At 46.6% G+C, this 70,864-nt stretch overlaps 3 protein-coding genes across 3 annotated transcripts; 2 read left to right on the top strand and 1 right to left on the bottom strand.

Annotated features, from left to right (window-relative positions):
- The first annotated feature begins 21,569 nt into the window (after positions 1-21,569).
- LOC121439028 (transcription factor SPT20 homolog) lies at positions 21,570-42,658 on the top strand. The gene is made up of 3 exons (XM_041639521.1): positions 21,570-22,658; positions 41,870-42,139; positions 42,242-42,658. Exons 1-3 carry the CDS (start codon positions 21,570-21,572, stop codon positions 42,656-42,658), a joined length of 1,776 nt encoding a protein of 591 aa, XP_041495455.1.
- A 122-nt stretch (positions 42,659-42,780) lies between these two features.
- On the top strand, positions 42,781-43,755 carry LOC121439027 (eukaryotic translation initiation factor 3 subunit A-like). Its single transcript, XM_041639520.1, has one exon. The coding sequence runs from the start codon at positions 42,781-42,783 to the stop codon at positions 43,753-43,755; it is 975 nt and encodes a 324-aa protein (XP_041495454.1).
- Positions 43,756-49,858: 6,103 nt separating this feature from the next.
- Positions 49,859-56,263, bottom strand: LOC121439026 (transcription factor SPT20 homolog). Its single transcript, XM_041639519.1, has 2 exons — positions 55,093-56,263; positions 49,859-49,980 (listed from the first exon to the last, which is right to left on the bottom strand). Exons 1-2 carry the CDS (start codon positions 56,261-56,263, stop codon positions 49,859-49,861), a joined length of 1,293 nt encoding a protein of 430 aa, XP_041495453.1.
- Between the last annotated feature and the right edge of the window lie 14,601 nt (positions 56,264-70,864).

Raw genomic sequence — 70,864 nt, 5'->3', positions numbered from 1 at the left:
GCCCTCCGAGATCAGAATAGGACATCAGATCCCTTGGCACTGGAGTTACAGATGCCTGGGAGCCACTATGTACGTGCTAGGAACTGAACCCGGGTGTGCTGCAAGAGAAGCATGGGATCTTAAGCACTGAACCATCTCTCTAGCCCCAGACCCCAAGATTTCTGAGGAGTGCTGGTATGGGGCCTCAAGTCTGCATTTGTAACCATTTTCAGGCAAGTGCTAAAGCTATCTGTCTAGAGACCACAGGGGCAACAGCTAGATGAGGGTCAGGGCCAGTTCTCTGAAAGCCCTGCTGAATCTCTGCACTACTCCAAATAGCCTTCCAGGCAGTTGGCTTATTCCCTTAAGGGCATGTAAAGGGTTTTTCTTCTGTGACATCTTGACAGGAAATAGAAATGGGAAGCAGAATTTGAATGCCCTCATTTTGCCCATTTTTGTAAGCCGGGTTTCTCTGTGAACAGCGCGTCCTCTTTAATACGATCTAAATCTACTACTATTTTTGTTCCTGGGACAAGCGTTCATTTTGTCCAGCATTTATCCAGTTGCAGACTAGAGCAATAGTGTGCCGTTCATCCCACTCCGGTGGAGAGAAAAGTCAGAAGAATTTGATACATTACACTAGAGACAGACCCTGGACTACTCTACCCGTCAGGGGAGTGAATTGCTTAAGAACTAGAGAACCTTTGTCCATACTAAAAATTGGTGGAAAGACACTTTAGGTCACTTTTCCAGACGCTCTGGAGATGAGGATTCTTATGCAAGTGTTTTTTTTTTTTTAAAAGTTGGTGCTTAAGGAAATTGGACACGGAAGAGGCAGAAGATTTAGATGTGATTCAGACGAAAGGCCTAGCCTTAGCGGTACAGCCAAGAGCTCTGGAGTATGAGTTAGGACTCTGGTTGTCCTGACTTGGAGCCATAAAGCGAGGCTTTCGTAAGCCAGTCCCCAGCTCTTCAATGGACTTTAAGTAGCTGGAGATCAGTCTTCCAAAAATATGCTCTGGTCCAGACCGTTGGAAAAGCACACAGAAGCCAAGGGGTAGAAAAGCAGAACTGAGAAGAGATTCTAAGGGAGCTGAGTGGTGGCAGCTTCCACTATGTACCTCTGACGCGGTGCTAACACCAGAGGGGTTGTTTTCCAGAGGACCGAAAATGTATATTAAGCAAGTTAGAGGAAAGGGGTGCTGTCTCTGCAAGGGGGAGATAAGAGTGACCTGGAGACCAGGGAGCGAGGCTGAGAACTGGAGTGACTTCAGAGGGACGCCTCTTTCTTTGGGCCTTGGAGTCACATTTAGCACTCAGCTAAGGAATATTTCTTGCCTTGCAATGCCGTTGAGATACCCCCTGCTTGCCAGTCATCTTAAATACATCATAAGCTGTGTCTGCAGGGGTTTGTTTGTTTGTTTCTTTCTTTCTTTATTTATTTATTATAAAAAATTTCTGCCTCCTCCCTGCCTCCCATTTCCCTCCCCCTTCCCCCACTACCCTCCCTCTCCCTCTCCAGTCCAAAGAGCAGTCAGGGTTCCCTGCCCTGTGGGAAGTCCAAGGTCCTCCCCCTTCCATCCAGGTCTAGTAAGGTGAGCATCCAAACAGACTAGGCTCCCACAAAGCCAGTACGTGCAGTAGGATCAAAACCCAGTGCCATTGTCCTTGGCTTCTCAGTCAGCCCTCATTGTTCGCCATGTTCAGAGAGGCCGGTTTGATCCCATGCTTTTTCAGTCCCGGTCCAGTTGGCCTTGGTGAGCTCCCATTAGATAAGCCCCACCGTCTCAGTGGGTGGGTGCACTCCTCGCGGTCCTGACTTCTTTGCTCATGTTCTCCCTCCTTCTGCTCCTCATTTGGACCTTGGGAGCTCAGTCCGATGCTCCAATGTGAGTCTCTGTCTATATCTTCATCCATCGCCAGATAAAGGTTCTATGGTGATATGCAAGATATTCATCAGTGTGACTATAGGATAGGGCCAGTTCAGGCTCCCTCTCCTCAGCTGCCCAAGGAACTATCTGGGGACATCTCCCTGGACACCTGGGAACCCCTCTAGAGTCAAGTCTCTTGCCAACCCTAAAATGGCTCCTTAATTAAGATATATACTTCCTTGCTCCCAATCCACCCTTCCTCCATCCCAACCATCCCATTCCCCCAAGCTCTCCCCATCCTCCTCTTCTCACTTTTCTCTCCCCATCTCCCCTTACCCCCATCCCACCCTCACCCCCAAGTTCCCAATTTTTGCCTGACAATCTTGTTTACTTCCAATATCCAGGAGGATAATTATATGTTTTTCTTTGGGTTCACCTTCTTATTTAGCTTCTCTAGGATCATGAATTATAGACTCAATGTCCTTTATTTATGACTAGAGTCCACTAATGAGTGAGTACCTACCATGTTCATCTTTTTGGGTCTGGGTAACCTCACTCAGGATAGTGTTTTCTATTTCCATCCATTTGCATGCAAAATTCAAGATGTCATTGTTTTTTTTTTCCGCTGTGTAGTACTCTAATGTGTATATATTCCACACTTTCTTTATCCATTCTTCCATTGAGGGGCATCTAGGTTGTTTCCAGGTCCTGGCTATTACAAATAATGCTGCTATGAACATAGTTGAACAAATGCTTTTGTAGTATGATAGGGCATCTCTTGGGTATATTCCCAAGAGGTCTGCAGGGGTGTTAAGGGCATGGGCTGTTGGCATACCCTGTATCACCCTCCTCTGCCCTGTGCCAGCAAATTGACACATGAAGCAGGACATAGCCACAGGTGACGGCCCAGAGCGGGAGCTCCTAAAGCGGCGAAGGAAAAAGCAGGCAGCTGACTGGGAAACAGACAGATGCCAGGCCCCCTTTCTGCACAGACAATAGAGGAAAAGGCACGTGTGAAAAGAGAAGTAGGGACGTAGTGGTGGGGCTCCACTTACAGTGTAAATGTCATCCCAGATAGGAGAGGTTCTTACAAGAGCTGACACCTTCAGCCTTTGGCCCTGTGAAGACCAAATTGTTATAGAAACGGTGATGGCAAAAGGCATTAGCTCTCTAAGCCAGATGAATAGGTAATGAACAATCTTTCCAGAAAAATGTAGGCTAGGAGTCACATTTAGCTTTTATATCTGACAAAACTAAAATTATAGTTGGGGTTATCATTTTTTCTTAGCAATTTATTTTGACGATAATTTGGTATTAGACAGTGTTATATACTTAGTAACATTAGTCAGCCTTATTAAAATGGATCTGATGACACGATTTTTTTCTTTTAAAAATATTTTAAGTTTTTAACTTTTTTGAAAATGTTGGGTGACTAAATAGAATAAGAGATACTGTCTACGTGAATTTCTTTGAGCAAGGTAAAATAGTGATCCTTAATATACATATAATTTAACAAATAAATCTATAAATGTATAAAATTATATTTGTTTGAACTCTACTACTTTGTTTTATATTTGTAATATTCTCATATTTGGCTAATACATTTATATTTACCATTTAAAATAATCGCACATAATTTTAGTGATTATCTACAAAATTATATACAGAAATATGCATGAATACAATTTTATTTTTTCTGAACAGTAAACGTAATTTCCGTTTTTCTCAATTACACAGGATAGTTCTTGTGAAAACATGTGCTAGATGGACTGGCTTAGGCACTAAAGTGTGGTGGCTAATGAAGAAGGCTTTCCCTTCCAGTCGTTGTTCCTGGAAACCCTTGTGAGGGGTCACGTGGACTAAGGCATGCCTTTGCCGCTCTTGAGACGCTCTCCTATCCTGTATGGCGCGTAAACCCTAAGTGGGATCAAGCCTTGCTTTCTCCCTTTTCTCTTCACATTTATTTATTTCTGCATATATTTTCTGTGACAGGATCTTACTTAGTAGCTCAGGCTGGCCTTGAACTGGTGGCAGTCCTCCTGTCTCCGTCTCTGGTGTAGAGATTACAGCACGTGCTGTAAACATCCCACTCTGTAATTGTATCTTTAAAAAGTATGTTCATCTTAGAGCATTTGGGCTGCTATAACCTCCTACCCTGTGGAGCTTATAAACAACAAAACGTCTAAGGGCTGTGGTGGATAGGAAGTTAAGGATCCAGACACTGCAAGATTCAGGTCTGAGGAAAGCCCCCTTGCCCGTAGATAGCATCTCCTATCTGACTTTACATGGCAGACAGGGGAAGAAGCTCTTCAGAATTCCTTTAATAAGAACACCAGCCCACTCATTAGGGCTCCACTTTCGTGGCCTAACCGCATCCCAAAGGTCCATTCCCTAATTCCACCACACTGGTGGCCAGGATTTCAGCAGATAGTTGGAAGGACACACATAGTGTGTGTCCTTAGTGACCATCGATCGTGACGCTGGTTTGGTTTGCTCTGGATCCCGAGCCTGAGCGCTCTTTTCATTATGTCTCATAGATATGAATGGACACATCTTTGAACTGTTCAGTAACTTGTGATTTTCTTCTTTCCTGTGTTTCGAGGGTCCACTAACTGAGGTTCTCATGGACTGGAAGCCCCCCCCCCCGAGTAAAGCACTTAATTTTGGGACTAATTAGAAATGGGAGGTGGGGGTGGGGTGGGGGAGGTAGCATCTATGATTTCCAACATTCCTGTTAGACTAGCTACAATTTTTCATAGAAATGTTAGAAAACTTTCTCAGTTACTGTTCTACTGCTGTGGAGAGACACCATGATCAAGGCGATTCTTTTTTTTAATTAAATTTTTTAACACAATCTTTTCTCATTTTACATGACTATCCCCATTCCCACTCCCCCCACCCCACCCTCCATCCACTCCTCAGAAAGGGTAAGGTTTCCCATGGAGAGTCAACAAAGTCTGACACTTCACTTTGAGGCAGAACCAAGGCCCTCCCCGCTATATCTAGGCTGAGCAAGGTATCCCTCCCAAAAGAATGGGCTCCAAAAAGCCAGTTCAAGTATTAGGGATAAATCCTGGTCCCACTGCCAGTGGCCTCACAGACTGTCCAAGCCTCACAACTGTCCCCCACATTCAGTGGGCCTAGTTTAGTCCTATGCAGGTGTTCCCGCTATCAGTCCAGATAGAGTCAGCGAGCTCTCACTAGCTCAGGTCAGCTGTTTCTGTGGATATCCCCATCATGGTCTTGACCCCTTTGCTCATATTATCACTCCTCCCTCTCTTGGGCTGGTCTTCCGTAGCTCATTCCAGTGCTTCTCTGTAGATCTCTGTGCCTGCTTCCATCTATTGCTGGATGAAGGTTCTATGATGACAGTTAAGGTAGTCAACAATATGATTACAGAGGAAGGCCAGCTCAGGCACCCTCTTCATTGCCGCTTAATTCTTTTATAAAAAGAAAGCATTTCATTGGGGACTTGTTTCCAGTTTCAGAGGGTTACTCCATGACAATCACATGTGAAGGAGACAGGCATGGTGCTGGAGTAGTAGCTGAGAGCTTTACATTCTGATCCATAAGCAGCAGGCAGAGAGATATTGGGCCTGGCATGGGCTTCTGAAACCTCAAAACCTACCCCCAATGACATACGTCCTGCATTAAGACCATACCTCTTAGTTCTTCCCAAGCAGTTCTAATGACTGAGTGCCAGGCATTCAGACACATGAGCCTATATGAGGGCCATTCTCATTCAAACTGCCGCATTTCACTCTCTGGCTCCACAGGCTTGTAGTCAGACCATAATACCAACTGCATTCAGTCCAACTTCAAAAGACCCCATAGTCTGTCACAGTCTCAACAATGTTTAAACGTCCGAAGTCCTTGTCTTTTCTGAGGCTCAAGGCAATCTCTTCGCTGTAACCCCATGTAAAAGCAAAGGCAAAAAGTCAATCACATACATCCAACATCCAATGACACAGAATATGCATTGCCATTTCAAAAGGAAGGAAAGGGAGCACAGTGAGGAAACACTAGACCAAAGCAGGACTGAAAAACAACAGGGGAAATTAAAAAGCCTGTATTCCTCTGTCTGATGGCAAAGCATTTAGATGGCTGTCTTAGTTAGGGTTTCTATTGCTGTGAAGAGACACAATAGCTCTTATACAGGAAAACGTTTAATTGTGATGGCTGCTTACCTCAGTGGCTTTTCTTAAACTCAGAGGAATATTCCATAAACCTTCGTTAATTTTAAATTCTGGTTAATGGGAATCTGCAACCGCTGATGTAATAAGTCAATCAAACCGAATCAATAAATCCAGGTTTATTCTGAGCACAGCACCCCTGGGTGGCCCCAGGGGAAGTTGAAGAGACCTTCAGGGGAAACCATGAGGTGGGGGCTTTTAATACTCTTGGGGTGGAGCCTCCGATGGTAGGCTTTTTCAGGCGCAGGGTAATGCCCCTGGGGGTGGAGCCACTGATGGCAGGCTTTCTCAGGGGCAGAGTCTAGACGGAGGCAGCTCCAGGGGAGGAGGTTTGGGTGGAACCTCCACCTGAACACCCCTTTCTCGTATACTTTTTGAGTCTAAAGTAGACCATTTGGCCCAAACTACCAAGTTCTTCTGCATGCAGGGATTGAAATGTGGCCCCCTTTTGAATTACGTTTTCCTAAGCTTTCCATTTTTGTTCAGGCCTAGGAAATCTCTCGAGCCCTTCTCTTTAATAAACTGCAGGATTAGCTGGGTCCCCGGTTTTGTCCTGAGGTTACCACTCCCTTTATTCCACTCAGCATCAGGCCTTTCTCTTTAGCTTCTCATCTGCTTGAGCACAGGACTAAGATTCAACACTTCATTTCTTGGTTCTCTTTTCCTTCCTAATTGTAGATTTTGTGTTTCTCTTTACCCTGCCTGCTCCTTTTCACTGTCGATCTGCATAAGAGCAATCATACATAATCATGTGACCAGGCTATCTTGAAATCTCCTCGACCAAAATTCCTCAAGTCAGTCTTTAGCAGACTTAGGACAAGGGCGAAGAGCACCAAGATTCTTTGCTAAAATATTAGAAGAATGGTAACTAGGCCATCCAATAATATTCTTCTCTCCTGAAACCTCTTGAGCTGGGCCCCTATAGTCCGTATATTACCCTCAGCACTAATATCTTCCATGTTCTTACCAGGATGCCATTAAGCCCTGCAAATAATGTTCGACTGATTTTCTAGTCCAAAGCCCAAAGTCTTCCATATTCCTCCAACAAACAGCATGGTCAGATTTATTAAAGTAAAAACCCAGTCCCTGGTACCAACTTCTTAAACACTGTTCCATCGCTGTGAAGAGGCACCATGACAACAGCAACCCTTAAAAGAGAAAGCATTTAACTGGGGGCTTGTTTACAAGTTTGGAGGACTAGTCTGTGATCATCATGGCAGGCAGCACAGAGGCAGACGTGAGGTTGAGAGCTTCATCCTGATCTGCAGGCAGGCGGGCAGGCAGGCGGGCGGGCAGGCGGGCAGGCGGGCAGGCGTGCAGGCAGGCGGGCAGGCAGGCAAGGGAGTAAGACTGACTGACCTGGCAATGGGCTTTTGAAACCTCAAAGTCCAACCCCTGGGACACACTTCTCCCAACAGGTCTACACCTCCTAATCCTCCACAAACATGTTTACCAACTAACTGGGGACCAAGCAGTCAAACATATGAGCCTATGGGGTCCATTCTCATTGAGACTACCACAGAAGCCCAAAAGCTTCTATGCGTCTATTTCAAGGGAAAGACAGAGTTTATCTTCTGGAGGAACTATCATACCACGATGCATGTGTTTCCAGCAGGGTTTGTTTACATGCTTGCACCTCCAAGGTCATTGGATGGATGAGGCTCATTTCCCTCTCAGAGGTCTGCATTTTCTGACCTTTCATACTGGTCTCCTTTCCAGCATCTCTGCCAACTCCTTTCTGCTCTCATGTCACAGGTGACCCTCTGCCTATCTTGCCTGTATGCACACCAGTGGCAGGATGAATTCCACAGTGAAAAATGAGATCACACAAACGGAGACTTAGCTATGAACTGAGATGATCTGTTCTTCAATTCCACTTAACTCTATAGAACGACAGTGGCTAATGATCAGTCACTGAGTGCTTACCATACGCCTGCTTAAGTGACTTAGTTCTGAGTCTGCTAGCATCCACCTTTTCCAGGAGAGGAAATAGACTCCGAGAAGTTGTACAGTTCAGCGAAGTCACAGGAACGTGAAACAGCTCTGCCTGCTCACAGAGCCTGAGTTTCTGCAGCAGTCTTCTTTTCATGTGGATGCTTTGGAGGCATTGGTACCTCTCACTGATTGGTTTCCAGCATTTGTGATTCCGAAAACAGGGCATTTTATCATATCAAATGAAGGCAGATGATACTAGGCATTCTGCAAAAGCTGAGTCATATCCCCTTTCCCTCAGTTTCAATCAGATCAGATAACTATGCAGGCCTCTCTGACTGATAGGTATAGTCTTCTGCAAGTGTAGATCCAGGGAACTGTGGGTGGCTAGATACGGGTCTCCTCCATCTTTGCGTCCTCCAAGGAAAACTAAACTACACTAAACAGGCCCCATAACTGTGAGAAATGAAGTTCTCTTGTCTATAAACGAGCCCATTAAAGGTATTTTTCTCAGACTAGCCTGAATGGATTAAGATATCAGTGCTGCTAGAGCAAATTACCACAGATGTAGTGACCTAAGCCAAAATAAATCGATTATTTCCAGTTCTGGAGATTAGAGTCTGAACTAGAGCTCACTAAGCAGAACACAAAGGTGTTGACAAGGCTGCATTTTGTCCCGGATGTGCTAGAGGAGAGTCTGTTCGCATTTCCCAGCAGCTGGAAGCCATCGGCACTCCTTGACCCCCAAACCTGCCTTCCCTTCTCAAAGCCAGCAGCACAGCCTCTTTAAACGATGCTCTTCTTTTCTCTTACTGTAGCTCTCTCTCTTTTACCTCCCTCTTTTCTTTTTAACAAGTACCCTTGTGAGTCCATTGAGTCAACCCAGAAAATCATGGAAGAATACCCCTCTGACGGATAGTTTTGTGTCAACTTAACACAAGCGAGAGTAGTTTTGGAAGGGGAACCTCAATCGAGAAAATGCCCAGGACCAGAAAGGCCTGTGGGGCACTTTTTGATTAATGATTGATGGGGGCGGGCCCAGCTCACTCTCGGTACTGCCATCTCTGGGCTGGTGGTCAAGGTTTGCAAGAAAGCAGGCTGGGCAAGTCACGAGGAGCAAGTCCATAAGCAACACCCCTCCATGGCCTCTGCATCAGCTCCTGCCTCCAGGTCCCTGCTCCAATGCCCCTCAGTATTAGACTGTGACCAGAGAGTTGTAAACTGAAACCAACCCTTCCCTCCTCAAGTGGCTTTTGGCCATGGTGTTTTATCATAGTGATAGAAGCCAAACTAAGACAATCCTCATCTCAAGCCTCCTACTTACTCTCTCTTTTCTAAGAAGTCTTCTTTCCCATTGGAAGGGGTTCTGGATAGTTTTCTGCTAAAGATGCAAACTAAAGTCGTTTGAGAGGAGGGAACGTCAGTTAAGAAAATGCCTTCCTGCTGGGCAGTGGTGGCTCACGCCTTTAATTCCAGCACTCAGGGAGGCAGAGGCAGGTAGATCTCTGTGAGTTTGAGGCCAGCCAGTTCTACAAAGCAAGTTCCAGGACAACTAGACATACACAGAGAAACCCTGTCTTGAAAAACAAAAACAAAATAAAAAAAATAAAACAAAAGCCTCCCATAAGGGCAGGTTGTAGGCAAGCCTTAAGGCATTTTCTTATTAATGATTGATGGGGGAGGTTGTCAGTGGTGCCACCCCTGGGCTAGTGGTCCTGGGTTGTGTAAGAAAGCAGGTTGAGCATCCATGAGGAGCAAGTCAGTAAGCAGCCCTCCTACATGGCTTCTGCATCAATTCTTACCTCCAAGTTCCTGCCTTGAGTTCCCGCTCTGGCTTCCTTTAACGACGAACAGTGACTTGAAAAGTAAGCCAAACAAACCCTTTCCTCCTCGGTTTACTTTTGGTCATGGTATTTCTTTCTTTTCCTTTTTTTTTAAAGTTATTTTTTTTGTTGTTTTCAATCTATCCCAACCAGTTTCCCTTCCCTTCACTTCTCCCAGTCCCAGTGCCGCCCCACTCCCCTCTCCCTGAAATCCACTCCTCTTCCATTTCCCTTCAGAAAAGAGCAGAGGTCCCCCAGGGATTTCACTAGTCATGGTATTTCATCATAGTAATAGTAGCCCTAACTAAGGCAGAAGGTTAGATATTCCCAGGTTTTGAGGATTAGAAGGTCGATGTCTTTGAGGGCCGTGATACTGTTTCTCAGGATTTTGCTCTATGGAAGTCTGTGTGGTAAGCTCCAAATAGCTAGAAGTGAAAGAATAATGGCACTCCTTGTTCTGCAAGAAGCCTAATAGGTGTCACTGTGTTCTAACCACTTACAATCTTGACCTCTCCTTTCTAAAAAAGTCTGTTATATGTGACAACGCCAAAAACCATTTTATCCCTTAAGCTACCAACTTCATGTCAAACTTGGCTCTTTTCTTGCTTTCAACTCTGATAATCAGTTTTCAAGTCCTGTTCAATCAGCCTGGGGAATGATTCAAGTACATCGCCTCTAACATTGACCTCATCACTTGCCACTTGGATATTGTAATCACTCCCTAGCCTGTTTCCTGCCACCGATCTCGCTCCACTTGAGTCCGTTGCCCTCTCCAATTCTAGAGTTCCCATGCTGAAGAAAGCTTTTCCCTCTTCAAACTACTTATTAGTTCTTGTGTTAGGGCTGATGGAGCCAAAATCTCTCACTCTGCACCTTGTCCAGTCGTGGGTGTGAAGATATATCTACACGGTGTGAAGATACATTGCTGTGATTGCTGTAATAAAGAGCCAAATGGAAAATAGCTCATCAGGGGCTATAAGCGAGACTTCTGGGATCAGAGAGGACTCTGGAAAGAAGGAAGGTAGAGACGCCAGGAGAGACAGAGCAAACAACTTTCAAAACTCTAGAAATGACAGAAACAACTGACTGCCTGGACAGTCACCAAAGGTTCCTCTGTAACATTGGGGCATCCATTCTTTTTCCCACCTCAAAAGATACTAGCTAATGCCTACAAGACTTAGATCAATGTTCTTACAACTGGTTCAGACATTTTCATGATCATGATGCAACGAGGAAGTTATTACAAAGGACTCAAAATTCTAGAGACAAAATGAAGTGATATCATGAACTTTGAAAGTGTTATTCACTGTAACTTGAAGGGTAGGTCCAACCTTCAAGGTAGGTCATATCCCAGTTATTCTGCATCTGGCTAGTGCCATCCCTGTTATTCTGCATCTGCACTTTATGTAAATGAACTTTTCTTTTTGGGCCACCATCTCATGAAAAAATGACATGGAGACTTGTTAATTATGAAAGCTAGGCCTTAGCTTTGGCTTGTTTCTAAGTACCTCTTAGAACTAACATTAAGCTGTATTTTTAAACCTGCTTTCTTCCATTCACCTGTTACCTCGCCTCCAGGTTATTCTGCATCTGGCTAGTGCCATCCCTGTTATTCTGCGTCGGACTAGTGCCATCCCTGTTATTCTGTGTCTGACTAGTGCCATCCCTGTTTTTCTGCATCTGACTAGTGCCATCCCTGTTATTTTAGATCTGGCTAGTGCCTATCCCAATTATTCTGCGTCTGGCTAGTGCCATCCCTGTTATTCTGTGTCTGGCTAGTGCCATCCCTGTTATTCTGCATCTGGCTAGTGCCATCCCTGTTATTCTGTGTCTGACTAGTGCCATCCCTGTCATTCTGTGTCTGACTAGTGCCATCCCTGTTATTCTGCATCTGGCTAGTGCCTATCCCAATTATTCTGTGTCTGACTAGTGCCATCCATGTTATTGTAGATCTGGCTAGTGCCATCCCTGTTATTCTGCATCTGACTAGTGCCATCCCTGTTATTCTGCATCTGACTAGTGCCATCCCTGTTATTCTGCATCTGGCTAGTGCCATCCCTGTTATTCTGTATCTGACTAGTGCCATCCCTGTTATTTTAGATCTGGCTAGTGCCTATCCCAATTATTCTGCGTCTGGCTAGTGCCAGCCCTGTTATTCTGCGTCTGACTAGTGCCATCCCTGTTATTCGGTGTCTGACTAGTGCCATCCCTGTTATTCTGCATCTGACTAGTGCCATCCCTGTTATTCTGCGTCTGACTAGTGCCATCCCTGTTATTCTGTGTCTGACTAGTGCCTATCCCTGTTATTCTGCATCTGACTAGTGCCATCCCTGTTATTCTGCATCTGACTAGTGCCATCCCTGTTATTTTAGATCTGGCTAGTGCCTATCCTAATTATTCTGCGTCTGGCTAGTGCCATCCCTGTTACTCTGTGTCTGGCTAGTGCCATCCCTGTTATTCTGCATCTGGCTAGTGCCATCCCTGTTATTCTGCATCTGACTAGTGCCATCCCTGTTATTTTAGATCTGGCTAGTGCCTATCCCAATTATTCTGTGTCTGACTAGTGCCATCCCTGTTATTGTAGATCTGGCTAGTGCCATCCAGGTTATTCTGCATCTGACTAGTGTCATCCCTGTTATTCTGCATCTGACTAGTGCCATCCCTGTTATTCTGCATCTGGCTAGTGCCATCCCTGTTATTCTGTGTCTGGCTAGTGCCATCCCTGTTATTCTGCATCTGGCTAGTGCCATCCCTGTTATTCTGCGTCTGACTAGTGCCATCCCTGTCATTCTGCATCTGACTAGTGCCATCCCTGTTATTTTAGATCTGGCTAGTGCCTATCCCAATCATTCTGTGTCTGACTAGTGCCATCCCTGTTATTGTAGATCTGGCTAGTGCCATCCCTGTTATTCTGCATCTGACTAGTGCCATCCCTGTTATTCTGCATCTGACTAGTGCCATCCCTGTTATTCTGCATCTGGCTAGTGCCATCCCTGTTATTCTGTATCTGACTAGTGCCATCCCTGTTATTTTAGATCTGGCTAGATCCTATCCCAATTATTCTGCGTCTGGCTAGTGCCAGCCCTGTTATTCTGTGTCTGACTAGTGCCATCCCTGTTATTCTGTGTCTGACTAGTGCCATCCCTGTTATTTTAGATCTGGCTAGTGCCTATCCCAATAATTCTGCGTCTGGCTAGTGCCATCCCTGTTATTCTGTGTCTGGCTAGTGCCATCCCTGTTATTCTGCATCTGGCTAGTGCCATCCCTGTTATTCTGCGTCTGACTAGTGCCATCCCTGTTATTCTGCATCTGACTAGTGCCATCCCTGTTATTTTAGATCTGGCTAGTGCCTATCCCAATTATTCTGTGTCTGACTAGTGCCATCCCTGTTATTGTAGATCTGGCTAGTGCCATCCCTGTTATTCTGCATCTGAGTAGTGTCATCCCTGTTATTCTGCATCTGACTAGTGCCATCCCTGTTATTCTGCATCTGGCTAGTGCCATCCCTGTTATTCTGTATCTGACTAGTGCCATCCCTGTTATTTTAGATCTGGCTAGTGCCAATCCCAATTATTCTGCGTCTGGCTAGTGCCAGCCCTGTTATTCTGTGTCTGACTAGTGCCATCCCTGTTATTCTGTGTCTGACTAGTGCCATCCCTGTTATTTTAGATCTGGCTAGTGCCTATCCCAATTATTCTGCGTCTGACTAGTGCCATCCCTGTTATTCTGCGTCTGACTAGTGCCATCCCTGTTATTCTGCATCTGACTAGTGCCATCCCTGTTATTCTGCATCTGGCTAGTGCCATCCCTGTTATTCTGTATCTGACTAGTGCCATCCCTGTTATTTTAGATCTGGCTAGAGCCTATCCCAATTATTCTGCGTCTGGCTAATGCCAGCCCTGTTATTCTGTGTCTGACTAGTGCCATCCCTGTTATTCTGTGTCTGACTAGTGCCATCCCTGTTATTTTAGATCTGGCTAGTGCCTATCCCAATTATTCTGCGTCTGGCTAGTGCCATCCCTGTTATTCTGTGTCTGGCTAGTGCCATCCCTGTTATTCTGCATCTGGCTAGTGCCATCCCTGTTATTCTGCGTCTGACTAGTGCCATCCCTGTTATTCTGCATCTGACTAGTGCCATCCCTGTTATTTTAGATCTGGCTAGTGCCTATCCCAATTATTCTGTGTCTGACTACTGCCATCCCTGTTATTGTAGATCTGGCTAGTGCCATCCCTGTTATTCTGCATCTGACTAGTGTCATCCCTGTTATTCTGCATCTGACTAGTGCCATCCCTGTTATTCTGCATCTGGCTAGTGCCATCCCTGTTATTCTGTATCTGACTAGTGCCATCCCTGTTATTTTAGATCTGGCTAGTGCCTATCCCAATTATTCTGTGTCTGGCTAGTGCCATCCCTGTTATTCTGCGTCTGACTAGTGCCATCCCTGTTATTCTGTGTCTGACTAGTGCCATCCCTGTTATTCTGCATCTGACTAGTGCCATCCTGTTATTCTGCATCTGACTAGTGCCATCCCTGTTATTTTAGATCTGGCTAGTGCCTATCCCAATTATTCTGCGTCTGGTTAGTGCCATCCCTGTTATTCTGCATCTGACTAGTGCCATCCCTGTTATTCTGCGTCTGACTAGTGCCATCCCTGTTATTCTGCGTCTGACTAGTGCCATCCCTGTTATTGTAGATATGGCTAGTGCCATCCCTGTTATTCTGCATCTGGCTAGTGCCATCCCTGTTATTCTGCATCTGACTAGTGCCATCCCTGTTATTCTGTGTCTGACTAGTGCCATCCCTGTTATTCTGCATCTGACTAGTGACATCCCTGTTATTCTGTGTCTGACTAGTGCCATCCCTGTTATTCTGCATCTGGCTAGTGCCATCCCTGTTATTCTGTGTCTGACTAGTGCCATCCCTGTTATTCTGCATCTGACTAGTGCCATCACTGTTATTCTGCATCTGGCTAGTGCCTATCCCAATTATTCTGTGTCTGGCTAGTGCCATCCCTGTTATTCTGTGTCTGACTAGTGCCATCCCTGTTATTCTGCATCTGACTAGTGCCATCCCTGTTATTCTGCATCTGACTAGTGATATCCCTGTTATTCTGCATCTGACTAGTGCCATCCCTGTTATTCTGTGTCTGGCTAGTGCCATCCCTGTTATTCTGCGTCTGACTAGTGCCATCACTGTTATTCTGCATCTGGCTAGTGCCTATCCCACTTATTCTGCATCTGGCTAGCAACTCAAAAAGAATATTCTGTCTACATGTGGATCTCTGTCTTCATTCCCATCTACTTCAAGAAGAAGCCTCTCTGATGAGGGAGGAGTGATGCATTGATTTATGGGTGTAGAGCTCTGCAGTTAGGAGTCACTTCATTGTTATATTTCTTTAGCAGAATAATAGTAGTAGGCTTTCCCTTAAGCCATGACCTATCTAGTCTCAGGCTCTTGACCTCATTAACGGTGTCAAGTATGACTTCTCTCTCATAGAACAGGTTTTTACTGTTAGTTGTCTCTCCTCATATTTCTTCCTTTACCCTGCCTTTCCGTCTTCCTACTCTAGTTTCCCTTTTATCTTTTTATAGCACTGTATTCTATTTCTTCTTCCTTGGAAGGTTCTCCTTTCCCCATGGTCTCTTACTAGTTACCTATCCTCTACGGTTATTTGGATTGAGACACACATGTCTAAAGCTTAAAAGTTAACTTATAAGAGAAAGCATTCAATATTCAATATTTTTTGTGGGGGTCTGGGCTTAATCATTCAAAACAATTGTTTCTAGCTTCATCTATTTACCCAGAAACTTCATAATTTCATTTTTCTTAACTGCTGAATAATATTCCATTGTGTAAATGTATCACATTTTATTTATCTAGTCATCATTTGATGGGAATCTGGGCTGTTTCCAATTTCTGGGTATTATGAAAGAGCTATTGCAGATTATTAGTTAAAGATGATTACATTTGTTTGTGCTGTGGGAAATTTGTTTAAGATTCAAAGACAAGCTGCATGCTTTTAATGTTGCACTTGTTTAACTATAAAGCTGTGTTACTGTGCCTGTCTAAAACGTCTGATTGGTCTAATAAAGAGCTGAACAGCCAATAACTAGGCAGGAGAAAGGATAGGCGGGGTTGGCAGGCAGAGAGAATGAATAGAAAAAATCTGGGAAGAAGAGATCTAGAAGCAAGAAAAGAAGGGGTCAGCCACCCAGCCACACAGCCAGCCACGGAGTAAGAGTGAAAACAAGATACACCGAAGTAAGAAAGGAAAAAAGCCCAGAGGCCAACAGTAGATGGGATAGTTTAAGAAAAGCCAGCTAGAAACAAGCTGAAGACTCCGTGAGTTTTATTTGGGAGCCGGGTAGCAGGCCCCAGAATGAGCAAAAGAGTAAAAAACAACCGATGACAGTTTGGTGCCCAACACGGGCCCCACATTTCCATATAGGGCCTGAGAAAGCTGACAAAAGAGGACACATCTGCTTTGACAAGTGCTACTGTTTAGACAGCGGGGTAGCACCAAATAGAAAGTACAAGCTAAATAAAACCTGGGCAGCTCAAGCATTCTAGATCTCTGGGAAGGTTGAATGTAGTTCTCAGTCACCTACCTGGGCGGCATGAGCTTTAAGCTTGGCTCTCACAACCCAAGAAGTGGGGTTGAGAGTTGTGAGCTGCAGGAAGGATTCAGGTGTAGCTTAGCAGTTTAAAGTTTGCTCTTGTGGTCAAAAAGGAGGAGAGGTCCAGACGGAGCAAATCTCTAAGCAGGTTCCAGGGTGCTTTACAATGTGCATAGGCTTAAGAAAGAAAGAGTGTGTGTATAGACAGTCATAGAAAGAAATAGTTTAAAAAATAATAAAGTCTTTAAAGAGAGTAAAAGTAATAGAAAAGAAAAGAGCCACAGAAGATGGGAAACACACAGGGAGTCTGGGTTATACGTAGTATTGTGTTGATTTTGAATGCTGATGAGCAAAAGACAGCTGTTGACAGACATGGGATTGTGAGCAGGACTGCTAAACTGAACCAACCTAGATACTTTAGGGCTATCTTAACTTTAAAAAAGAAGTCAAAAATACATTTTTCAAAGGGAAGTTAAAAATGCTTTGGAGAAGAGGGTTTTTTTTAATTATTTTTATTTTTATTTATTTTTTGCTTTTCTTCCCACAGGAGACAAGAAGCTCTGGGTCCCTTCAGGAATAATATGGATCCGGTTTGATCAAAGGAGACCTCCTGAATCTTGATAGGTGATATAGATCAACAAAGGTAATAGCTGGTCTTCCCAGGACTTGGTCATTATCTCAGATTTTCTCAGGGACACCTAAAGATGTCTTTGCCCACAGACAACAGAATGCAGTTTGAAGAACATGATGCCCACCTTCCCAAGGAGGGTGTGGGAGGCTTTTATTTATTTGGTGGCTTATAAATGTGTGTTATCATTTAGGGAAATATAGGAATTTGGGATAAAAGGCAGCTATTAATCTCAAATATTTTGCATTGGCATGGATTTTGGTATATGGGTACACATTTAAAGTTAATTTTGTTACATTGTATATATGCTTCTACTCTATTGTGCTTATGCGGCTCATTTAAAAATGCAATAATTAAGAAATGAGGTTAGTAGTTAATCTATAATAATCAAACTTGTAGTCACATTACATATGTTTTCAAGGTTAAATAGGTATATTTTAGACAGATAAATGATTTTCTTTTTCCTTTGTTGTTGTCCAGGCACCCATGTCTATTATATTCATAGGAGGTATTTTGTGTAACAGCAATTTCAGGGATTTTTTTAAGCTTAAAGACCTTTTGTTTATTTTAGTCATTTTCAATTTAATTTAATTAATTTATTTTAGCTTTTTAATACAGGATTTCTCTGTGTAGCCCTGACTGTCCTGGAACTCACTCTGTAGAACAGGCTGACCTCAAACTCAGAAATCTGCCTGCCTCTGCCTCCTGACATGTACCATTATGTCTGACCACACATTTAAGTTTTTTTTTATTGTTTTTCAGATAAATGATTTTCAAACACTTCAACAACCTACAAAATATGGCCTTTAAGATGTTTAATAAGCTAAGGTTTTTCATGATGAGACACATCTGCTTCTGGCAGCACCAATTTACTTCAGAGAAGTTTGCTTTCTTTGTGGCAAGATTAGCCATTTGGGTAAGAAACTGCATTTGCCTTGACTGCTTGATAGTATGTGATATAAACTGGACATGCAGGATCCACATGAAAATGACTTCTGAACTTTGTCAAAACAAGGTGGGATGATCCTTCAGGGTTCCTGCTTTATGGAAGAGTCTGCAGACATTCTACAGAGCACAGAGGAAAGCGACTGATGAATTTTGCCAATACAGGGCAGGTCAGCCCTTCAAATTTCCTGCTTCACTGTAAAATCTGTCAGATACTCTAAACCTTATAAAGGTGGATGTCCCAACATTGCAGAGAAACTTTGGGTGACTATCCAGGCAACTAGATTTCTCTATTGTTAGGTAATATTAATTCCTTCTGGGGTCTTTGATGGAGTTAAAGACTAAATAATTAGAGTTATACTTATCCTTGGTTATGATAGAAAGTAAATTAGGTATACAACTTTAGAATCACTAAGATAAGATAAGATAAGATAAGATAGGCAGTGAAGTATTTTCTCTGAATTTGAATAATACAAATGGACTGAATATGGTAAATGTAATTCTTATTTTATAACATTTTTGTTGTATATAGTTTTACGTGCTAAAATTAAAACTTTTTATTTTTATTTACACAAAATGGGAACAGACCAGCAATGAACATGGATAAGCAAGTATCTCTGTAATAGGATACAGAGATATGCCCTTTGTGTATTTGACCAGAGTGCTATAGCTGGAAATTATGGTAAGTCGATTTTCACCTTTTTTAATTTTTTTTTATTTTTTTATTTTTTAGAAAAGGATTCTCTGTGTCACAGTCCTGGATGTCTTGATTCACAGACATCTGCCCACTTCTGCCTCCTGAATACTGGGATTAAAGATATCCACCACCATGCCCCTCAGCAATTTTCAGATTCTTGAGGCACTCTTTACATTGATTTCTGATTTCCATAGTGGCTGTACCAGTTTGCACTCCTACCAGCAATGAATATGTATTCCCCTTTCTCTGCCTCCTTGCCAGCTCGGCCTGTAATTTGCTTTAATCTTGGCCATTCTAACTGGGGTGAAGTGCAATAATAAAATAGTATAATTTACATTTCCCTGGTGGTAAAAGCTATTGAGCACTTTAAAAAGGTTTCATATGTATTTGCATTTCTTTTTAGAATTTTCTGTTCAGTTCTATAGCCCATTTTTAATTGAATTATTTATTTTATTAATGTTTTGTTTTTGAAAGTTTTGTTTTTGTTTTGGTATATTGTAGGCACTAATTTTCTGTGGGATGAATAGCAAGGTATATCTTTGGTCATAAAAAGTAACTAAAAAATTCAGTTATTTTTAAGCCGGGCGGTAGTGGCGCACGCCTTTAATCCCAGCACTCGGGAGGCAGAGGCAGGCAGATCTCTGTGAGTTCGAGACCAGCCTGGTCTACAGAGCTAGTTCCAGGACAGGCTCCAAAGCCACAGAGAAACCCTGTCTCGAAAAACCAAAAAAAAAAAAATCAGTTATTTTTTTTATTGAGAAAAGGAGAAGAAAAAAAAAACAAGTTTCCACCTCCTCCCAGCCTCCCATTTCCCTCCCCCTCCTCCCACTCTTCTCCCCCTCCTCCCACCCTTCTCCCCCTCCTCCCACCCTTCTCCCCCTCCCCCCACTCCTTTCCCCCTCCCTCTCCAGTCCAAAGAGCCATCAGGGTTTTCTGCCCTGTGGTAAGTCCTAGGTCCTCCCTCCTCCGTCCATATCTAGGAAGGTGAACATCCAAACTGGCTAGGCTCCCACAAAGCCAGCACATTAAGCAGGATCAAAAGTTTTCAAGAAATCTTAACTAAAGTGCTTTTAATCCAGTAGAAAATAATGTGCCCAGTTAAGCGGGAGTTGATATGCTCTAGGTACATTGGATTTTTGTATGAATTACCGAAGACTGTATAATAAAAAAAAGCATTTATTTTAAACTCATCTATAATTTAGGAGTCTCAGGAACTTATGTGGGATTCTTGTCATTGAATGTCTTATTGTCAGTATATGTCATTGCTGTATGTAAGTTATAACATTAGAGAATCTTTTGAACACCTGTCCAACGACTGGCAACAATGGGGCTAGGAAAGGATTAGAAAACAAAAGTCTATAAGTAGTCAAAGAATCAAACCATTTCAAATCCTTCATCAAAACAAAGAAAAATTGAAATGCATAAAGAAACACACACACACACACACACACAAATAAATGGTTGTGAATAGGAACACCATGTTATGTGTCCGCCTCTGTGAAAACCGTGAGACCAGAGCCTGTCAGTGTAAGTAAGTAGGGTCATCACTACGGAGCCTTGGTTGTCCTGGACATGTCTATGCAGCCGCGAACTCACAGAGGTGCTCCTGCCTCTGCCTCCTGCGGGCTGTAACTAACGGCGTGCGCCACCACAGCAAGCCCTTTGCCGCGCCAGCCTGTTCCGTTCTTAAAGGTCCTATCGAGACATGACACGGGTCATGGCTGACAGCGGCAGTTGACTTCCTATCAAAATTGGTGGCTAATGACCTCCTAACTGAAGGGCTCTGTGTTTGGGGGCTCTGCTTATACTTCGGTGTGGTGCGCATGGCTTTGGAAGTTAAATGGGTGACGTGGTTCCCCTCCCCCCACGGCCTCCCACTCTGCAGCGGAAGTGTAACCCCCCTGTGACCCCCCCAGCGGCACACAGCCGGAAAGCAAGTGTGGCCTGACGTGCGCACGCGCCTCCTCTTCGTGAGGAACTTCGGGCCAGCGAGGATTCCGCCTGAGAGGCGCCTCTCGGCCGCTGGTCGTCATCGTTGGCGCAGCGGCCACCCGTTTGCACCCACCGCGGAGGACTGACAGGTACCGAATTTTTAGACACTCTTGAGAAATTAGTGTCCCTAGGTGTGTTGGCCGTTATTGTTTTTTAATCCCTTGAGGTACGGAGCATCCCGGTGGCCTCTAGAATTGTCACCTCAGCCGTGTGGACGTAGCATACGGCGACGCTCTCGGGCTCATGGCGGGCCCTGTGGCTAGGAGGCCGGATTCTTGATGTCCACGTTAAATTAGGGTGGTAATGGAGTCCTATGGTATGGGCTGTGGCAGGGAGGCCCGATTCTTGGTGTCCACGTTAAATTAGGGTGGCAATGGATTTGTTAGGCATGGCCTGTGGCCTGGAGGCCAGATTCTTGGTGTCTGAAATGAAGGTGACAATGGAGTTGTAGGCCATGGCCAGTGCCAGGGAGGCTGAATTCTTGGTTTTCACATTAAATTAGGGTGGCAATGGAGTCCTATGGTATGGGCTGTGGCGGGGAGTCCGGATTCTTGGTATCCACATTAAATTCGGGTGGCAATGGAGTCCGTTGGTATGGGCTGTGGCAGGTAGGCCCGAGTCTCGGTGTCTACATTAAATTAGGGTGGCATTGGAGTCCTATGGTATGGGCTGTGGCAGGTAGGCCCGATTCTTGGGGTCCACGTTAAATTAGGGTGGCCATGGGGTCCTATGGCATGGGCTGTGTTGGGAAGGCTGGATTCCTGGTTTCCACATTAAATTAGGGTGGCAATGGAGTCCTAAGCAGACAGGAAAACCACAACAGTTCATAATTGCCACTTCCTATTGCTGACAGGGCATGTTTTTTTTTAAGTGTCCTGACTTGCCGTTATGATGGACTGGAGTTTAGAGGAGGCTTGGAAGCGGACAGATGATATTATTGAGAGTGTTCAGCAGCAACCCCCTCCACTGAAACCCACGTCTTGTGGGGAAAAATCTCTTCAGGAAAAACTGTATGACATTTATGTGGAGGAGTGTGAAAAGGAGCCAGAAGCAGAGGGCCTTCGAAGCAATGTCAACTTGCTAGAGAAGCTTATGAAAAGAGAGCCATTGCCATGTTTAGTGGTCAGCCTGTACCCAGAAAACCAGGGCTATTCTCTCATGCTCAAGGATAAAGATGGAGTCCTTATAGAGCCCTATCCAGGGCCGTATGTAGGACAGAAACTGCTTGAATATTTGGATGCTGAAGAGTTACCTTCCTTTCTGATTGATATTCTGGAAAAGTCTCCTGTGAATGTTTTTCACAGTGGCTGTGTCATAGCAGAAATCCGAGACTACAGGCAGTGTGGTGACATCTACCCTCCCGAGGAGCCTGCTGCAGAGGCTGCTGTGTCCTCTCCTGCTTGCCAAGTCCGGCATATTCTCTTACGTCCAACGATGCAGTCTCTAGTAAGCGATGTCGAGTCCATGACAAGTGACAGCAGTCAGTGGACCCAGGAAGCAAAACTGGAGCTTGAGAGCCAACTGATCTTAGCTACAGCAGAGCCACTGTGTCTGGATCCTTCTGTTGCTGTCACCTGCACGGCCAACAAATTGCTGTTTAATGAGAAGAAGATAATGATAGCCTCCATGAAAAAATCCTTCATGGGTCATGATTGGTCCTGTCTAGACCTGGAGGAAGAAAAGCATGCATGTACATCTCCTCCTGATGTTGCAACAATGATCGCTTGCAGAAAACGAGCAGAGATCAAACCAGGTGACCCATACGATCTGAAGATCCCTGAAGCAGGAAAGTGTGTAGATACATGGAAGCAGAAACCCTGTGAACTGGTGGCCCCTTCAGAGGTGGATGTGCAGAAATACGCTAAAGGGAAGCAGTCTAGGCCCCATGGCGATGACTCAGAATCCACAGCCTGGCCAGATGACTCAGAATCCACAGCCTGGCCAGATGACTCAGAATCCACAGCCTGGCCAGATCCTGAGGTAACATGTGGTTATTTATTTGATTATGAAAAGGGCTGTCATCCATGGGAAACAGAGCCAAGTGTGATGCAGTCCCTTAGTGACCCATTTTTTTCTTCTGAAATAGGGTCACCGACAGAGGGCAGATGTGATAGTCAGATGCTTCTTCCCCAAGTTGCCCTAAGTGGTTGTTTACTTGGTTCTATAGCTGGGGGAAAGATTGAGTCTGGGAAGGCAACGGATGTGTGCCAAGGGTCTGCCCAGAGCCAGGCTGAATGCCTAAGCAAAGAGCTGCAGGGATCCAATGACTCCATCTGTCTTGGCCAGCCCTCCCAAGGGATGAAGGCCAATTCCCCATCAGTGACATCCCCAGTCTTAGAGACAAGAGTGAAGAGCCCAGCTCCACTGTTCACACTACCCTCCACCTCAGATAAGGGCTCTTCAGCACCCAATCCTCCCTCAATAGCAGTCAGAGGTAGGAAGTTTCCAAGACTTGCTCCTTCTCTCCAATCAGCTAGTCTTCCTCAGCAAACTTTGTGGGGAATGAGCAGTATCAATACCCTTGCTGCAGCTGTCCAGCCCTCTGCCAGCTCATCAGAAAGCCATCCAGTCACCCAGAGCCCCAGCAGTGGCACTGCCCAAAATGTTACCAATTTGTTTAGCCTAGCACAGGGATCCCCTGGTTTGAAGAGAGGTTCACCCCAGGTGCAGAGCTTCCCCACTAGTGCCCTAGCATTTACAGAAACCTCTTCCAGAGACGTTCTGTCTCCTATAGGTCAGATGCCCAGTACCCAGACCAGCACACCACAGGGCTCTGTGCAATTAATTCTAAAAAGTACTTCAGGCCCCATAGCTGTCAGGATTCCAACTGGCACTGTCATTTTTCGCCCAGAGTCACAAACACAGCAGCCACAGCAACCACACCAACAGCCACAGTCATGGCTGTATCCACAGCCAGAGCTGCAGCAGTCCCAGCAGCTCCAGCAGCTGCAGCAGCTGCAGCAGTCCCAGCAGCTCCAGCAGCTGCAGCAGCTGCAGCAGTCCCAGCAGCTCCAGCAGTCCCAGCAGCTCCAGCAGCTGCAGCAGTCCCAGAAGTCCCAGCAGCTCCAGCAGTCCCAGCAGCTCCAGCAGTCCCAGCAGTCCCAGCAGCTCCAGCAGCTCCAGCAGCTCCAGCAGCTGCAGCAGTCCCAGCAGCTGCAGCAGTCCCAGCAGTCCCAGCAGCTCCAGCAGCTCCAGCAGTCCCAGCAGCTCCAGCAGCTGCAGCAGTCCCAGCAGCTGCAACAGTCCCAGCAGCTCCAGCAGTCCCAGCAGCTCCAGCAGCTCCAGCAGCTCCAGCAGTCCCAGCAGTCCCAGCAGCTCCAGCAGCTGCAGCAGTCCCAGCAGTCCCAGCAGTCCCAGAAGCTCCTGCAGCAGTCCCAGAAGCTGCAACAGTCCCAGCAGCTCCAGCAGCTCCAGCAGTCCCAGCAGATCCAGCAACTGCAGCAGTCCCAGCAGTCCCAGCAGCTGCAGCAGTCCCAGCAGTCCCAGCAGCTCCAGCAGCTGCAGCAGTCCCAGCAGTCCCAGCAGGCCCAGCAGGCCCAGCAGGCCCAGCAGCCCCAGCAGCTGCAGCAGCCTCAGCAGCCCCAGCAGCCCCAACAGCCCCAGCTGCTCCAGCAGCCCCGGCATCTCTGGCAGCCTTGGCAGCCCCGGCAGCTCTGGCAGCCCTGGCAGCCCCGGCAGCCCTTGCAGCCCTGGCAGCCCCAGCAGCCACAGCAGTCCCAGAAGCCCTGGCAGCCCTGGCAGCCTCAGCAGCCACAGCAGTCCCAGCAGCTCCAGCAGCCCCAGCAGCCCCAGCAGCCCCAGCAGCCCCAGCAGCCTGAGCAGCCCCAGCCTTTGTATGTGTTCATTCCAAAACAGCATCAACTACCTAGGGCTCCTATCCCTCCAGAGCAGGCACCACAAACTTACCAGGGCAGCCAGGGAGCTAGCGTTCAGCAATGGGCAGTGCCAACTCAGCAAACTGGTCTCTTTAACCTTGCTGAGGCCAGGAGGGTTTGCCAACCTCAGACAACTGTGGTGTGCCAGGTGGGTTCTAGCCAAAGTCCTGGGCAGATCCTTCCTTCACAAAGTTTCCAGCACCCTACTGCCCAGGTACAGCAGCTATGGGCTTGGGGCCAGAATGTGCAGCTGAGATTGCTGCCACATACTGTGTCTGTGCCCAGAGCAGCCACTCAGCCTAGTCATCAGGGCCACACAGGTGGCCAGCACAGACATACAGAGAGTGGAGGTCCACCAACCACCCCAAAGTCTTAAGTCTTGCCTATACTCCCTTTCTCAAAATTGCAACAATATACTTAAATTTAATAACTTAGCAATAATTGAGAGGTGTATTTGTAAATGATCATTAAAAACAAACACATTTTGCTGTTTTAACAAAAAAAAATTAGAATGAGTTTTGTCTTCAATGACTTTTTTTTTTACTCTCTCCACCAAAGACAGGGTTTTTCTGTGTAGCCCTGGCTGTCCTGGAACTCACTCTGTAGACCAGGCCAGTCTGTAATTTCTCTCATGTGCCACTTCCTTTCTTTCCTAAGAACTACATTTCTTCCCTAAAAATTGCTATGGGTGTTTTTCTGTTGCTTGTGTGTTTATCTCATGTAAATATTCCATCTATTGGGCATACATATAGCTGTGGATAGTCAGGAAGATGATTCCTGCTTAATTATATAATTCTGAAGAATAGAAATACTAAGATATCTTCCATTATTCAGACTGACATAAGAAAGTAATAGTTTTCTCAGTCACAAAGACAGCTAATTCTAGACTTCAGAGCTCTTTACCCCTGGAGACAAATATCTGGTTGCTCCTAGAGACAAATAAACAAGGACAAATTCCCAGGTGTTATTTACTGCTGATTCAAGGTCAGGCTAGAAGCAACTTTAGTAGACAAAAATTTCTCAGTACTTGACTTTTTTGCACGTAGTCCCAATTTATGTTACAGGCTCAAGGTTCAACCAACTGTTTACTTTCTGTCTGAGAACTCTCACCAAGTTAGAGCTACGTGCATGGCCAAACAGTTACTCGCTGGCCAGTTGATGTGACCTTCTTAGCCTAAGGGAAACTATGTGACTTATCTTGTGTTATGAGAATGGGTTGGGCCCTGAAAATGTAACATGTAATTGTCCAGAGTTTGGCTGTGAGAAGGAGAGCGGTGTAGGAGAGAAAACTGTGTTGAGTTATGTAGGGAGTGGCTAGAAAAAGAGCTGTGCAGGTGTACGAATGAGGGTATGTGTGCTGAAAGGGAGATGTGAGAAGAAACATGAAGGAATGTAGCTATGTGGAGAATTTATGAAGAATGTTAACTGTGTGGAGCCAAGGAAGGTGAATCTGAATAGAAATGAGATGTAGAAGAGAAACGTATGTAAGAAAGATGTGTAGCCATGGGAAAAGTGATGTAACTGTGTATTGATATGTATGACCGTGTAGGAGAGTGATATATGTATGTAAAGAGAGATATGTAGCTGTATGTAAAGAATGCAGCTGTGTGGAGACAGAGATATAAAGATGGTCTGGTGAGGTTTTTTGGGGGAAGAGCACCAACATCTGGTGTAGGTAACCTCTCATCTACACCCTGTAAGGAAGCCTAATAAACTCACTGGTTCCCCAGAGTGGCTTGTAGTGGAATAGTACCTTGGTTTGCCCCTGGACTCTAGGAGAAAGGGTAGTTGTTGGAATTTAGTAACAGTCTGTATTTAGAGAGAATGAAGCCAAGGCCAGCATTTACTTCTCTTCAGAAATCTTGGGTGACAGAAAAGGCGTGTTGAAATACAGGTGCTGTCAAAGAACATTGTCTATCATGAAGCAGAAACTCCATGTCCCAAACATGCCAGAGTGGACACCCATGATCTCCTAGTGCACTCATCTGTGAAAAACAAAAATTAGTCTCTTGGTGACCTATACAGCTGTTGAAGAACAGAGTGCCCCGACTCATATGGCCTAGATCTCAGTGTAATGTACTTCAGGCTCAGCTTGACTGCCTTTGTCCAAAGCAGGATTTAAGGAAGTGAAAAAACCCTGTTGGCAGTGAGGCCATGTTGTTTCCAGTGATACAAAAATAGCTCTCATGGGAAATAAATGATGTTCTAAGAAGGCCACCTGGAGATCATGTTTGGAATTGGACATTCTTTTTTTTTTAATTTATTTATTTATTAAAGATTTCTGCCTCCTCCCCGCCACTGCCTCCCATTTCCCTCCCCCTTCCCCCCATCAAGTCCCCCTCCCCCGATCAAGTCCCCCTCCCTCATCAGCCCAAAGAGCAATCAGGGTTCCCTGACCTGTGGGAAGTCCAAGGACCACCCACCTCCATCCAGGTCTAGTAAGGTGAGCATCCAAACTGTCTAGGCTCCCCCAAAGCCAGTACGTGCAGTATGATCAAAAACCCATTGCCATTGTTCTTGAGTTCTCAGTAATCCTCATTGGGAATTGGACATTCTTTAACCAGGTACATGACTAGCTGTCCCTCCAAACCTCACTAAGGCTCCTTTAACTCTGACAATCTAAACTCTGTTTTAATTCTCCCTGGCTCCCAAACACAGGATTGCCAATTATTATGCTGTCTCTGCATCCTGACAATATGAAATCAGGATACACCACCACTTCCATAAAATTTTCCCAGAACCTCTTAACATCTGCCTAAGTCCAGCTCAAATCCCTATTCCCTTTTGTGGTGGAGGAAACATCTCTTAGGACCCCTGAAGTTATGTTTTGCTCACTGCTCACGCTACACAAAACTAATTTGGTGCGGTCTACAGGTGTGCTCCTTATGGCTTTCTATACAGGTCTTTTTTGTTGCCAGCTGCTTAGAATCATAATTGTAAAAGAAAAGTGAATAGGCGCTATTTTCAAACTTAGACATTTTCTTCTTTCCTCTTTCCTGTCTCCAATATATGGTCACTACTTCAGGGGAAATTGTTTAGGAAGCTATTGTTTGTGAAAATTAAACAGAATATAAAATCGTGGTGATTAGCGTGAGTTTAACGAGGTGATCATTGGATGCTGGGGCTTATGGCAAATGTAGCATGATGGCATGAGAGGGACATTGATGCTGTGCTTGAATGGGGATTAAGGGAACCTGATTGCCAGGACGAGAGCTTGGGACTAAGATGAAACCGAGTTAGGCACTAGTTCAAAAACTTAATGTAGTACTAAAGTTGTTAAAAAATTCTTAAAGGCAAAATATCAACAGTCAACAATATTTTGAAGAAATGTTTGGGCAAAAGTATCTATGATGAATGCAGATAAAAAAAAATCAAAGAAAGCCAGGTTTGGTGACTCATACTTTTAATCCCAGCACCCAGAAAGTGGAAGCAGACAGATTTTTTGTGTGTTGGAGACCAATCTGGTCTACATAGTGATTTCCAGGCCAGCCAGGGCTCCATAGTCAAACCCTGCCTCCAATAACCCAATAATGATAATAACAATAATAAAATGTATAAACAGATTTACACCTATACTTGCATAACCTTGGGAGTGAGTTTCTTGCCTATTTTCATCCCAGCCCTAGAAAGGACAATGGCTAGCCAGCAGCCAGGGGTTTTCTCACTACTCTAGCTCTCGGCTTCACTGGGAGTTACTAATCCCAAATGGAGAGGGGGCTCAAGCGAACACCTTGGCCAGGGAATGATTGATCAGAGGGAGTATGGTGTTCATGGTTTGTGGCTCATTGTTAAGGGGAGCTGAAACATCAGGGATTGGAGCTGGAACAAGAAGATAGCAGATGATAATGTCTGACCATGCTGCTCTCCCTAAAGTAAGCTAGTCTATGGTGATAACTAGTTGGGTGCCTTTTGGAAAGTCTCAGAGTCTCAAATGGAGGGATGTTTTGGAGTCAGAAGCAATAAAGGATATTGCTATCACAATTTGGGTGACTGTAGCCCCACTGTCATATGAGAAGCCAAGGCTGAAGATGTACGACATGTACAAAAACCATATGTGGGACCAAAGAGACTCCCGAAGAAGCCAGGAGGCGGCCATGTGGAAATGATATTTCCGTGTATTCTGTTGGGAATAGGGCCAAATCTGGAGAGATGCAGTTTTCTGATAGTTGTAAGCACATTGAAGAGCCAGGTTAGGTGGCCTGTGTAAAATCAGGTTTTCTGGGCATATATACAGGGAAAAGGTCATGTTTCTGGGAAACATGATAACTGTAGAGAAGCTTTTATTTTAAAAAAATATTTATTTATTATGTATACAATATTCTGTCTGTGTGTATGCCTGCAGGCCAGAAGAGGGCCCAGACCCCATTACAGATGCTTGTGAGCCACCATGTGGTTGCTGGGAGTTGAACTTAGGACCTTTGGAAGAGCAGGCAATGCTCTTAACCTCTAAGCCATCTCTTCAGCCCCTGTATAGAAGCTTTTAAAGTCTTTCTTAGTGTTTTTTTTTGTTTCTTCTTTCTGGGGTTGCAGGGATCGAACTGAGGACCTTGCACATGTGAGGCCAGTGCTGCATCTCTAACTTTACCTACTGCTTTCTTAGTTTCCCTCTGCGATGTGTTTATTAGCCAAGTAGCACATCCTTGAATTGTCTGTGTCAAATCTGCAACTCCAAACTGCTTTTGGCACACTTAATTGATGTCTTAGTTACTGTTCTCTTTCTGTGAAGGCATACCATGACCCGAAGGAACCTAAAATTGTTGGGGGCTGTGGACCCAGACCCTGAATTTCCTGTAAACAACTTGTTATGCTTGCAGCTGCTCTGAGCAAAAAAAACTTGTTTTCCTGTGTTTGCAGCTGCTCTGAGCATGAGACCCTCAGGAGTTCCTGATGGCAGGGGAGTGGTTTCTGGTGGGTTTGCCTGAGGCATGGTTATCAGTTAAGGAGCTCTATATAAGCGGTTCTGGTACACAATAAAGGGGGCATTCTTGTTTCAAGGATGACCCGTGTCTCTGTCTGTGTGTCTTAGTGTGTTTAAATCTCCAGGCCCTTGCCCAGCCTGTGAATGGTCCTGTAATGCAGGCTCTGCACTACAGGCATAGTACCGTAGTATATGTAATAGTATGGATGGTACAAGTGGAGGTTCCACTGAGATTGGGAACAAGGGACACTTTGAGAGATCACCCTCAGAAATGGTGAGGGTGGATTAAAGATTGGTATGTGTCTTATGTGTATTTTCATCCCCAGACTCTTGCCTGATAGCGGTTCTGGGAGGTGCAGGCAGCACAGTAGGAGGCACCGTGGAGATTGAAAACTAGAGACTCTCTGAGAGATGCCCTCCAAAAAGCTGGTCAGCAAAAAGTAATAAACAAGAGGTGGGAGGGTAAATTAAAGGCCTCAAAAATAAAAAAAAACCCATAAAAATATAAAATGTGCACAAAGAATTTAAATTATGTATGTTTTTTTATCCCCAGAGATACTCTGAGGGACATTCTCTGAAAGACTGGCCAGTAGGAAAGTAATAAAGAGGAGTGGGAGGGTGAATTGAGGGCCTCAAAAAAATAAAATGTGTACAGATGTATGTTATTATGTTGATTGTGTTGTCTTTTGTGTCCTGGACTAGAGAAAGACATTTAATTCTAAAAACTGCTAAGAAAGGTATTTTTACTTTAAAGTACGGGCCTAAGGATTTGATGCTTTGGAAAAGAGGTTCTGCTTTTGTCTCCACAGAGGATGAGAACCTGTGGAATCATTCCAGATTCATATGGTTTGATTCACTGAGACCCCCTGAAATGTTGCTGTAAAATACCTCCAAGAATGCAGCACCCCCGCTCAGCAGGAAGTAGCCAGACAGGTTGATGATGCCCAAATTCCCTAAAAGATTGTTTAAGTGGGGCCCCTTCAGTGGTTCCAGAGCAGCAAGCCTGGTTCCCCGAGTTTTACTCCACTCCATGCACCAGTTTGGACCCAGAGTGAGTGCGGCTGGAGCCAGAAGGTAGCTGGAGTAGAGCTTTGCTGGACAGCTGTGGCAGAAGGCATGTTGCCCAGGCCCAGTTGGTGCCTGGCCTGTGGGACACCACGGTGGTACCAAGAGTATGGGCAAATGTGGCAACAAGTGCTTGGGCCAAGACAAGCTGGAGCCACACAGACCCTGCTGGGCAGCCCGTCTGTGTGCAGCATATGGAGAAGGCAGTGGCAGAGTGAGGAGAAGGCCGTGGTGGTTCCCGGCTCCGCATACCCAAGAATTTGTGGGCGAGCAGCAGGTTTTCTCACAGTACCCCAAAAACCCACATAGTAGCTGCAAAAGGTCTCCGAGCCTGCCTGCTGCCCCAGCTGGTTGTGGTGACATACGCTGGTAGGATTTGGCGAAGGAGGCAGAGGCAGGAGGATCTGGAGTTTGGGCAGCTGCAGGATTAGTCAGCCCGCCAGTTCTTCCCTGTCCTCACCACCAGGGTGAGCTCTCCAGCACTGCCCTCTGCTAATTCATCTTTGCAGCAATGAGCTAGGGGCAGGGCCAGTTCTGCTTTCATGCCCTCAGGATTACTTCTTCCCACCTACACCATCAGGACCAGCTCTACTGTATTGCCCAGGTGAGGTGCAGGGGCCTCTCTCCCAAGTGCTGCAGCTGGTGAGGGGCAGGGGCAGCTTCCTTGCTTTTATCACCCCAGAACCAGCTCTGCCACCTGTCGCAGGTGTTGATGGGTGGGGGTAAGATGGGGCAGGGAAGGCAGTCTCTCCTCTCCCCATATGCCAGATGAGTAATGGGTCAGCTCTCCCTTGCTGGCAACATCAGGGCTGGGTCACCCACACCTCTGACAAACAGGGCCAGCTCCGGTGTGCTGCCTAGGAGAGGAGCAGGTTCATTTTCCCGAGTGCTGCAGATGGTAAGGGGGAGGGTGATTTCACTAGTCTGTTGCAGGCAGTAAGGGGTGAGGGGTAAGGGGGCATCTATCCCCCACCCACACCACCTCATGACAGACAAGTAGTGGGGTTAGGTCTTCAACACTTACACTTTTAGGACTGGCCTACCCACACCTCTGCCAACAGGGTAGTCTCTACTATGCTGCCCAGGAGAGATGCAGGGCTTGCTCTCCTGAGTGTTGTAGCTGGTGGGGGTCAGGGACAACTCTCCCACCTGCCTCAGGTGTTTGATGGGCAGGAAGGGGAGACCATCTTTCCCCTGCCCTTTGAAACCACAAGAGAGATGAATAATAGGGGTAGCTCTCCCATGCTCACTACTTTGGGACTGGTTCACCCATACCGCCACCAAGGTTAGCTCTATTGTGTTGCCCAGGCAATATGCAGGGCCTGCTTTCCTGCTCTTGTAACCTCAGGGCCAGCTCTGCCACCTGCCTCAGACATTGGTGGGTGGGCTGTGGAGGGAGGGCACTTTTTCCCTGCCCATGCTTACACAAGACAGCTGAGTAATGGGGAGAGCTTTCCCATGCTCACAACTTCTGGGCTGGCTCACCCACACCTCCACCAACAGGGTTGGCTCTATTGTGTTGCCCTTGGGAGGTGCAGGGCTTGCTCTCCTGAGAGTTGCAGCCCTGCATGTGTGTGGGGGGCAGAGACAGTTCTCCCACTTTTGTTACCTCAAGGTCAGTTCTCTCACTTTGCCTTAGACGTTGATGGGCTGGTGGGGGGCAGCTCTTCCCAGTCTATGCTGTCATATGGCAGATGAGGGGTGGGGCTAGGTTTCCCATGCTCACATCCTCAGGGTTGACTCACCAGGGTCAGCTCTGCTGTGCTGCCCAGATGAGGTGCAGGGCCTAATTTCCCGAGTGTTGCAGCTGATAAAGGGCTCAGCTCCCTTGCCAGCTGGAGGCGGTAGGGGTAAGGGGGGAGGACCTTTTATCCTCATCCCCACCATCTCACTGCAGATGAGGGAGGTGGTGCCAGCTGTGCCCCTCTCATGCTTTCAGGGCTGTTCCCACACTTGCATTTACAAGATCACTCTACCGTGCTGCCCAGGGGAGACACGGGGCCTGTTCTGAGTAAGGTAGCTGGTGAGGGGTTGGATCGGGTCTTCCTCCACCTGCTGCAGGTGGTGAGGGGCAAGGGGAGGAGGACATCATTCCCTTCCCCATGCCACCACACAGAACACATTCTCATGCTCTCAGAGCCAGCTTACCCATAGCCCTGCTCACAGGGTCAGCTCTATTGTGCTGCCTAGGTAAGGCGTGGGACCTTCTCTCCAGAGTGCTTGAGCCAGTGAGGGGTGGGACCAATTCTCCCTAGGGTTGCAGCCAGTGAGGGGTGGGACCAACTCTGTACAATGCTGTCCTCTCGGCCTTTGGTTGTATAAGTGGCCAGGGACATCAACAGAGACCACAGCTGTGTTAAACCAGGAACCTAGGCATGGATCCCAGCAGCAGCCCAGGTCCAGAAATCACCTTGGCCCTCGGGGACAATCAAGCCACTCACCTCAGCTCACTCCTTTCCTTTCTTTTGCCTTTTCAGATAGGCCTCTGCTGTGTTAGGAGCGGCGGGCTACTTTCCCGGTACCCGGCCGCCCACACGGCTAGCTTTACCCGAAATAATTACACGGAAACTGTATTCTTTTAAACACTGCCTGGCCCATTAATTCCAGCCTCTTATTGGCTAGCTCTTACATATAGATCTAACCCATTTCTAATAATCTGTGTAGCCCACGAGGTGGCTTACCAGGGAGGATCTTAACCTGCGTATGTGTCTGGCAGGAGAATCATGGCGACTCACTGACTCAGCTTCTTTCTCCCCGCATTCTGTTCTGTTTATTCCACCCACCTAAGGGTTGGCCTATCAAATGGGCCTAGGCAGTTTCTTTATTAATTAACCAATGAAAGCAACAGATTAGAAAGAAATCACTCCCACATCATTTCCCCTTTTTCTGTTTAAACAAAGAGGAAGGCTTTAACTTTAACATAGTAAGATTACATATAACAAAACAGTTATCAAGCAAGAATTACAGTTACAGTATTTATATCTATTTTATCTTTTATCATAACCAAGGAAAACTATAACTATAACTAACCATTCTTCAACTCCATCAAAGACTCCAGAAGGATATAATATTACCTAAGCAAACAAGAAATCCAAAGCTCTAGAAATGACAGAGACATCTCGCTGCCTGTACAGTCACCCAAAGTTCCTCTGTACCATTGGGGCATCCATCTTCAGCCTTCAGGCCCATAGTTTCCAGCAGACACTTCCATGAAGCAGGAAATTTCAAAGACAGTTCAGTCACTTTCTGCTGTGTCCTGCAGAATGTCTCGCAGACTCTTTCATGAGTCATGAACCCCAAAAGACCGTCTCACCTTTAGGCAAGTTCAGCAGTCCTCTCTCTGCGGGTTCTCTGTGTCCAGTTTATACAATAGTCCAGGCAAGAGCAGTTTCTTGCCCAAATGGCTATCAAACTCCATAAGGATCCTCTTCGATGCCTATCTTTTTCTTAAAGTAGCTGGTGCTGCCAGGAGCAGACATGTCTCCTTGTCATGAAAAGCCTTAAGTTATTAAAATATTTTAAATGCCATATTCTGCAGTCTTTGAGAGATATGAAAAATGTCTATCTAACTGAAATATATCTCTATATATCTGGAAAATCTAACTCACATGACTACAAGCTTTACTATTATCGATGATTATCCATTAGCAACCTATATTTCCTATTATACATTACACTTTAAATGAACTACACAATCACAATACCTTAATCAAGAGCAGAAATACATATACATATAACAAAATTGACCTTAAAATCCATACCAATGTAAATTATTCATATCTATATCATATTCCCCTTTAAATGTAAAAGAACATTTATAAACAATATTTGGGAACATGGGCACAGTTTTTTCTCTCCAAACTGTTTCCTGCTGAATGGGGGTTCATGTCTTTTATGGTATAACCTGTCTCCTAGGTTCATCTCAGTCGGCAGTTGAGCAAAGTAATTTTTTGAGGGTGTTCACAGCAACCTTTCAGGAGGGCGAGGTCTATCATACCATATTGGAATAGAAGAAATCCACAGGGTCTCATCCTCTGTGAAAACAAAAGAAGACCCTTTCCAAAGCATCATATCCTTAGACCCAAATTCTGAAGTCATACCCTCATGATATCTGTTCTGGTTCCACTTGGCTGCCCATATAATGAAATGTCTGTCTGTACTTAGCTCCTTTACAGAGAAACCCTGTCTCAAATAACCAAAAAAAAGAGCAAAAATTTTAAAGAAAACGCAATGTACATAATCCAGACTCTCTGTGAATTTTCCATTTTTACGTGGCTTACTTTTACTTTATTTCTCTTAATCTATAACTATCTGTACTCTGTCTCTTTAAAGACTTTATCTTTTTTTTTAAACCATTAACTTTACTTTCTATATTTTTTTTTCTCTCAAGCCTACGTACATTTATCCAACAGTGTGGTCTTTTATGTCTGAATCTGTTTTATTGTGAATCTGTAACATTTTTTTTTTACTATCCAGGAGCATTTTTTAAAATGTTAAGAAGTTCTTAAAAACTTAAGTTGCACCATGTACAGGTAATACGGTACCGTCTGTGTCCTGCCCAGTCAAAACCTTAACTGTGCTGTTATTACAGTAATTACGGTAGTTTCGACCAGCACAGTTCAGCACGGAGCAGTCGCTCCTGCCTCAGATCCATCTGGTGCCCCTGAGTTGCGCACAGTTCCAGGTACACAGCAAGTCCACATTGGAGCCGCATTCAGCAGTTTAACTCTGAGACTGAACGCGCAGCACAGAAATTCTTTTCATCCAAGTTACAGCCAAATCTGACAGGCAGAGCACTGCACAGTCTGAAAACACGTCTCTGTATGGCAGCAGGAATCCGCCATGCTCTTCCGCCTGTCTAAACCTGATTTTGCCGTCTGCCCAGGTGCAGACGGGGAGCGTTGAGCCATTGGCACGGTCTCAGAGCACTCTCCTTCCAATCCCAAGCAGGAACACAAACATCCAGTCCCATAAAATCCATTGAAATGCTTTAAAGCCAGAGTTCACGCTGGCAGCACAGCCGCGCTTTAAAATGACGCAGCATTTTTTTTTTTTTTTTTTGCTGCTGATGCCAAATCAGGAAATCTCTCTATGGCATGCCACCAACAAAGAGCAAAACTCTGCGTTAAACTCTGTTTTTTCTCTGTTTAAAATTAAGCTCTCTCAGGTTTTTAAGTGGATTTAGCCCCACGTTGGGCGCCACTCTGCTGTGTTAGGAGCGGCGGGCTACTTTCGCCGGGCTACTTTCCCGGCACCCGGCCACCCACACGGCTAGCTTTACCCGAAATAATTACACGGAAACTGTATTCTTTTAAACACTGCCTGGCCCATTAATTCCAGCCTCTTATTGGCTAGCTCTTACATATAGATCTAACCCATTTCTAATAATCTGTGTAGCCCACGAGGTGGCTTACCAGGGAGGATCTTAACCTGCGTATGTGTTCGGCAGGAGAATCATGGCGACTCACTGACTCAGCTTCTTTCTCCCAGCATTCTGTTCTGTTTATTCCACCCACCTAAGGGTTGGCCTATCAAATGGGCCTAGGCAGTTTCTTTATTAATTAACCAATGAAAGCAACAGATTAGAAAGAAATCATTCCCACATCCAGCCTCTATCCACAGGACATGAACCATTCTGTCTCTCTCCCATACTACACCAAACCTCTGCTCACTCCAATTGTGCCCAGCTGGCGGGTGCTGCAAGGTATTGGGTGAGCCTGTGTTTTCTCCTCAGAGCCCAGGGTGGACAGCCCCAGGACTGCATGTGGGTCTCTTTGTCCCACTTAGTTCAATAAGATGCTAGATTGGGCCATGCTTCCTCACCACAGAGAGATCATTATAGTGCCAAATGCCTGGCGTCATTGCACTCTCCTGATAGGTGCCAAGGTGGTGCTGGAACCCTGTGGCCAAATTCCTGGACCGAGTTCCACTACGTCCTGCCCAACCGGGCCACGTGGCATGGGGTAGAGGCCTTCTTCATCACTTACCAGATTTTCCATAGCAGTATTTCTCAGACTCCATGTAGGAGTCTTGTCAAAAATGCTCATTCTGACTCAGAGCTTCTGGGGTATTGGGGTATAGCCTGCAAGTCTGCATATCTCTCTCCCAGTCCCTTCTTTACTACTCCTGACCCCAGAGAGGGTGGTCTAGAGTTCACTATAAAGCTAAGAATGAGTTTGAATTTCTTTCTTTCTCTATTTTTATTTTGTTTTTGTTTTTTTGGGGTCTGGGTTTCTCTGTGTGTAGTCTTGGCTGGCCTTAAACCTGGAGATTTGCCTGCCTCTGCCTCCTGAGTGCTGGAATTAAAGACATGTTCCACAATTGCCTGACAACTTTGAATTTCTAATCTTCCTGTAGCTACTTCCCAAGTCCTGGGATTATAGGCATACACTCTCACACCCTGTTTTTTTTCTTTTAAAATAAATAATATATATATATATATATATATATATATATATATATATATAGTGTGTGTGTGTGTGTGTGTGTCTGTGTTTGTGTGTGTGTCTGTGTGACAGGGTCTCTCTACACAGCTCTATCAGTCCTGGAACTCACTCTGTAGACCAGACTGATCTCAAACTCATAGAGATCCACCTGCCTCTGCTTCCTGAGTGCTGGCTTTAAAGGCGTGGGCACCACACCAGGTACCATCACGCCCTGTTAATGTACTGTGACTACACAGGGCTCTGTGCGTGCTAGGTAAGCGTTCTACCACCTGAGCAGCATCCCCAGCCAGGGTACCTTCATTTTACCCCTCTCTTTCCTTCTCTGTGTGAGTGTTTTGCCTGCATGTATGTCTGTGTACCTTCTGTGTGTAGTGCCTTCTGAGACAAAAAGTATGTGTGTTGGGTCTCGTGGGACTGAAGTTCCAAGCAGTTGTGAGTTAACATGTGGGTCCTAGGAATTGAACCCGGGTCCTTTGCAAGAGCAGTCAATACTCTTAATCATTGAACCATCTCTCCAGCCTCCTGGAGCTTTCCTTCCTTGTTTCCTTCCTTGTTTCCTTCCTTCCTTCCTTCCTTCCCCCTTTCTCTCTCTTTCTTAGTTTTGAAATTATTTTTTCTCCTTTTTGTTTATCCTGTGTCTTTCACATCATGCATCTCCACCCCATTCATTTCCCTGCCCCTTTGTATCCATGCTCTGCCCTTGAAACCTCCTCCCCAAAATAAAATAAAATAAAATTTAAGAGAAAAAAGAAAAAGAGAGAGAAGGACAAATCAGTCTTGGTGAGGGAGCTGCAGTGTGTCACAGTGAGTCACACAGCAAACCCTTTTGTCCTTATACCTTTACTTGCAAGCGTTCATTGCAAAGAGAGTCATTGGTCTGTTTCGAGGTCTCTGGTTTCTACTACACTATTGGTGCTGGGCCCTCATGGGTCTCTTGGCTATCCTGCTGTTGTCCTATATTGTGGAGATCCTGTAACTTTGGGTCTGTGGGTTAGGTCCCTTCACGTGCTCCAGCAGATCACAGATGGCCTGGATATTGGGATGGGCCACCCATAACCTTGTTTCTGAGCCTGGGTAGTTGCAGGGTTGGTCAGTCTGCCAGCTCTCTCCTGTCCTCACCACCAAGGCAAGTTCTTCTGCATTGTCCTGGCTGTGAACAAGGGCCTGGGCCAATTCTCCTGTTTTCATGTCCTCCGGGTCAGATCTCCCACACCTACACCTTCAGGGCCAGCTCTCCTGTGTTACCCAGGCATGGTGTAGGGGCCACTCTCCCGAATGCTGCAGCTGATGAGGGGCAGGGCTAGCTCTCCTGCTCTTATGACCTTAGGGCTAGTTTTCCTTCCTGTCTCAGGTGTTGATGGGCGCTGGGAGGACATCTCTCCCCTGCCTATGCCACCACATGACAGATGAGTGATGAGGACAGCTCTCCCACACCTCCACTGAGCTCCCAGAGATGGCACTGCAGATTGTGGTAGGACCATACCACTGGGTATCATGGTGGTAGATTTGGGTTGTATTAATTTTGGCCAGAAGAATTGTTGCGGAATATTAAGATATGTTCCATTGATTTATGCTATGGAACTTTTGTTTTAATGATGCAAAGATGTGTTACAGTCTTTTATGTTGCATTTGTTTAATTCTGTGAAGCTGTGTTACTTTGCCTGTCTAAAACACCCGATGGTCTAATAAAGAGCTGAACAGTCCATAGCGAGGCGGGGAGGGGGGGGAAGGATAGGAGGAACTGGCAGGCAGAGAGAATAAATAGGAGATAAAAAGGGCTCAGGAAGCAAGGGAGATCAAGGAGTGAGAAAAGAAAAGGCCAGCCACCGAGTCACCCAGCCAGCCATGGGGTAATAGTGAAAGCAAGATGCACAGACGTGAGAAAGGGAAAAAGCCCAGAGGCAAAAGGTAGGTGGGATAGTTTAAGAAAAGCTGGCTAACAACAAGCTAAACCAAGGCTGGGCATTTATAAGTAACAATAAGCCTCCATGTGATTTATTTGGGAGCTGGATGGCAGCCCCCCAAAAATAGCAAAAGAGAAAAAAATCCCAATAACAAGAATTCCTGAATGAAATGAATGCTGTGAGCTATTTTCAAATATTCTACTCAGTTCAAAAAGCACAATCAGCTGGGCAGTGGTGGGTGGTGGCTCACACCTTTAATCCCAGCACTTGGGAGGCAGAGGCAGAGGCCGAGGCACATGGACCTCTGTGAGCTCGAGGCCAGCCTGGTCTATAAAGCAAGTTTCAGGAAAGCCAGGACTGTTACACACAGAAACCCTGTCTTAACGCCCCCCCCCACGCCAACACAAAACCAACCCCCCTCAAAGTGCAATCAATCAGGGAAGAGGTGGTTGGGACATCAGCGACTCTTTATCTTTCCTCTTGCTCCATTTCAAGGATAGCTGCATTTACTCTCCAGTCCCATTTTCCCTCCACCCTCTAGTTATAAACTGGCTCAGTGGTTAAGAGCACCACCTGCTTGTCTAAAGGTCCTGAGTTCAATTCCCAGCAACCACATGGTGGCTCACAACCATCTGTAATGAGATGTGGTGTCCTCCTGGCCTGCAAGCATGAATGTAGGCGGAACACCGTATACATAATAAATAAATAAATAAATAATAAGTAAATCTTAAAAAAAATAAACATCAGCCAAACCTCCAATAGGGAGGGTTAGAAACTTAGGAGACATATTGATCACCATGTATTTTGTTATGTGTGTTATTTTTCTTTCACAATGTACTAGGTTTCAGAAAACAAGGTGTGTGTGTGTGTGTGTGTGTGTGTGTGTGGTGATGGAAAAGTCAGTATGCAAAGTGAGAGCGTCATTACAAGAGACACTGACTGTGAGAGATGCCGTGACTGAAAAATAACGCTCTGCACATTTCAAGTCACTGTACAGGGACCGCACTTGCCGATATGAAACAGTTGTAATTCCTATAGATATTAGGGGAATTCTCCCAAATTATCACTACAATTTTACAGTAAGTACAGATCCTTGATTGGGCTATAGAAGAAAGGGGGACTTGTATTGGGTAGGAAACATTGCCTCATTTAAAACCTAGGCAGACATCTTAAGCCTGAGAATGTTAACTGGATCTCTTAATGGGAAATAATGGGCACCCTCTTGCTAGTTCCACATTCCTGTGTGTTTCACAATGTCACACATACATTGGGCAGCTATTCTTTTCCTATCCACACTAGAAACCTACAAAATTCCTATTTAGATAAAAGAACTCCATTCAGTCCTGTGCATCTCAATGACAATCTGTTGCAAATTGCAGATGCTGGAGAACAGCCAAAGCCCACCACAGCAAAACTCCCTCCAGGCAGGGGAACGGTCTGTCCTTTCTGACTAGAGCTGGGCCTGATTGGAAACTCAGTAGGAGCTCTGTTGCTCCGCTTATTCCCCCCCCCCCCCCCCCGTGGCCGGGGTGGGGTGGGGGTGGGGCTACGGAGCCAGCCAGCGGACGGACACCCTTTCTCAGTCTTGCGCTTACATTTTCACTTGTGTGTGGTGTGCATGTGTATATGTGTGTTCGTGCATAAGCATGTGTACACGTGCTTGTGGAGACCCGAGGCTTAGATTGGGCATCATTCTTGGTCACATTTTCACTTCATTCATTGATGCAGGGTCCCTCAGTCAAACCCAGAGCTCTTGGATATGGCTCGCCGGCTTCCTCCAGCGAGTCTGTTTTGGCAGGCATTTTATGCAGGCTGGCAAGGCCACCCTGTATTGTATGTGGGTTCTGTGGCTCCTTTGAACTCTGGTCTTCAGGTTTGCAAGGCAAGTGTTTTAAGGCAATCTCTCCAGCCTCCCACCCCTCCCCCACCCTTCTATTTGTCACTCTTTCCCAGCTCCCAACCTGTAAATGTGGGCATCCTCAAAGACTAGATCCTAGATTTCCTGCTTTATACTCTATATGCTTAGCTGCCAGGTTATTAAAGACAGATATTTATGTCAGAATCCCTTCTTTCCTTAAACTGTACCCCAGTTTTCGAACTACTGGGGAATCAAACTTCTGAAAGACCCCCACAGTATAGACAAACAGCTAAGCAGCAGCAATGCCAGGCTTAAACTTTGGAGCAACACAAGTAACATTAGAGCAGGGAAGTTCGACTTGAGAACAAGGGCGGAGAAGCCAGGCAAGATATCTGCGGTCAGCCGGTCAGCCATCTGGCCCCAAGCGATAAGGAACCCGCAGCTGGCCTGCTCTAATGAGAACATCCCGTTTGCTTAGGGAAACAGGAGGCCTATAGTCAGCACATGTGCCCAACTTAGAATATCAGTAATTCACAGAAGAGACAACTCCCCCTATGAAAGATCCCAGCTTAGCTGCTGTAACGTCATTTCACAAAGCTTTTGACGAACGACTGTAAGTGCAGAGTAAGGTCAGGGTCCCTGGCTGCAAAACAGGATATTTATATCCATAGATTCGGACAGGACATCAATTAACAGGATATCTGTTCCCATACATCTGTGCTGGGAGAGGAAAAACCACCTGTGCCCCTTGCCCCATTCCAACTGACCACTAACGATGCATTTGCTTCTGTAATCTGCTTCTGCTGCCCTCTTTCCTATAAAAAGACCTTCCCCCAGTCGGCAGGCGCGCTTGTCTCCCGAGAGACTAAGTCGCCCCAGGTACCTGTGTACTGAATAAAGCCTCTTGCTATTTGCATCCGAAGAGTGACTCGCTGTTCCTTGGGAGGGTCTCCTCAGCCTGAAAGACTGCCCACCACTGGGGTCTTTCATTTGGAGGTTCCACCGAGATTTGGAGACCCCTGCCCAGGGACCACCGACTCACCACCGGGAGGTAAGCTGGCCAGCACAATTGTTTTCTGTCTGTCTTCTGTCTTTTATGTTTGTGCCTGCGTTTGTACTGGTTAGCTAATCAGATTTGTATTTGGCGGACCCGGGGAGGAGCTGACGAGCTCGTACTCCCCACCGCAGCCCTGGGAGACGTCTCAGTGGTGTTTGGGGGCCCGATTCGTGGCCCATTTGCAGTTTGTGAGTCGCGTGGAACTGGGACTGTTGGGGGCTGCCCCACTGTCTGAGGGATTCGTGACTCTTTTGGGAGACGAGGAGCCCGGGTCCTCAAAGTCTCCGTTTGAATTCTTGCTTTCGGTTTTACGCCAAAGCCGCGCTGCGAGTTTCTGTGTCTGTCTAAGTTGTATTTTGTTTGTCTGTCTAATTGTTACTGTCACCGCGGTTGAGAGAATGGGCCAATCTGTAACCACCCCTCTAAGTCTGACTTTACAGCACTGGCGAGACGTCCAAGACATTGCAAATTACCAGTCAGTGGACGTTCGGAAGAGATGCTGGGTAACTTTCTGTTCCTCGGAATGGCCCACGTTCAATGTGGGCTGGCCAAGGGATGGTACTTTTGACATCAATGTTATCTTACAGGTAAAGGCTAAAGTGATGGATCCTGGCCCTCACGGGCATCCAGACCAGGTCGCGTATATCGTGATCTGGGAGGCGATGGCTTATGACCCACCGCCCTGGGTCAAGCCTTTCGTCACCCCGAAACCCCCTCTGCACCTACTTTACCCCCTCCACTCCTTCCCACCCCAACGGGACCTCCGCCCCACTCCTCCCTGTACCCAACCCTCACCAAGTCCCCGGTGCCCAAGCCCCCTCCTCCAAAAGTCTTGCCCCCAGATGATGACCTACTGATGGACCTCCTCACGGAAGGCCCTCCCCCATATCAGGAGCCAGCTCCATGGCCTCCGAATGAGGCTGACTCAACTGAAAGAAAAGAAGAACAAGCAGCGCCAGCCTCTGCTGGTCCTTCTCCGATGGCCGCATGCCTGAGGGGACGAAGGGACCAGCTGCATGCAGCGGATACAACCTCCTCACAGGCATTCCCTCTTCGCATGGGAATGAACGGCCAACTGCAGTACTGGCCATTCTCCTCCTCAGACCTCTACAACTGGAAACATAATAACCCTCCTTTTTCTGAGGACCCCTCTAGGTTGACTGCTCTGATTGAATCTATTTTGATTACCCATCAGCCTACATGGGACGACTGCCAACAGCTGCTGCAGGCCCTGCTGACTTCGGAGGAACAGCAGAGGGTCCTCCTGGAAGCCCGGAAGGAAGTCCGGGGACCTGATGGCCGCTCCACCCAATTGCCTAATGAAATAGATTCTGCCTTTCCCCTTGAACGCCCCTCTTGGGATTTCACCACGGTGGAAGGTAGGAATCACCTAGCCCTCTATCGCCAGTTGCTCATAGCGGGTCTCCACAGGGCGGCTCGACGCCCAACGAATTTGGCTCAGGTAAAGCAGGTTATACAGGGGTCAGAGGAAACTCCCTCTGCGTTCCTTGAGAGGCTCAAAGAGGCTTACCGCAGATATACTCCCTATGACCCTGACGACCCCGGACAGGAGACCAATATCTCCATGTCTTTTATTTGGCAGTCAGCTCCAGATATCAGATGCAAGCTGGAGAGTCTAGAGAACCTCAGGGAAAGCTCACTCAGGGATCTGCTAAAGGAAGCAGAAAAGATTTTCAATAAGAGGGAGACTCAGGAGGAGAGGGAGGACCGCCTAAGAAAAGAAGCTGAGGAGAGGGAAAAGGAAAGGGAAAAAGAGAGGGACCGCAAGAGACATAAGGAAATGAGTAAACTTTTGGCCACCGTAGTGTCAGGGCAAAGACAGGATAGACAGGGGGGAGACAGAAGAGGGCTACCCCTCGACAAGGACCAATGTGCCTACTGGAAAGAAAAGGGGTCTTCACCCAAAGGCTGGGGCCCTGGCGGCGGCCAATAGCCTATCCTTGCGGAAATGCCCTGGACCAGACCGGACCTGACGGATCAACCCCTCCGGGATGAGGATGTCACCTGGTACACTGACGGCAGCAGCTTTCTGCGGGAAGGTGAGCGAAAGGCGGGTGCAGCGGTAACCACGGAGACCGAGGTGATCTGGGCACAGCCTCTGCCTGCGGGGACTTCTGCGCAGCGAGCAGAGCTTGTCGCCTTGACACAAGCTTTGAGGATGGCAGAAGGTAAGAAGCTCAATGTCTATACTCACAGCCGATATGCTTTTGCCACTGCTCATGTTCATGGGGAAATATACAGAAGAAGAGGGCTACTGACTTCAGAAGGAAAGGAAATTAAAAATAAAACAGAGGTCTTAGCCTTGTTAAAAGCTTTATTTCTGCCTCGGAAACTGAGCATTATACATTGCCCAGGACACCAGAAAGGAGACAGCCCTGAGGCTCGAGGAAACCGGCTGGCTGATGAAGCCGCCAAACAGGTGGCCCTGCAGGCTCCGCTAGCCATACTGCCCATGCACCAAGATAAGAGAGACCCCCTCAAATATGATGAGGAGGATCTAAAGCTCCTGGCAGACATGGGAGCGGAGCAGGACCAGAAAACGGGCGAATGGACATGGAAGGGAAAAACAGTGATGCCGATGGCATACACTTATAAGATGCTTGATTACTTACATAAATTGACCCATCTAAGCCCCCGAAAGATGAAAACTTTGTTAGACCGGCAGGAAACTTTTTGCTATTTACTAGGGAGAGACAGCATCCTCCAAAAAGTTATGGACAAATGTAGAGCATGTGCACAGGTAAATGCAGGAAAAACCAAAGTGGGACAGGGGGTGCGAATCCGTGGACATCGACCAGGAGTACAATGGGAAATTGACTTTACTGAAATAAAACCAGGCATGTATGGATACCGGTACTTATTGGTATTTGTGGACACCTTTTCGGGATGGGTGGAAGCCTTCCCGACCAAGCATGAGACAGCAAAAATTGTGACCAAAAAGCTGCTGAAAGAAATCTTCCCCAGGTATGGCATGCCCCAAGTGCTGGGCACTGATAATGGACCTGCCTTCGTCTCCCAGGTAAGTCAGTTGGTGGCCAAGCTATTGGGGATTGATTGGAAATTACATTGTGCATACAGACCCCAGAGTTCAGGACAGGTAGAAAGAATGAATAGAACTATTAAGGAGACTTTGACCAAATTAACGCTTGCAACTGGCACTAGAGACTGGGTGCTCCTACTACCCCTAGCCCTCTACAGAGCTCGCAATACACCAGGACCCCACGGGCTCACACCTTTTGAGATACTATATGGGGCGCCCCCGCCCTTCATTAATTTCTTTGACTCCAACATTTCAGACTTTGCTAATAGCCCCTCTCTGGAAGCTCATTTACAGGCACTCCAGATCGTGCAGAGAGAGGTCTGGAAGCCACTTGCTGCAGCCTATAAGGAACAATTAGACAGACCAGCGGTACCTCACAGCTACCAGACTGGCGATACAGTTTGGGTCCGCAGACATCAGACTAAGAATCTGGAACCCCGCTGGAAAGGACCCTACACCGTGCTGCTAACCACTCCAACGGCACTGAACGTTGACAGCATCGCGGCCTGGGTCCACTCCTCCCACGTAAAAGCAGCTCGTACGGAAGGAGATACAGCAGAACCGCTATGGAGGGTCCAGCGCTCTCAAAACCCTCTAAAGATAAGACTTACCCGGGGGCCCCATTGACTGGTTTATGGATCTTGTTGGGACTAGGGATGATAGTCCGGGGAGACAGCCCTCACCTGGTGGCCCCCACTTACCCCGGATTTCTGCCAGCTTGCAGCAGGATCAGAGATATGGGATATTCCTGATTTGCTACCTACACAGTTAAAGGACCGGGCAGGCAGCCGCTTTTCTCCTGGGGGAAAATTCGGCTGCAGAAGCCCTGAAGGAAGATGCTTCCTGGGGCAATTAGATTTCAATGTCTGTCCCCGGGATGGGCGGGAGCGAGACCAGCACCGACGCTGTGGAGGATGGGAAAGCTTATTCTGTAATGCCTGGGGATGTGAAACAACCGGGGATGCGTTTTGGAAGCCTAGCTCCTCATGGGCCCCCTAATCGTTATACTTTTAATCTTGCTTTTTGGGCCTTGTATCCTAAATCGCTTGGTCCAATTCATGAAGGACAGGCTGTCTGTCATCCAGGCTCTGGTCCTGACACAACAGTATCATCAGCTTAGACAGTTTGATCCCGAAGACATGGAAACCACAGCTAAATGAATAAAGGGTTTTATTCAGTTGATAGAAAAAGGGGGGGATGAAAGACCCCCACAGTATAGACAAACAGCTAAGCAGCAGCAATGCCAGGCTTAAACTTTGGAGCAACACAAGTAACATTAGAGCAGGGAAGTTCGACTTGAGAACAAGGGCGGAGAAGCCAGGCAAGATATCTGCGGTCAGCCGGTCAGCCATCTGGCCCCAAGCGATAAGGAACCCGCAGCTGGCCTGCTCTAATGAGAACATCCCGTTTGCTTAGGGAAACAGGAGGCCTATAGTCAGCACATGTGCCCAACTTAGAATATCAGTAATTCACAGAAGAGACAACTCCCCCTATGAAAGATCCCAGCTTAGCTGCTGTAACGTCATTTCACAAAGCTTTTGACGAACGACTGTAAGTGCAGAGTAAGGTCAGGGTCCCTGGCTGCAAAACAGGATATTTATATCCATAGATTCGGACAGGACATCAATTAACAGGATATCTGTTCCCATACATCTGTGCTGGGAGAGGAAAAACCACCTGTGCCCCTTGCCCCATTCCAACTGACCACTAACGATGCATTTGCTTCTGTAATCTGCTTCTGCTGCCCTCTTTCCTATAAAAAGACCTTCCCCCAGTCTGCAGGCGCGCTTGTCTCCCGAGAGACTAAGTCGCCCCAGGTACCTGTGTACTGAATAAAGCCTCTTGCTATTTGCATCCGAAGAGTGACTCGCTGTTCCTTGGGAGGGTCTCCTCAGCCTGAAAGACTGCCCACCACTGGGGTCTTTCACTTCATGTGTCCTAGGCAGGTACTCTTTCATTGTCTTTTTTATCTTTTAATTTTTTTTTCCAGGCAAGATTGCACGTAGCCCAGACAAGCCTTGAACTCCTGATCCTCCTTGTCTCCAATGCTGGGATTCCAGACCTATGCCACCCCACCTCGCTCCTTCTGTCATTGTTTTACATGTGTGTGTTGGTATGTGTGTGTTCTCAAATGTGCACACATGCATGCGAAGGCCAGGGAACGACTTTGTGGTTCCTCTAGATCAATGGTTCTCAGCCTTCCTGATGCTGTGACCCTTTAACACAGTTCCTCATTGTTATGGTTTCTGTCTCTTTAAGAGGCAAGCCACGCCCACTCCAGGCGACTCCGGGCCTCTCCTCTGCGCCATCTTAGATTCTCTGCCCCCCCTACCGCCCGCCCCCCTTTCCCTTCTCTCCTGTCTCTCTGTCTCTCTCCCTTCTCCCTTTCCCCTCCATAACCCCGTGAATAAATATTAAATCTTACTCTAATGTGTCTATCCATGTCTCTGCCTCCTGCCTGCCCGCCATGTTTCTGCCTGCCGCCAGGACCACGGCTGCCTGGCTGCCGCCTCATGGCCCCAGGGGAATTTGCAATGGCTCCGGAGCCCGGCAGCTGTCTCTGCCTGGGACTAGCTGCTCTGCAGGCTGAAGGGACCCACTCGGGACCCACCAGCATTTTTAAATCATAAAACTCATGTTGGGGTGACCCCCAAAAGTAATTTTTGTTGCTACGTCATGTTAATTTTGCTATTGTTATGAATCATAATGTAAATATTTTTGGAGATAGAGGTTTGACAAGGGGTTGCGACCCACAGGTTGAGAATTACTATTCTAGAAGCATCTACCTCACTCTTTGACAAGGTCCCTCACTGGCCCAGAGCTTTCTAAATAGGCCACGCTGGCTGGCCATGGAGCCCCAGGGATGTTCCTGACTTTACCTCCTCAGTGCTGGGATTATAAGTGTGTATCAGCAAGCCTGGTTTTTGTTGTTTGTCTTTTAATGCGGATTCAGGTCCTCATGTTTGCTAGGTAAGCGTTTTAACCAAATGAGCTATCTCCCCCGCCCCTCCTTCCATCATTTTTTTTTGCTTGGCTGCATTTCTTTTAGCACTAGGGATCTTACTCAGGGCTTCACACAAGTTAGGGAAGTCTACCACTGGGCTATATCCCCAGCCCGTCCATCATTCTTTTTTAAATTGCATTTTCATATTCCTGAGTTGTGTGTGCATGTCTGTATAGGTGCATGTGCCTATAGTGACTACAGAGTCCAAAAAAGGATGCTATGGAGTTGGAGTTACAGGCAGATGTGAGCTGTTCAGTGGAGGTGCTAGAAACCAACTCGGGTCATCTGCGAAAGCAGTGGGGCTCTCAAACCACCGAACAACCACTCCAGCCAAAATAAATTACTTTAGTTGCCTGTGCGTGCATGTTTGCCTGCATCATGTATGTATGTACACCATATGCATGCCTGGTGACAGAGGACCCCTGAAAGAGGTACCAGTATAGAGCCATCCCCAGGTTCCTAAACTTACTTTTCCAGAAGTTTGTATAGTGGAAAACCTTATGGAGCTCAGGGCTAAAATAGCTCCTTCAAGAGCAGGTTTAGACCATTTTTCAGCCTCTTCTAAAACACTCCCCTTTCCTGGGACGAGAGAAATGGTCCAGTAGTTAAGAGATCTTGCTGCTTTTGGAGAAGGCCTGGGGTTCAGTTCCAAGCATCCACAAAGTGGCTCACAGCCATCTGTAACTTTAGTTCCAGGGGATCAGATGCTACCTTCTGACCCCTGCAGGCACACGTGGTGCAGATATACATTCAGGCAAATGCTTGAACATGTCAAATAAATAAATCTAAAAAATAGTAAAAGCGCTGCTCTTTCCTGCATTTGGATTGGTCAGCTGTGACACACATCCCTGTGTGTGCAACATTTACCTGGGCCCATATTACTGTTGCAGTCATGGGACTTTAGGGAGAAAGGAATCAATAACCTATCTCTCACTGCTGCTTGCTACATTATAAATAATAAAGTCCTGTCTCGACCCGATATTCTTTTGTCTTCTTTCAGCATCCATGAAACGATAGCAGGCTAACTTGTGTTAGCCCCTTCATGGTTCTATTTTGTGGAGCAGGGTCAAGACTGCGCGTTTATCTGTAGCTCAGGCAACCAGTCCTACCTCAGACTCTCGAATGCTGGCATTACAAGTGTGAGCTATCACATCTGGAACTTCATATTCTATTTTTTTTTACATTGATAGCATTTTATTTGGATCAGAAATTTAAATGTAAATAGGAATCCACAAATAACTGGAGGGAAACATTGGTAAATTCAAGCAAAAATCTCAGGAGCCAAAAAAGGACTCGAGGCATAAAATACGATCTAGAATGACAAAGGAAAAACTCATACATATAGAAAACTTTATCATAAAAGTGGGCCACAATAAACTAACAAGACTTAATAGCAGAGGGGAAAAATAACAATTGTAGTAAATAGGTCTTTAAAATACTTTGCAAAGGTCTAATTCAAGTCAATAAGAAAACTGGACTAAATAGAGTCTTGGCAAAGGACATGAATACCAAAAAGCACATTCAAAATATTGCTGTGGAGAAACTGCACGTTGGTTAAGAGAAATTATTGCACAGCCACAAGGCCCTGAGTTCAGATGCCAGCACCGTGGAGCTAATCAGCTGTGCTTTGCAGCACTCTGGAGACCCCTCCTGGGGCAGGAGCAGACAGGAGGCTCTCTGGGGCTGCCGTCTGTCAGCCTACTAGTTGAGAGGTAAGAAATATGGGGATAGGATCCTGGATAGAGACAAATTGTCACCACAATGGGGATCACTGGATGAAAACAAACAGATGCCACTAAATGGAAATTGGAAACAAAGATGAATTTATTTGCCTGTCTGAAAACAAAGGACACATCTCTCAAGCAAAACATTCTGCTTATTGTACCTGAATGGACTGGTTACAGAGCAAAGGGAGGAAGGACACCAAAACTGGCAGCACACTGAGGTTAGATCTGCTGGGCTCAGAGGCTGAGCTCAGTCCTTTGTAACTGCTCACTGGACCATGTCACTTCTTTCGAGTGCAGGCTCCACTCCTGGCGTTGTCCAGGACGCTCCCGTCTGCTCACTGTCACTCTGGTGGCCACTGGAACCAGCGGGCTTGAAGGAGGCCAAATCTTTGTTGAAGAGCAACCGCGGAAGCCCAGCATGGTTTATGCCAGTGACATCACCGTCCCTTCGCTAATCTCTTTCAGAATGGACAGGCCGTGTTTCCACTTCTTAGGGCAAAAGGCAAACAAACATACATGTGCCCTTACAAAGGCAGACTTCATGTAGGCAGACTATCCTTAAGAGTTACAAAGGAACAAAACAAACAGCAAAATAACACCTGTGTCTGAATGATGGCAGCACCACTACCCACAGCAGCCAAAAGATGGCAACAGCCCAAACACAGATAAACAGGTCAGGCCATACACAGGGAATGTGCCAAAGAGGCTCCAAGTGCCGGTGCATAGTACAAGACGAATACACATCAAACACATGCCAGGCAAAAAGGCAGACACAAGATGTACAACGTTGTACCAAACACTGTATAAGTCATACACTATAAACACTAAGAACAATTAAATCTATAGGGCCACAAAGCAAAGTGGCTGGGGGGAGGGGAGGAAGCCTTCCCCCTTTGTGCCTAAGAGGCCCGGGACTTCTTTTGAAGTGCCGAGCATGGTTGGCATACAGACAGAGGGGCTGACTGCACAGCGCTGCCAATGTCATAAATGCGAAAGGATCACGGTAACGGAAATGTTACCTTGGTGTGGGTAACCCTACAGAACTGATCACCCCTTGACTCTCTCCTGTTTTGGATGTGAGCCTAGCCTTTAAGGGCCAGGCCATCTCTCCAGCCCAGCACACCTCGACTCTCTGAAGGGAACAGATCAAAAGAGATGGAGCAGTTCAGGTCATTGAAACAGGAAAACTGAAATGAGCTGAACAACTGGGGAAGGATAAACGGGGGTGGGGGGAGGAGGAGGAGGGGGAGAGGGGAAAAAGGAAGGAAAAGGGGAGGAAGGGGGGAAGGGGAAGAGGGGGAGGGGGGAAGGGGAAGAGGGGGAGGAGAGGGTAGTGGGAGGGGGAGGAGGAGTAGGGGAGAGGAAGGGGGAGGAGGGGGGAAGGAGGAGGGGGGAAAGGGGAAGTGGTAGAGGGGGAGAGGAGGGGGAAGGGGGAGGATGGAGAAGAGGAGTAGGGGAGAGGAAGGGGGAGGAGGAGGAGGAGGGAGAGAAGGAGGGGGAGAAGGAGAAGGAGGACGACAGTCCACTTTACAGCTCAGAAGGCTGTGGGCACTGGAGAAGCAGAGCAGTAAATGTTATTTCCAAGTGCTTATTCCCTTGGTGCAAGTATCCTAGAATGTTCTAAAATAGGTAAATGGCCTCCCAAGGAGCACCACAGCAAGCCATCCCAGACTGCCTCTTCCAGGCCAGTGGCAGGGTCTGGAGGAGAGCTGGGGCTGGCCAGAGCCCCGAGTGCTGGGAAACCTTCCGAGGGCTGGGAGGGCCATAAACAAATCTGCCACCGACTCCCTTGCACAGGGTGCCTGTCTAGGGCAGACACATTTCAGTGTGACGACTTTCCTTTGTTCTGGTCTCCTTTGGGATTAGTTTTGCCAGCGGGCTCGCAGCAATCGCATTTCAGATGCTGCATGCAGGCCTTTTAAACTAAGAAGGACAAACTAAGTTCTCCTGAAAGACATTTCTCCTGGTTCACAAGTCAGTTCCTTACATATTTAACAGGAAAATCATTTTTACAAATCTGTCACAAGGCACAACATGCACGAGCCTTGGGGACATCATGTCAAGTGAAAAAGACTGTCTGATATAATAGGCACCTCATGGTTCCACACATGTGAGGTACTGGGAGCACTCAGACTCCTGGAGGCATAAGCAGCCAGGGGTGGGGACAGGAAATGGGGGATTTTATGGTTTAGGGGTGCAGCGTTTCAGTCCCGAAAACAAATGAATTAGTTCTAGAAGCACGTGGCACAGCTTTGGGATTGTGCTTTCTAATACTGAGCTGTGACTATAAAATTGTTAAAACAGCCTCAACAGTGGTGGCGTAGGCATACCTTTAATCTCAGCACTCGGGGGGAGGCAGAGGCAGGAGGATTTCTGTACACTTAAGACTGGCCTGGTCTACAGAGTGAGTTCCAGGACAGCCAGGGCTACACAGAAAAACCCTGTTTTTGCTGGGGAGGGGGGGCGGGTAGGGGTGGTGAGAAAAAAAGCCATTGAAGACAAAACTCATTCCAAATTTTTTGTTAAAACAGCAAAATGTGTGTTTGTTTTTAATCATCATTTACAATAAGCCTCTCAATTATTGCTAAGTTATGAACTTAAAGTATATTGTTGCAATTAAAAAAACATATGAAGTTTATGTGCTTGGGAGTTTTGCCAGCATATATGCATGTGAACCATGTAGGTACCTGGTGCCCATGCAGCTAAGAAGAGGGCATCATATCCCCTGGCACTGGACTTCCAGTTGGTTGTGAGCCACCATGTCGGCACAAAGAACTAAACCCCGCTCTTCTGCAAGGCCACACATTTTCTTAAGCACTAAGCCATCGCTTGAGCTATTTTATTTTTCAATTCTATTTATGTGAGAGGGACACATGCATGTGTGTCCCCTCAGAGGCCAGAAAAGTGTCTGTCAGAATTTCTGGAGCTGGAGGTGACTGAAGTGGGGGCTGGAAAGCAAACTCCAGCCCTTGAAAGGGCGGCAAGTACTCTTAATTGTGGAGCCATTTGTCCAGCCCCTTATGACTGCACTTTGAATGTTTATCTAAATGACAATCTGGAATTACTAAAGATAACAAATTTCAGATGTGAATTCACACTGGGACACTACAATAAACACTCCTTTATCAAACACAAGGAGCAAAATAAGCAAAACAGTCCTAGGTTTTAAAATTCCTTCTCTGTTTCTACGCAAAACTTTGGGCATTGAGCTTTTTACTTTTGCATTTTAAGCAGTCACATACTGACACATTCCAAACACCAACAAAAAAATAAAAACTAGGAATGATTTAGCTCAATACTGGTACATTTTACAGAGAAGTAAGAGTCAGGACCTTGGGGGGTTTGGTTGCCCTCCCGTTCCTCTATCACTGGGTTCGCTAGATGCATTCCCACGTGCATAGGACCGAATGTCTGCTCTGGACACAGTCACTATGCGTGGTATGATTCGCACATGCACATTCTGGGTCTGCCCCTGCCTCTGCCCCTGCCGGACCATGATAGCAGAGACCTGGAAGCCCTGGGCCCGAACATTCTGCCTGTGGCTCTGTGGGGTGGAGCTCACCCGAAACACCACAGACCTCTGGGTCTGTTGAACCACTCTGGGCCCCTCACTGTTAAGGCGACTAGTTTGCTGATCTGGCAAGGACACCTGCTGAGGATTAGACCCTTGGGAGGAAGCTGCTGGCCCTGGCTGTGGCTGCTGGGGGACAGGGGCGCTGGGTGGTTGCAGCTGTTTTGGAATCAATACATATGTCTGCTGTGGAAATTGCAGTGGTCTCTGGGATGACATCTGAGAGTCTGTGTGCATAATGAGAGAGCCAGGGGGAGTCCTTACACTTATGGGATTTGCTGTATTATTTATAATGAGTCGCACAGGTGGCCTCACGGTGCGCTGTGCTGGCCTAGGTTCTCTGGCTGGAATGTGGCTATTATGACTGGTTCCCTCAGCAGCTGGGGCGCTAGTGAGGCGGACTGGGACCTGGGTTGAATTACCCACCATAGTAGACCTTACCAAACGGATCACGCGAACACGAGTGGTCCAAGTGGGGGGCTGGATCTTGGGGTTGTTTTCTGATGACCTAGCACTGGGTTGGCCAGCTGGAGGAACTCTGCTCATTCCCACAGTGGTCCGCTGAACCACCCTGACTGCTTGAGGAGCAGGAGGCGGGTCTCGCCTGGCCTCTGGTGTGACGGACCTGAGAGATGAGGGGCCCTGTCTCGAGATGGGGGCCAGTGACACCAGTAGAGGAATTTTGCTTTCCTTCTTTAAGGCTGACAATGACACTAGACTGGCTGTGGGCTTCTTCCCTGGGGTGGGCTGAAGAGGCCAGACTGAGCTACTAGGCCGCTTCTTCCCTGGGGTGGTCTGAGGAGGCCAGACTGAGCTACTAGGCCACTTCTTCCCTGGGGTGGGCTGAGGAGGCCAGACTGAGCTACTAGGCCGCTTCTTCCCTGGGGTGGTCTGAGGAGGACAGACTGAGCTACTAGGCCACTTCTTCTCTGGGGTGGTCTGAGGAGGACAGACTGAGCTACTAGGCCACTTCTTCTCTGGGGTGGTCTGAGGAGGACAGACTGAGCTACTAGGCCACTTCTTCTCTGGGGTGGTCTGAGGAGGACAGACTGAGCTACTAGGCCGCTTCTTCCTTGGGGTGGGCTGAGGAGGACAGACTGAGCTACTAGGCCACTTCTTCTCTGGGGTGGTCTGAGGAGGACAGACTGAGCTACTAGGCCACTTCTTCCCTGGGGTGGGCTGAGGAGGCCAGACTGAACTACTAGGCCACTTCTTCTCTGGGGTGGTCTGAGGAGGACAGACTGAGCTACTAGACCACTTCTTCCCTGGGGTGGGCTGAGGACAGACTGAGCTACAAGACCACTTCTTCCCTGGGGTGGGCTGAGGACAGACTGAGCTACTAGGCCACTTCTTCCCTGGGGTGGGCTGAGGAGGCCAGACTGAGCTACTAGGCCACTTCTTCTCTGGGGTGGGCTGAGGACAGACTGAGCTACTAGGCTGCTTCTTCTCTGGGGTGGGCTGAGGAGGCCAGACTGAGCTACTAGGCCACTTCTTCTCTGGGGTGGGCTGAGGAGGACAGACTGAGCTACTAGGCCACTTCTTCCCTGGGGTGGGCTGAGGACAGACTGAGCTACTAGGCCACTTCTTCTCTGGAGTGGTCTGAGGAGGCCAGACTGAGCTACTAGGCCACTTCTTCCCTGGGGTGGGCTGAGGAGGCCAGACTGAGCTACTAGGCCACTTCTTCCCTGGGGTGGGCTGAGGACAGACTGAGCTACTAGGCCGCTTCTTCTCTGGGGTGGGCTGAGGACAGACTGAGCTACAAGACCACTTCTTCCCTGGGGTGGGCTGAGGAGGACAGACTGAGCTACTGGACCCCTGTGTCATCTTGCTGGGACAACTAGCTTGGCTCTGGACAGCCTCCTGGCACATAGGCACTGTCTTCCTTGGCTCAGTGTTTATCCCTGTCAGGAAATCATCTGAATAATCACCCAGGGCAACAGGAGGGAGAGACATGGCGTTAGCACTGCTGCCCTCTGGAAGTGGCTCTATTTCCTCATTGAGAAGCGTATTAAGGCACTCCATGATATCTTCATTCCTATCCCATAGCTGACTGTCATCCTCACAATCAAACATACAATCATATTTTACCTCAGGAATTGCTGAGATGGTTGGTTCAGTCTCATCAAAGGGCAGAGATAGCAACTCTTTAACAAAGCTCTCCAAGTCCATCTCTGAAGGCACAGTCAGTTCACAGGGACTCTGGTTGCATGTTTCTGTTCCATCAATCTGCAGGTCAGATGGGTTATCTGGACTTATTTTTGCCTGCTTTTTGCAAGGAGTGGTTGTCATTAAGTCAGGGGGACAAGAACACCCAGATGGTACCTCCTCTTGATCCAGAGAGGGGCATGCATGCCTCTTGAAGCATTGCCGCATGGGGTTAGTGTTCATCTTCTGCTCATTAAACAGCAATTTGTTGGCCGTGCAGGTGACAGCAACAGAAGGATCCAGACACAGTGGCTCTGCTGTAGCTAAGATCAGTTGGCTCTCAAGCTCCTGTTTTGCTTCCTGGGTCCACTGACTGCTGTCACTTGTCATGGACTCGACATCGCTTACTAGAGACTGCATCGTTGGACGTAAGAGAATATGCCGGACTTGGCAAGCAGGAGAGGACACAGCAGCCTCTGCAGCAGGCTCCTCGGGAGGGTAGATGTCACCACACTGCCTGTAGTCTCGGATTTCTGCTATGACACAGCCACTGTGAAAAACATTCACAGGAGACTTTTCCAGAATATCAATCAGAAAGGAAGGTAACTCTTCAGCATCCAAATATTCAAGCAGTTTCTGTCCTACATACGGCCCTGGATAGGGCTCTATAAGGACTCCATCTTTATCCTTGAGCATGAGAGAATAGTCCTGGTTTTCTGGGTACAGGCTGACCACTAAACATGGCAATGGCTCTCTCTTCATAAGCTTCTCTAGCAAGTTGACATTGCTTCGAAGGCCCTCTGCTTCTGGCTCCTTTTCACACTCCTCCACATAAATGTCATACAGTTTTTCCTGAAGAGATTTTTCCCCACAAGACGTGGGTTTCAGTGGAGGGGGTTGCTGCTGAACAGTCTCATCGCCCCCCTCCAAAGTGTCCTGTAAAGTTTGTTCCATCCTAATAGAAAATCGGGGCCCTTAAAGAAAAACAAAAAGTATTGGTGAACAGGTAGAAATCATGGCAGTTCTATCAACGGTGAGGCAAAACTTTACAACTCTGTGTAGGAGTGTACACTTTGAATTTAATACGGACCCCAAGAAACCTGCCTCCCGTTGGTGTGATGCAGATGCTGCCAATTCCTGTACTGTATTCTGGGGGATTAGATTCTGGGGGATTAGGCATGGGCAAACCAGTCTGGGCTGCACCAAGAGACCCTGACTTAACTGCGAAGACAAGCCAAAGGAACCAAGAGCTACATTTAAATTTGCAAGTTTTTTTTTTCAGGACAGGGTTTCTTTGTGTAACAACTCTAACTATCCTGGAACTAGCTCTTGTAGACCAGGTAGACCAGGCTGGCCTTGAACTCAACAGAGAATCGCCTACTTCTGCCTTCTGAGTGCTGGGGTTAAAGGGCGCCACCTCCACCCGGAAAAATTCCCCAAGTTTTTATTATGTACACAACTTTCTGCCTCCATTTATACCCACACGCCAGAGGAGGGTGCCAGATCTCTTTACAGATGGTTTGGAGCCACCATGTGGTTGCTGGGAATTGAACTCAGGACCTCTGGAAGAGCAGACAGTGCTCTTAACCACTGAGCCATCTCTCCAGCCCTTCCCCAAGTTTTTAAAAAAGCATTCGTACCTTTGGCACCCACTGTCAGTGTGTCGTCCTGGTGCGCTGTGGTGGAAAAGCTGTCCTGGACCAGGCTGTCCTCGAACTAACAGATTCGCCTACTTCTGCCTCCCGAGTGCTGGGGATAAAGGGCACCACCACTGCCTGGAAAAATTTTGCAAGTTTTTAAAAGCATCCATACCTTTGGCGCTCACTGCCAGTGTGTCAGCCTAGTGCGCTCTGTGCTGGTAAAGGTATCCTGGACTAGGCTGGCCTCGAACTAACAGAGAATCTCCTACTTCTGCCTCCCGAGTGCTGGGGTTAAAGGGCGCCCCCACCACCCGAAAAAATTCTTCAAGTTTTTAAAAAGCATCCATACCTTTGGTGCTCACTGTCGGTGTGTTGTCCTGGTGCGCTGTGGTGGAAAAGCTGTCCTGGACCAGGCTGTCCTCGAACTAACAGATTCGCCTACTTCTGCCTCCCGAGTGCTGGGGATAAAGGGCACCACCACCGCCTGGAAAAATTTTGCAAGTTTTTAAAAGCATCCATACCTTTGGCGCTCACCGTCGGTGTGTCGGCCTGGTGCGCTCTGTACTGGAAAAAGAACAGGCTGGCCTCGAACTCACAGAGATTCGCCTACTTCTGCCTCCCAAGTGCTGAGGTTAAAGGCGGGAGCCACCACCGCCAGGAAAAATTGTCCTAGTGTTTACAAAAGCGTCTGTACTTTTGGCGCTCGCTGCCGGTGTGTCGGCCTGGGGCGCTCTGTGGTGGAAAAGCTGCCCTGGAGCAGGCTGGCCTCGGACTCACAGAGATTCGCCTGCCTCTGCCTCCCGAGGGCTGGGGTTAAAGGCGGGCAGGCGCCACCACCATCGGGAAATATGGCGCTCGCTGCCGTTGTGTCGGCCTGGGGCGCTCTGTGGTGGAAAAGCTGCGGGACTCACAGAGATTCGCCTGCCTCTGCCTCCCGAGGGCTGGGGTTAAAGGGCGCCACCTCAGCCCGGCAAATTTTGCAAGTTTTTAAAAGCATCCACACGTTTGGTGCCCGCTGCCGGTGTGTCGGCCTGGGGCGCTCTGTGGTGGAAAAGCTGCCCTGGAGCAGGCTGGCCTCGGACTCACAGAGATTCGCCTGCCTCTGCCTCCCGAGGGCTGGGGTTAAAGGGCGCCACCTCAGCCCGGCAAATTTTGCAAGTTTTTAAAAGCATCCATACCTTTGGCGCTCTTCGTCGCTCACTGCAGGTGGGTCGGCCTGGTGCGCTCTGTGCTGCAAAATGGACGTGCAGGGCTGACGGGGCTGACGAGCGGCAAGCTTGCCGCGTCGTCTTCCTCCGTCGCCGTGCACGCTGAGGTGGGTCGGCCTGGTGCGCTCTGTGCTGCAAAATGGACGTGAAGGGCTGATGGGGCTGACGAGCGGCAAGCTTGCCACGTCGTCTTCCCCTGTCGCCTTCTGCACGCTGAATGCCGCGCTCGGGCTCGCCCTCCTTATATAGCCTCGTGGGTAGGCGTGTCCCTTTTCAAACTTCCTTTCCAGGGCCCGCCCTGTTTCCGCAGGAGAGGCGGGAAGGTTTTGGGGGCTTGAGCGCGCATAGCAAATTTTTTTGTTACAGTTTCGATATCCACCATTTCACACCCGAACAACTTGCAGAGTCATCGTGCACCATTTTATTTGTCTGGGTGGGCCCTTTAAGAACCAATCTGTGAGCCGGGCGGTGGTGGCGCACGCCTTTAATCCCAGCACTCGGGAGGCAGGCGGATCTCTGTGAGTTCGAGGCCATCCTGGTCTACAGAGCTAGTTCCAGGACAGGCTCCAAAGCCACAGAGAAACCCTGTCTCGAAAAACCAAAAAAAAAAAAAAAAAAAGAACCAATCTGTGGGAGGAAGAGGTAGACAGATCTCTGGTAGTTCGAGGCCAGCCTGGCATACATAACCAGTTTGAGGCCAGCCTGGCCGTACAAGTCACCTGAGGGTCTCTCTCTCTCTCTCTCTCTCTCTCTCTCTCTCTCTCTCTCTCCCTGCCTCCCTCCCTCCCTTCCCCCCCCCTTTCCTCGAACCCAGAGATCCACCTGCATCTACCTCTGAGACTACAGGCATGCGCTGCTACCACCCTCCAGTGAGACTATGTCTGTAAAAAATAATGTGATTGCCCACATCTTTAATCCCAGCACTCGGGAGGCAAAGGCAGGCAGATCTCAGTGAGTTCGAGAACAGCCTGGTCTGCAAAGTGAGCTCCAGGACAGTCAGGACTGTTACACAGAGAAACCCTGTCTCGAAACAAACAAACAAACAAACAAATCTGTATTTGGAATCTATTGTCGCCATTGTTTAGGCTGCTTCTGATACCCATTTGGCATACCTAAGAAAGTCACTGTATGCTTGGTGTGAGTGATACAATTCTGCCGAGAGGGACCTTGGCAGCTGGTGGCTCTAAATCGTGGCAGGTGAGAACCCACGGCGGTGAGGGACAGACATGCCAGGTAGACAGCACTTAAGTGGAGAGTTTTATTGAGATAAAGGGACTGGGGGAAGGGAAGGGAGAGAGAAAGAGAGAGGGAGAGGAAGAGAGATGTAGAGAGAGAAAGGCGAAGAGGAGGAAGTGGGAGAGGCAGGCAGAGTTCCGCCTTTTAAAGGGACAGGGTACGGGCCTTCTAACAAGCAGGTGTGAGGCACCCTATAAGGTCCTCAGCGGGTGTGGCCATGTTCGCCCGGATGCTAAGAGTGAGTTATCACAAGGCTTCTTCCTATTCCTGCCCCAGGCTTTTCATATAGCTAGACACATAACATGGCATTCTTTCTTTTTCTTTTTTTCTTTTTTGGTTTTTCGAGACAGGGCTTCTCTGTGTAGTCCTGACTGTCCTGGAACTAGCTCTTGTACACCAGGCTGGCCTCAGAGAGGTCCGCCTGCCTCTGCTCCTGAGTGCTGGGATTCAAGGCGTGCGCCACCATCGCCCAGTAACGTGGCACTCTTTTTTTTCCGAGACAGAGTAACGTGGCGTTCTTATTCACAACTACTTAGCTTTTATTTTCCTATGTGTTTCTAGTTTTTCTTTTCTTTTTATTATTATTTTGTGTAGGGTGTTTTGCCCACGCGTTTGTTTTTGTACCACACATGTGTAATACCCTCGGAGGCCAGAAGAAGGCATCAGATCCCTGTGGGCCTGGAGTTCCAGAGGTTGTGAGTGGCCAGGTGGGTGCTGGAAATGGAACCCAGGTTCTCTGGAAGAGCAACCAGAGCTCGTGATTGCTGAGCCATCTCTCCAACCCCAGCTTTTCTCTTTATTTCTTTTTTCTTTTCTTTTCTTTCTTTCTTTTTCTTTCTCGCTCTCTCTATTTTTTTATGTTGTTAGATTTCTTTGACTATTTATAGAATCTCATTTTCCAATCCTTTTGTTGCCTTGAAATTTGCCAGTTCTTTTTTGACAGATGTTTAGATTCTCTAATGTTTAGATTTACATACAGCAATGACACCAATATTCACTGTAATTGCCTATAACAACAAGAATCCAAGATAAGTTTGTGAAGTCCCAGAAGTAGGCAGATTTATAATAAATATATATATTTTTTGGTTTCTTTGCTTTGTTTTTGAGACAGAGTCTCACTGTACAGCCCTGGCTGGCCTGGAACTCAACATGTAGATCAGTCTGACCTCAAACTCACAGAGGTCTGTGTATCTCTGCTAAGGAGTGCTGCACTATCATAACGTTTTTTTTTAAAAAAAAAAATCAGTGGCACACGGCTTTAATCCCAGCACTCTGGAGGCAGAGACAGAAGGATTTTTGTGAGTTCAAGAGCAGTCTGGTGGTATACAGAACTAGTTCCAGGACAGTCTCCAAAGCTACAGAGAAACCTTGTCTCAACCCCCCCCCAAAAAAAAAATTCAGTAGGAATTGTGATTGTTATACATTATCATAGATACATTATATTTGGTTGGATTGAAAGTTCTTTGCCTGAGCACATTAGAGCTGACCATGCTCACTCTGTGTGTGTGTGTGCGCGCGCACACAGGAGAGCTGACTCTGCCTCCCCTCGTATGCCCCCTTCAGTAATCAGGAGATAGGGCCCTGCACCTTGCTTGGGCAAAACAGTAGAGCTGGCTTTGGTGGTGTGATTGTGGGTGACCAGATCTGAGGATCTGAGAGCAGGAGAACTGGCCCCATTCCTTGCTGCAGGATGCATTGGGTGAGCTGGCCAAGGCAGTGCTGGAGAGCTTACCCAGGGAAAACTGGCAGATTGACTATCACCCAGGCCCAGAACCAGGGCTATGAATTACCTCACCCCAACATTTACCTGAATTGCTGGAGTATGTAAAGGGACCAGACCTGTTGATCCAAAGATACAGGACCTCCATGACACAGGACAACAGAATATGCAAGAGGAGTCCCAGTGGGGCCCAGTATCTACAGGGCAGCAGAAGCCAGAGGCCTCCAAGCAGACCAATGCCTCATGGCAGTGAACACTTAAAGAAAAGATGACTGGACAGACGGTAAAATGTGGGGCTCCCAGGGCCACACTATAGCTTCCACGCCGAGATTCTTCTCCTTTTCCTTTCATTTCCTTTGTTTTGGTTTTTCTTTTAAATTTTGTTTATTAAGGGGAGGGCGTTTGCCAGGGCAGAGGGCACATCCTTGAGGATAGGGAGACGTGTGGGATCAGAATGCATGATGTGAGATTCACAAAGAATCAGTCAAAATGAAAAGAATAATTAAAAAAAAACTTTGCTTGAGTTTCTTTGAAATGACTGGTGTTAAGCAACAGATAGTTGTTTCGTAGGGCTGGGTATATAATTTTTGGATTTCACTTGCCTAAGCACAGACAAGGCCCTAGACTCAACCCATAGTAATGGAAAATAAAAACAAATCAGCCATCACCACTACCACAAATAAAAAGCAAACCAATAAACAAACATGTAAAAAAAGTGATTTTCTAGCTCCCTGGTTATCCTTACGAAGATGGACAACACTTCTGGAACATCACAGAGGGCCTTTCTGGTTTCCTTTCTGTTTTTGGTATATGTATATGTATAGAGTGTGTGCGTGTACACTGTGTGTGTGTGTGTGTGTGTGTGTGTGTGTGTGCAGGTGTGTCTACACATGTGTGTGCATGTATAAGGAGGGCAGAGGTCAATACTGGATGTCTTCCTGAATCACTCTCTACCTTATCTTTTGAGACTGTATCTCTCACTAATTATTGTGCTCCCCAGTTGGTTAACCTGGCTGGCCACTGAGCATTAAGGATCTGCCTGTCACTATTCCCTAAGCACTGCAGTTGTACTAGGCCATATCTGGCTTTTTTTTTTTAACCTGCGTCCTGGAGGGCTGAACTCAGGTCCTCACGCTTATGAGACAGGTACTCTACCAACTGACCTATTTCTCCAGCCTCCTATTTTCTTTTCTTTTTATCATTGTTTCTCTTTTTAAAAATTTCCATATGTGAACTGAAGCTAACTAAAGGCTTGGATAGTTCTTTTTTTTTTTTAATTTTGCTTTTTGATGTGGGATTCCCCTCTGTATACTATGAATATGTTTTATTACCATTGGTTATTAAAGAAGCTGTTTCAGCTTAGTAGAGTAAAGCCAGGCAAGAAATCCGAATAGAGATATAGAGAGAGTGTAGGCAGAGTCAAAGAGATGCCATGTAACTGCCAAAGGAGAAAGACACCAGCTGCCAGCAGAACCTTACTGGTAAATCATGAGCCTTGTGATAAAATACAAAATAGTAAAAATGGGTTAATTTAAGACGTAAGAGTTAGCTAGAAATATGCATATGCTATTGGTCAGTGTTGTAATTAATTTAGTTTCTGTGTGATTATTTGCATCTGGGCAGCCAGGAAATGAACAAGCAGTCTCTGCCTACAAAATGGTGTCCAATGTGGTGGTCTTGTACCCTGTAAAGATTTGTCACTTGTATTGGTTTAACAAAATGTTGATTGGCCAGTAGCCAGGCAGAAAGTATAGACAGGGTAACCAGTATAGGAGAATTCTGGGAAGAGGAAAGGCCAGTCTGCAGTTGTCACACAGATGCAGAGGAAGCAAGATGAGAATGCCTCACTGATAAAATGTACCAAGCTAACACAGATAAGAATTATGGGTTAATGAAAGATATGAGAGTTAGTTAATAAGAAGTCTGAGCTAATAGGCCAACCAGTTTATAATTAATGTAGGCCTCTTTGTGTTTATTTGGGGCTGAATGGCTGTGGACTAGGCGGGACAGAAACCACTGTCAACACCTTTTCTATAACTTTTTACCTTGATGGGTGATATCTTTATATCTTTATTTTGGGGGAGGAGGAGGCTGTTATTGCAGAGTACATCTGCTTTAGCACAGGAGGCTTGTCTGCCCACCCGGTCATAAGATGATGTTCTAGTTTCATTTCTGTGCCTGTGATAAAACACCCCAATGAAAAGTAGTTTAGGGGAGAAAGGAGTTTATTTGGTTCGCAATTCCAGGTCCATCATAGCAGAGAAGTTACAGTGGCAGGAACTCAAATCAGCAAGCCATGGCATGTCACAGTTAAGAGCAGAGAGAAATAAATACATACAAGATGACTTGCTTTTCTTTCTCCTCTCTTATATAGTTCAGGATCCCTTGCCTAGGGAATGGTGCTACCCACTGTGGGCTGGGTCTTCCCACATTAATTGATAGTCAAGACAATTGCCCACATACATACACACAGGGCAATCTGTTCTAGACAATTTCTTAATTGAGATTCTTTCCCCTTAGGGTTAGAGAGATGGCTCAGCAGTTAACAGCCTTTATGTTCTTGCAGAAGACCTAAGTCCAATTCCCAGTGGCCCATAAATGTCTGTATTTCAAGCTCTAAAAGATGTGACACCCTCTTCTGGCTTCTGCAGGCACCTGCACTCATATATACATACTCACATGTAGACATCTATGCATAACTAGAAATAAAATAAATCTTGAGAGAAAAAGACTCTCGAGGAGATTCGAGGCTATTTCGAGTCGAGAGTTAAAAATTACTGCAAGTATTCAATTGTTGCACAAACTGTGTTTTACATTGCGTCTCATGGGATTTCAGCTTTCACTGAGCAGAGGATTGGAGAACAAGCAGTTTTCTGACCATTTGTTTGAAGAAGTACCAGTGAGGAAACAAGGAGACAAATTAGGGACAGGAAAGAAGACAAGAAAAAGCTACAAGAGAGATGTAGGCAACTGGTCCCCATTGGAGACTCATGGGAAGCAGTGCAGAATGAGCCTCAGTTGGTTTTATCTTAGAGGCAAGGAAGCTGTGGCATTTATCCACACTCCTCTCTCATTGCCTGGGGCAGGGCCAACAACAGTGCTCCTTGACAGTTGTGGTTGTCTCAGACAAGGACCATTCCTCTCAATGTGGATTGAGGATGTCCTCAAATTGTGAGTCTCACATCCTTGCAGTATGATCCTGTATGTGTGTACAGAATGGCGATACCCCAGGAGATGGATAGGGCTCAGACAACATTTTCTTTCTTTTAATACTGAAGATAAGTGGGATGAGTCAGTTGTTCATGCTTCCTGACATAGACAGGTGCTATGGAATGAACCAGGGCATGTGGATAAGTGAGACTGTGCCCCATTTAAGGGGAGCAAGCAATTTTATGCTTTAAGGTCAAAAGACCAAAGATAGTCTACTCTTTGATGTCCCCACTGGACAGTCCCCAAAGCAGCCTGGGCACAATTGTCCCAGGAGACTCTAGACTTGTATTCTTTTTGTGTGTGTTCTTCTGTAGGGCAGCAGCTGGCCTATTGCCTCATCTTTCCAACAAGGTGAAGTATTTTTGTGTGTGTGTTTGTTTGCTTTTAATTACACCGTGTGCACAGCCTTTGGAACCCTAAGCATGTAAAGGAGCATAGTGGCTGGATTTCAGAACTCTGTGAACAGTCCTCTCTTTACAGCAGCGCAAGACGGGAAAACTTATGGCCTGGAAGATCTTGCTAGAGGAGTAAGAGAACTCATTTAATTGAGAGATCATTGGCTGAGTTTACAATTAGTAAGCCACATCCATCCTTGCCCATTGGTTCCCAGGTCTGTGCTTCCCTTCCGTGGTACAGTTCATTAGACGGGGCACCAGAGATCTTAGAAGAACAGAGTACCCAGAGCGGGGAAGTTGATGATACTTTTCAGTACGTCTCATTCTGGGTTAGCAGTCTATCAGTTGGCTTGAGACTTAATCTGTCAATCTGTCTCTGCTCCAGCAGCTGTAGCTCTGTAAGAGAAACTGAACGGACAGCACTTCCCATTGCCCATTACTTCACTTATTGCCTCTATATCTGCCCTGTGTTGTTTATTGGAGCGTCAAATGTCTCAGAGCCCATAAGTCTTGCATCGCATTATCTTCCTTCTCTTTTTAAATTTTAAGTCTTATATTAAATTCATTTTTTGACAATTTCTTATGTATACAAAATATATACTCTATAGAGTATGTTCTGATTATGGTACCTTCACCCTCTCGCCTTCCATCCTACTACCCGTGGCCCCTCCTCCCTGCAAGCCCCTTTCCTCCAGTTAGTGGTCCTCCACTTCCACATCTCCTCACTGCACTAATCCTGGTCCCTTATAGCCTCCCTCCAGTCTCTTTCCTCTTCCACTTGCCATCATCCTTTTGATGACCCCGACCTTCCTCATCATTGTTTCTCTCTCTTGTGATCTTTTGCAGGTTTTTGGGCTCTCACAGAAGACGGGGACGAGAGTTTGGTTCTCAGCTCCCATGTCAGGCACCATACAAACCACCTGCAACTCCAGATTTGGGGAATCTGGTGTCCTTTTAGGGCCTCCTCAAGTGTACACATGCACATTCCTACACGTGCGCGCGCACGCACGCGCACACACACGAATAAAAATGAAAAAGCAAATTGCTCTACATCTTGTGCTGAGGTCGTAATTTCTCACTGTGTGCATTATCTCCACGCACCTTGGGAGCCACCCTGTGCTCTGTGGGATGTTTATCAGCATGCTTAATCTCTACCCACTGGGTGCCAGCAGCAGCCTCCTGCATTTTCTGACAGCTAAACATATTTGTAGACATTTCCAAACGTCCCGGAGGGACAAAACAATCTGTGACTGTGAGTCACTCCTCTTATGTAACAAGTCAAGCTTTGGAAACAGAGACAGTAGTCCCTCGGCCACACAGCCCTTTACACATTGGGCATGATAGTGTGCTTCCCATTTGACTTTTTGTTTTTATTTCATTTTGTCTTTCGAATGTTCTAAAATTTACCAATTTTTCTTAGTTAATAGAGTCTTTGGTCCGATGCAAACAAAAACATCACCAAATCTTTAGAAAGTGCATTAAAACTAACAAAGTATTTTATTTATTTGCTTTGGAAGCAATCTATAACCATGCCCAAATTTCCTCATTTTAGTCTTTTTAGTCTTCACTCAGTGTTTGTTCTTTTAGTGTAAAACAAATTTTCCCATGGTTTCTTCTTTAAAATCCCTTGCCAGTTTTCAGTGGTTTTAAATTTGTCCGACCAACTTTAAAATATATAACATTTTATTAATTCTTTGAGAACTTATTACAATGTATTTCGTCCCTATCAATACCCCCTAACTCCTCCTAAATCACCCCCACCCCTCTCCTCCTTCCAACTTCATGTCTTTTCTTAAAAATGACCTGTTGTGTCCATTTGAGCTGCCCGTATACACCTGAGTGTGGGGCCATCCACTGAGGCATGATGGACCTATCCAGGACCACACGTTGAAGAAAGCTGCTTCTCCCTTCCCGCAGAAGTCATCAGCTGTCTCTAGATCCTCAGACCTGGAGGCTTGTTAAGTCCCTGCCCCTTTCTTTATTCAGTCAGGTTTTAATTGGTGACTTGCTATCATGAGCAATGGCTTCTGTTCTTCTTGAGACAGGGTGCCCAGGCTGGCCTGAAGTTTGTTTGTCTCTTGCTTCAGACTCCAGAGTGCTTGGATTACTGGCCTGCACCTTCATACCTAACTATTTTCTCTCCCTGTCTATTTTTCTCCTTTTTGGATTGTTTGAGATAGAGTTCCACCCTGTAGTCTGGGCTGGCCCGGAACTCACTATGTAACTCACTCTGTCCTTGAACTCATGGCAGTTCTCTCTCTCTTTTTTTTTTTTTTTTTTGGTTTTTCGAGACAGGGTTTCTCTGTGGTTTTGGAGCCTGTCCTGGAACTAGCTCTTGTAGACCAGGCTGGTCTCGAACTCACAGAGATCCGCCTGCCTCTGCCTCCCGAGTGCTGGGATTAAAGGCGTGCGCCACCACCGCCCGGCTCTCATGGCAGTTCTCTAGTCTGCTGGGATTACAAATGTGAGACACCACAGCTGGCACTTTACATTTTTTAATATTAGAGCATTCTTTATCCAGTATTTTTACTGAATTTTCTCTGCTAACCCTTAATGCTTCAATGACCTCATTTTGTCTTATGGCTTTAAGATCAGTTGTACATTGATATTGATCTAGGAGCCAATAACTTGGATGATGTCATTAGTCTTATGCAAGGCTTTCCCTGTACAGTTATGGCTTGCCAGTTTCCATCCCTAGCATGGACCACATACTACTCACAGCATTAAGCTTCCTATTCCAAATATTCAGGTACCTGGATGCTGAATAGGAAATCTAAATTTCACACACTGAAGCTGAACTCCTGACAACTTGCTCCTTTAGCAGTGCATCGGTGGCGTTTCAACAAGAAATTGGAACTGCTGTGTGTGCTATGGAATGACATATTTATTTATAGGAATCAGGCTCCACACGATCATAGGAGACGCAAGGGAACTGAGCGGTGGGAGAAGACAGTTGAAGGATAAGAGCGCAGAAGCCATTATCCACCAGGGATCACTAAGGGAAGCTACTAGAATCTATGAAGGGCTGTTGCTTCTTTCTCAGAGGGAGAGCCTGATTGCATGGCAGGCTAGCAGTGCAAAGCAAAAGAAAAGCGGGGCATGAAGCAGAAGATATCAAGGATCATTAGGAATGTACAAGGTTTAACTGGGACCAGTGAGAACAAGTCTGTCTGGTCTCACTGCCTTGAACTTTGATGATAGAGGTAACCTATAGAAGGGTCTAACTCCCTTCTCATTGATCTGTACAGAAACCTGGCCCTGGATTCAGGAAAGTTGAGGGAAGAGATCCAGCGGGAGCTGAGGTTCCAGCTGTTGCTTACCCTTGCCCCATATCATCCATCACTAGAGACTGTTAGAAGCTGCAGTGGTATCTGACACCTGACCCAAACCTTCAAGGTGTAATGGCTGATGTTCCAATTCTACTTTCCAGATCTCAACAGTGTTTATTTGATCACCCCTAGCCTAGAACTGCAGCAAGCTATGAGGCTATCTGTCAGTCTACATCAGTGGGCAGATCTAGAGGAGAGGAAGTAAGGAAATGGCCCTGTGTAAGGTAACATGGTATGCAATTCTCCAAGGAGCATCTCCATCTTAAGAAATGGCAATTTCATCATGCTAGGAGTCGGGGGGTCTTATTTAGAAAAGTGTCTGTTCATGAACTGTGTTCATTTATGTCTGATTGTTCATTCATTTTCTTATTGTCAAACTTTAACAGCTGGTTGTGAATTGAGTGTAATAGTCTTTTGTCAGTGAAGGTTTGCTTTTCTGTATTCATTTTGGCAAACCCTCTGAATGGTAGGTATTCTAAACATTAATCAAAAATCAATTTGTTCAATTACAGGTACCCTTCTAGCTATGGAGGTAACCAAATTAGTCAAAAAGAATTTTAATTTTTACAGGGGACCAATGGTAAATCAGCTAATATCAAAGTATTTTCTTTATATAGCTTTAAACAAAAAGAGTACTCTGCAAAAAATAAGCAAATTCATATCATTTACAGATGACCATACTGGTTGAGAACTGATTTTGCCCAGGGTTGTTTGCTTAAGGCAATGGAGCTCCCATTCACCACTAATGGTGTTATTTAGGTTTGCTCCCCTGGTTTTCACTAAGATCCTTTTGTTCGATGGGAAATGCTAGGTCATAAAATAGAACATGTATAAGAAAATGAATTTTCTTGTCTCATGAGAAAAATACATATCTCTATGAACTCTAGGTAGAAGAAGATATTTGGCTGCTCTATAAATCATTTTAGTTATTTTTTTGTTTCAGAAAAGGAAGATGGACCCAAAGGAAATCAGTTTTACAAAACGTGTTCATCCTTCTCTTGATCAGAGGTGTGCATTTCCTGTTTTGAGGCTTTCCACAGAAGATTAAAAGTTGATCTCATGGCCTGAGTTGGTTTTTCCTGTCAAACAACAAAAGAAGAAAAAAGAAAAGAAAAGAATCAGTCAAGACATAGTTTAGGAGTTTCACCTGTTACTCCCATATGACAGCGCTTTTGAATCTGTGAGGTCTTGAATGTTCACTATTAATGCCAACAAGTTCTGACAGGTCACCTGTAAGACTCCCATCTGTAATCATGCAGATGGACTTAGGAAGGGCCAAAGGAAGCTGTCAGGGTGGGCTTTATTCTTCCAGAGAACCCAGGCTTGATTCCCAGGGCTCGTGTCAGGCAATCTGTGACCACATCTCCAAGAGGTCCTATACCGTCTCCTGGACTCCATGGGCGGCCACACCCATATTACATATGGTAGACACAGACAGAAGACACACATACACAAATAGAAATAAATCTTTAAATCTAAAAAAGAAAGGAAAATATAAGGGAATTACTCCGTTTTGCTCATAGTCCTAGTAGAGAGATACAGATGAGAAAAATAAATGGGGATGGGTAGCTAGACCAAGTTTTGAGACTTTTGGGAAAATGGGGGAGGCAAGGGCTGTTTCCAGGAGGACCACAGAGTTTGGAGGTTAACATGGGAGAAATAGAATTGCCTAGAGTTACACAGACACGTACAGATTCAAGCCTCAGAAGCTTTGTCAGACTCGTAGCGATTATCTTGAGGGATGCTACAGGAATGCTCTTGTGTTTGTATATCATCCAGGCATACAAACACTGCACATTCCTAGCGTGCTTTGTACTTCCCAACGTCTGTTCACCGTGCCTTGAAACCAAAGAGGATGACCAGCAGGAGTCCTGTCATTCCCATGCCCAAGAAGAAGGCCAGCAGCAGGAGACCTACCTCAGACTTAGTACCTCAGCTCGCACTACTCTCTTAGCTCAATTGTCATGTTTACTTGCCACATCAACAAAATATTCAACTTTGCAGACAGAGCCTGAGGACACCCTAGGGACCTCATCTGTTGGACAGACCTCCAGGGATCTTCATGTTTTAACAGGTCTCAGAGCAAAATGTGAGCACCCTATGGGGGGAACGACTGGAATTTCAAAAACGTGCAAAAGACACACGCACAGGCCAGCCTGAGTACAGGCCTTAGGCAACAGCTTCTTGCCTGATTCCAGGGGCCTTGCTCCAAAGTCACGTCTTCTCCGGTTTGATATATCAGAGGTCAGAATCGAAGTTTCAAACTAGGGGCTCTGTGAACAAATTCCAGAAGGTCTTTCCTGAGATCTTGGGGGATCTTAATTACTTCATTTTAAGGGTGCACAGTGTAGGAGGTGAGAAGCCACAGGGTATCTGAGGAGACACAAAACACATCCTGAGGAAGCAGACACATTTCACCTACCTTACTACTTTCTCATTAAATGGAAGAAAAAAAACCACCACCATCCAGGAAAAGACCATGTGCCATGAGAAAGGTGGGATGCGGGGACAAAATGAGTCAGTTGGCCAGACCCACAGTCTATGGCAAATCGGCACCCCTGGAAAGCCACCAATTGACCAGGAAATCATGTCACTAAATCTTCTTTCCCCAAGCCTGAAGACCAGATGCCATTTTCCAGCCATTTCCATTTGTAGTTTCTCTGATGGTGTGATACTCCAAGGATCTGTGGATTATTAAAGAATGAAGAAGTCAACTGATAGGTTAGCCCATGCAGAAAAGGCAAATCAGGATCACACAGGTCCCCATTGCTGCTGGTCAGTCTGCCCAGTGGCCCAATAACCAGGTGAGTTTCTTTT

This window comes from Microtus oregoni, unplaced genomic scaffold (genome assembly GCF_018167655.1).
Source record: "Microtus oregoni isolate MIOR12 unplaced genomic scaffold, Mior012 000059F_ref0000304, whole genome shotgun sequence".
Lineage (NCBI taxonomy): Eukaryota > Metazoa > Chordata > Mammalia > Rodentia > Cricetidae > Microtus > Microtus oregoni.
This window is presented reverse-complemented; position numbering and strand designations above follow the sequence as displayed.

What these genes read in the sequence shown, in the direction of transcription:
- LOC121439028 (XM_041639521.1), top strand. Translation starts at nt 21,570, where the DNA reads ATGGACTGGAGTTTAGAGGAGGCTTGGAAGCGGACAGATGATATTATT. An exon ending in CAGCCTGGCCAGATCCTGAG is followed by an intron (nt 22,659 to 41,869) that starts GTAACATGTGGT and finishes TGTACTGGTTAG; the next exon opens with CTAATCAGATTTGTATTTGG. An exon ending in GCCGCGCTGCGAGTTTCTGT is followed by an intron (nt 42,140 to 42,241) that starts GTCTGTCTAAGT and finishes CTGACTTTACAG; the next exon opens with CACTGGCGAGACGTCCAAGA.
- LOC121439027 (XM_041639520.1), top strand. Translation starts at nt 42,781, where the DNA reads ATGGCCGCATGCCTGAGGGGACGAAGGGACCAGCTGCATGCAGCGGAT.
- LOC121439026 (XM_041639519.1), bottom strand. Translation starts at nt 56,263, where the DNA reads ATGGAACAAACTTTACAGGACACTTTGGAGGGGGGCGATGAGACTGTT. An exon ending in TCTCCCTCCTGTTGCCCTGG is followed by an intron (nt 49,981 to 55,092) that starts GTGATTATTCAG and finishes TCTTCAACAAAG; the next exon opens with ATTTGGCCTCCTTCAAGCCC.